Source organism: Vigna unguiculata, chromosome 7 (assembly GCF_037176805.1).
Source record: "Vigna unguiculata cultivar grain cowpea cultivar isolate G323 ecotype 2 chromosome 7, ASM3717680v1, whole genome shotgun sequence".
Classification (NCBI taxonomy): Eukaryota; Viridiplantae; Streptophyta; class Magnoliopsida; order Fabales; family Fabaceae; genus Vigna; species Vigna unguiculata.
Window position 1 is genome coordinate 27043282 of NC_140798.1, and position 71794 is coordinate 27115075.

Below are 71794 nucleotides of genomic sequence, written 5' to 3' on the forward strand. Positions count from 1 at the left end.
TCCAAACATACACTAACTTGTTGCCATTCAATATTTGCTTAATATCAATGGTATTATGATGCAGTTATGAATACATTCTAGCCGTTATTGCTTGATCATGAGTTGTGACTCATTACACTTTAATTATTATGACTGCAGTCACTGCATTAGTACTTATAAGAAGAAAGTAAGAAGGTAAAATAATTTGAGTTTTTTCCATAAGCTAAAACACACTTTGTCCCTGAACTTCTATATCTAACTACTCCAAAAAATTGAAGTGCACGAGTTGATTTTGGTTTATAGGAGAAACTTGAATCATCTAACTTTCTTATTTATGAAATAATTTGACAGTTTCTGCGAGTTTGTCTGTCGACACAATGGTTCACAATAGAAATAATGACATTATTTGGTTCATGGTGCTGACTGACTCTACCTAATGGGATAAGGTTTTGTGCTTGATTCAAGTAGATGTTATTAAGTTTTAACTTGTTGATCATTTTTTTTTCAGCTTCCAGTCTCAATCAGAGAACAACAATCCTTTTAGACCAGCTAGAAGCAGTTCTAGACCTCACATTCCTACAAACTTGCATTCTGCATCTGCTTGGTCAACTTGGTAAATGTCTAGGCCTTCTACTACCACACATAGAAGCTCATGTTACTGTTTTTAAAACTATCTTTTACAATCTAAATCTATATATATTGTCATTCCATTAATTAGAGAAAACAATAACTAGAATGTATTAAGAAAACTATAGGCAATCATTGGTACTTCTTAAGTCCTTGGTCACCCTTAGGCAACTATCTTCCCTGTTCCTCCTATTACGAACTTCGGAAATTGCAAGAGATGTAGCAGAAAATGTAAAACTACCTAAAACTTTAAGTTATGAGAAGACTTCAAAAATTCACTTCCTAAAACTGAGATAGCCTACTAAACTAGTCAAAAATGTAAAACTGCACTAAATCAACCTAGGAAAAATTAAAGAAAACATCTAGACACGTTTTAATTGGTAAAAAGAAGATAAGGAATAGCTCAAACACCAAAATCTGCATAAAACTTAAAATTTGACTATCTAAGACCTAAACTAGACTACAATAGGCTAAAACTGCAAAATCTGAGAATTGAACTAAACTAGTATTTGGAAATGCTAAACAACTACCCAGACACATTCTAAATGACATAAAGAAGGTAAAAAATAAACTAAAATTAATAAAAACTACCTAGACACATTCTAAATGCTATAAGACACCTAAAACAGTAACTAACCTATTTACACAAGAGTGCACTAAACTGTCCTAGAAGGAAGTAAAGCAACTGTCCTAACAAGTTTAAAATGATAAAATCTAGCTAAGAAACAACTCAACTTACCAAATCTACCTAAAATTCAAAATATAACTACCTAAGACCTAAAACTAGTAACTGATGGGCTAAAAGTGCTAAAACTAAGAACTGTACTGGACTACTATTTGGAACTGTAAAGTAACTATCTAGACAACTTTTGAATGATAAAAGGAAAATAAAAACCAAGTCACAATTCGAAAATAACAGAAAAAAAATCAAAATTTCACTACTTAAGACCTACAAAATTATGATAAAAGTAAGCTAAAACTAAATGCTGCACTAAAAGACTAAAAGAAACCATATTGAAACTACCTATTCAAGTTTTAAATGGCTAAGATAACCAAAACCTGAGTCAAAAACTAATTCCTAAAAAAGCTTAAAAAATTCACTACCTAAATTTGAAAATTCACTAAGACCAAGAGTAAACACTCTCACTAGAGCAAAGCTCACAAAAGCACACTAAGGTGTCTCAAATTCAATATTAATTAACCTTTTACATAGAGGCTCCCTTAAATAGGCATGGGTAGGGACCTCTTAGCAAATACAAACTGTTATGTTCTAGAAACTAGGGCAACCCATGCTCTCTTCCTTGCTCTCCAAGAGTGCCCAAGCTATCTAGAAGCTCAACCAAACTCCTCTCCTCTTCAAATGCAGCCCCCACATGTTGGGCCAACCTTCAAGGCCCTTCTTGATCCATCTAGGTGTGCCCCTTACCAAACTAATGGTGTCCAAGAGCCATCCTACAAAAACAAAGGAGCATGAGTCTATAATTTATTCCAAGAAGAAGAAGAAAACCTAAACCAAATAAAAGAAAGAAGGTGAAGAAAATTTCTTCCTAAACAAGCTTATTTTCCCCAAGCATGTTCCTCCATCCTTGGTAGGGGTTAGGGTGTCATCATGACCTAACCCACTAGTTTCTAACTTTCACTGCCCTATCTATGAAATGAACAAGAGAAAGAAAATGGGAAAGTAGAGAGATCTCAGAGGCTGTCCAGGACAATCAACTGAGAGCGGAACTGAGAACCCCTGAACCACAAAATTGTTACCTCGGTGTGTTGTGCATAAATCGTGACAAAGAAACAAACAAATTCAATGTCGTTTTTACAAGAGAGATTCATCCTATATGGATTTTTACAATAAAGTATAGGCAAAAAATGTGATGTTTAACACTTTTGGATCTGCTTTATTGAATTATGAATGTTGATGTTATTGCATCTTAGTGTATTATCTCTATAGATTGGATAGCACTGAAAGAAAGGAATTGTATTTAATTGAAAGAAAGATGAAGCTAACAACATTTCAAATATTTTGCTGGTATACTTGTGTTTATTCCAATTACACTTCTATTTCTTTACCTCGAAAGCAGTTGATTTTCATTAGTGTAGAATCATGGCCAAAGCTGAAGGTGGCAAGGAACCAATAAATGAACAAGCAGTTGCAAATATGTATGCTTCTATGAGGTCTGAGCTCAACCAAATTTACTCCAAAATAACTGAACTGGAGATGGAAGTCAGTGAGCACACATTAGTCATCAATGCCATTCAGCCTCTTGACCAAACTAGACGTTGCTACCGAATGATTGGAGGGGTGCTTGTGGAGAGAACCATCAAAGAGGTCTTGCCTGCCGTGCAGCGAAATAAAGACGGTCTTGAAGAGGTTGTTGCAAGGCTTAATGAGGCACTGGAAAAGAAGAAAAAGGAAATTACTGAGTTTGAGGCTAAATATAAAATCAGGATAAGGAAGGCTGATGCTGAGGTGAAGGATGAATCTGGTAGGAAGGAAGGGTCTGCTCAAGGAGTTCTTGTGGGTCCTGCTGGTGGAAGTGAATGATTTGTCAAATTTTATTGTGTTTTCTCAAACTATTTGCCAAAATTTTCTGCCTTTCTTTACAATTGGGTGGAGGAAGTATTATGCTTTGCTTTACAGAGTATTGACTAAATTATTTATAACTTGATATGACCTTCAGTTTAATTGCTTTGGCTGAAAAAAACTGTTCTTTATTGCGTGTAGTTCTTGTAGATTTTTTGTGTGTGCAAGACTAGGGCATATACTCTAGTGGTCAAAGCTATTTTGTCATGTTTCATCAGGGTTAAAATGCTTCTTCCATGTAATTGCCTTTTGTTTAATATGTATTTTGACCCCAAATGCAGGAAAGAGGTATTGGGAGAATGATTCGATAATTCGTTTTTCTATAATTAAATTAAATTTATTGGATTTGAGATGTAAGAACTTGTTATTTCATCCATATCAAATTAGTGGTGTTTAAAAAGTTTAATTTAACTCAATGATCCAATTTAATTAATAGTTATAATTGTGTTGGGCCGTGTGAGTTTCCATGGTCGAAGTAACTTGTTTATATTCATATTCAATTTTTACATATTTATAAAAGGTAAGGTAGTTTCTTATGTACCTCCACAATTTTCTTTCTATGTTTCCATAAAAATTGTCCTGTTTTTGTGCTTTTCAAATTATATTTAAACTTTTGGTAATATATTTTGACTTTCGAAAGTTGATATTCGGTACTATATTTTGACTTTCGAAAGTTGACTTTCGATAATATATTTTTGACTTTTGGAAGTCGACTTTCGGTAATATATTTTGACTTTCGAAAATTGACTTCGATAATATATTATTTTTATTTTTTATTTTTTTAAAACATAATTTAAAAATAAAATAAATTTTTAATATATATATATATATATATATATATATATATATATATATTTCTCCATTTTTTTAATTTTTTAAAGTATTTTGTTAAAAAGTTAATGTTTTTAATTTAATTTATTTGAAAATATTATATTAAGAAGTATGAAAACATAAAATATAAATAAAATAAAAAATAATAAACTAAAAAACATTTAAAACTTAGAAAACATAAACTTTAAATAAAATTAAAAATAGTTAAAACAAAATTAATATTTGTTTTAATATAAAGTTTAAATATTTTTAATTTAATTTATTTCTTAAGTATTTTTAATTTAATTTATTTCTTAAGTATTTTTAATATATATATATTTAAAAAATAAAAATTATATATATGTATATATAATTTTTTATATAATGTATTTAAAAAAATAAAATAAAAAATAAAATTTAAAAACAAAACTTTAAATTAAAAAATATAAATAAAAAAAAAACCATATATTTTGATTTTCGGAAGTTGACTTCTGGTAATATATTTTGACTTTCGAAAGTCGAATTCCAGCTATATATTTTGACTTTCAGAAGTAAACTTCTGGTAATATATTTCGAAAGTCGATTTCTAGTTATATCTTTCGATTTTTGGAAATATTCTTCGTCGGAAGTCGACATCTATAAATAATTTTGGAAATGTGCTTGACTTTAAAATTCTTTTCAAGATGTAAAAGAAATTTTGGAGGTGTAGGAAGAAAGATCCTAAGGTTGATGAAGATGAAAACTAGATTAAGTTTCAGCTCCATCAACAAAACAATGTTGCTATAGGAATTGTGTGGAAAAACGGTTACAAGTTGACAGATTGACAGAATAACTTGCTATATAGCTTCTGTGGTAAAACAAAATTTCTTATTACTTTAAGTATTAAGTTAAAATACCTTTTTGTCCCGTCAAATTTTTTCCAGTTATTAGATATGTATACGATCTTATTAGGATGTAACAACAAAGTCATCAATTATTTGATTATAAGTTTTTTTTAAACCAAATTAGCATGAATTGATTTTAGAAATTAATTATGGGATTTTCAAAGTGAAACCATGCACCAAATGTTTTGTTTGGTAACCACCTAATTACTTTCAATTTTTATTATCCTCTCTTATTCTGCTATAGATAACTTCCATAATTCCATAATTGCAATAATCAAACTCAACTTCAAACAAATATCGCAAAAAATAAGCTTTGTTTTTCTATTAGTCAGAATTGAACATAGGAAATTTACAATTCTTTTTTCTTCTTCGATCCCGTTTTATCATTAAAAAACTCACAATACTAAAGAACTTCTATAAGTACAACATCATTGTTTTGAAGTTTTCATTCCCATGTCATGTTCATTTTATTTAATTAAGTTATTGACTGACCATAAATAAACGAAGAAACCGAGAAAAGAACATTCACGAACTTCTTTTATTAGTAAGACATCGTTGTTTTGAAGTTATCGTTCCAATTTTATTTTATTAAGCTATTGACATACCAAAAATAAAGGAGGAAATTGAGAAAAGAATATTCGTACATTCTTCTTCGTTAAACACTGTCAAATTACTTGGTTACTCTGACTGTGCAATTACCGTTGATGAATCTGGAACGTTCACGTCCTACACGCGTCAAGTAAAGAAAATTCCACGTGTCCTATGCGTATCACAACGGCTGCGTTTAACTTTCTCGGTAACAAGATTAGCGAAGTCTCACGAACTTTCTTTCACGCACGCGCACCACGGTGGTTTATATTTATTAATAACTCCCGCAAAATGAACTACCACTCTGATCCTAATTTATTCCACGCACGCAAGATCCAAAAAGCCCTAAGCAATTTTCTCTCCGTTTCCCTACATTTTCTCTGAGTTTCTCAGTCGCGACAAGAAAGAAGATGTGGAACCAGCCATACGGGAAAACTGATTTGGAGAGCGGGGCGCGGCCTCTGTATCCGATGATGCTGGAGAGCCCCGAACTGCGCTGGTCCTTCATCCGGAAAGTCTACTCCATCATCGCCATCCAGTTGCTCGTCACCATCGTCATCGGCGCCGTCGTCGTCAGCGTCCGCCCCATCGGCGTCTTCTTCGCCACCACCGGCGCCGGATTGGCTCTTTACATCGTTCTCATCTTTGTCCCCTTCATCAGTGCGTCTCCTGACCTAATTGCTTTCAATTCCCCTCTTGCTTTTCCTCTGATTTCTCTCTCACGCCTTTGTTGTGTTGTTTTTGCTTGCAATTGCAGCGTTGTGTCCACTTTACTACTATTACCAGAAGCATCCCGTCAACTACCTACTCCTAGGGGTTTTCACTATATCTCTTTCCTTTGTCGTTGGATTGAGTTGCGCCTTTACTAGCGGTACGATTCATAGTCTCGTCTCTCCTTTTTTTTTTTTTTAATTTTAATATTATTTTCGTTGTTTTTTATCTAGATAATACTTGCGTTTCCGTAGTGCGGGTGGTTTAAATTTGGGATTTATTTGACAATGTGCTTATTTTTGGAAGTGATAACAAAATGCCTTTACGCCAGGTCTGAAGTTATATATAGCCTTGTGGATGGAAAACATGCGACTAAAATAAATTTTTTTATTGAAGTTAGCCAGCTGATTTTCTAGTAGAGATTAGTGAGCAACAACGGGGAATACTTCGAAGTTATAAAAATTGGTAAATAAGATATAATAGTTCAGAATTCCCACCTAACTTCGGTTAATTTTTGCATTTTCTCCGTATCTCCTTTGAATCAAACACATTTGAGTTTGGTCTGCTTGGTTAATATTTGATGTGCGGGACTCTAATTTGGTACAATGTACAAAAGTGAATTGCTTATATAAATTGGAGTGTTTTTGGTACAAGTCCATCATCGTGGGTTGTGTGACTCAATACCATTGCGTGTGTACAATCAAACATATTAAGCCCTTGTAAAACCTTATTTTCGTGGTCTCATTAGGATTTTGAGTTCTAATCTCTTAAGTTTAAGGCCTTCTCTTTTCTTTCCTTCTAACCGAGAAAGACATGGAGTCACAAGAACGGATAATTCACTTGTACAGAAACTACTGATGTACTAGTATCTCTGCAATATGAAATACAGCAGCTCTTGAGACCCTATTTGGGATCTTGGTTGTCTCGCATTAGAACTTTCTCCCTTCTATTTCTGGTTTTTGCTTAAGTTGCATTCTCAGTGAAAATTGCCTATTTGTGTGTTGTAGTCCGGATTTTTTTCCCCCAATGACACTGGATTTTTGATACAGAGAAAGTTATTCTGGAAGCTGTAATACTGACCGCCGTGGTGGTTATTGCTCTGACTCTCTACACATTTTGGGCTGCAAGGAGAGGCCAAGATTTCAACTTTCTTGGCCCCTTCTTGTTTGGTGCTGTGCTAGTTCTTATGGTCTTCGCTCTGATTCAGGTATTTTAATCTTCGAACATAGTTGATTGGAATCGTTTTGGCTTAATCAATGCATAACACCTTGTTTTCCTTGCATTTCAGGTTCTGTTCCCATTGGGTAAGTTGTCTGTGATGATCTATGGGTGCTTGGCGGCCCTTATATTTTGTGGGTACATCGTATATGATACAGACAACCTGATTAAGAGATATTCGTATGATGAATTCATTTGGGCTTCGGTCTCCTTGTATCTGGACATCATCAATCTCTTCCTCTCTCTGCTCACTATTTTTAGAGCCGCTGATAATTAGATTATTGTATCATATGCTGCTTATTATTTGTTCTCTCTGCGGGATGAGGGTGGGTTCTGAGAAAACAAATTCATATGAGTAATAAATCTTTGGGGCTCACTCTTTTACAAGGGCATAGTGTGTACAATGGATTATTGTCAATGTCAAAGTTGTTCATAAATAGTTTCAATGAAATTTTTTGCATTTTGTAACTGTTCCTTTTTGTTACATGTGCTACTTTTCTTCCTGTTAATAGTTGTCAACCGACTGCACCCATCATACACGAATTTATGGCAATAAATGTGCACACAACCTCGTACCCATTTTATTTAAGTTCAATAAATATCATCTACCCACACTTGCCTCGTATCTATACTCGTTCAGTAAGCATAAGATATTTTTTATTCAACAAGTAGGTATATAAGAGTAATTCACAAAAGGACATCAATAAGTTAATTATATATTTTTGTAATTACTGTTGTATATGGTAAAAACCCGAAGTTAAGCTCAATCCAATTTTTACATTAGTTATATAATCAGTATATTAATACTTGTGTTCAAGCTATAAAATACCTTTTATTAATTATGGTAATTAAGAATTGATACCGTTAAATTTGATATAATTCATTTAAGATAATATTTTATGATATGAGTAAGATGACGTATGGGCAGGGCAGTTAAAGAAACGTGATATATATATATATATATATATATATATATATATATATATATATATATATATATATATATATATATATATATATATATATATATATATATATATATATTTAATTTACCTTTTCTTTCAAATAACTATAATTTTCCTTTAGATCATTAATTTATCATTATCAATGCTAAAATTTCAATTTATATTTTATGAATAAATTAAAACTTCAATTATTCTATTGTTTATTTTTAAATATTCTTTAAGTTTTTTTTTTCTAAACTTTTCACACACTTTATCTAGTTACTACATCTTAGCTATTTCTACTTGTAATTAATTAAAATTTGATTAAGTAAAAGTTATCTTTAATTTTGATTTTTTTTTTATATTTTTTTCTTATCAGTTATACATGTGAGTGTCTTAGAGTTTTACTATTTTAATTATGAGAGAAAGTTGTCATTTAAATTGGTTTAACTTTGTATTAGTGTTTTGGTTGGTTAAATGTTAAGTTTTTGAATGTTCTAAATGTTTTGTATAATTTAACTTCTTTTCTTTCATTTTAAGAGTTGACATTATTCGGTGAATAAGCAACTATGTAAGGTTCACTTATTTTTCAATCCTAATATTTTAGGGTCTATTCCTATCTGTTGAGTCAAAGAATTGGTCCATAGGGTGTCCAAAATTCTAAACTGTCATAACCATCTCATTCCACTCATTTTTTAGAAAAACAATTTTTTCTCCCTCTTTTAGAGCTGCAACCACCTTTTGTTTGGGTTTGGACTTTAGCTCTCTTCACGTTAGTTCACCCATTTTCCTGTCCACCTCTTGAATCTGCCCCTAGAGTTGTTGTACTCTATTGTTTGGTGTCGAAGTCTTTTGTTAGCTCACTCCAGGTAAGCTAGAACTCATTTTCTTTGAAATATAGTGTACTTATTTTCGTTTTGGAATGAGTGTGCTTGATTGATGTGGCGTTACTTCTTTTTTCTACATTGTACACTTTTTGTAAAATGAAGGTTCCTACTTCGTTAACCGTTGGATTGAGCTGAAATTTTAACAGCGGATCCTTAACACATAATTCTTGACTTTGACCAGTCGGATCTTGAATCAGAGCTCTGTAGTGAAAGCAATTTTTATCGCAAGGTCACTGTAGTTTGGTTGTTGACAACAATGCACACTTTTCGTAAAATGAAGGTTCCTACTTTGTTAACCGTTGGATCGAGATAATATCGTAACAACTGATTCTTAACACATAATTCTTAACTTTGAGCGGTCAGATCTTGAATCAAAACTATGTATCGGAGCTATGTAGTGAGAGAAGTTTTTATCGCAAGATAACTATAGTTTGGTTGTTGATAGCATTGACCTTTGTTACTTGTTTGGTGCATAACTTTCTTTATAGTTATCCAATTAAGTTGGTTCTTAATTCAATAATGTTTAATTTGAATATAAATACAAAAATTTTGGAGTTTACACAAGCTGCAATTTTATTTCTAAAATTTCACATCGTTTGCATAATGTATTGTTAAGTTGGATTGGATAAAAATTATAAGAATTAGTTATTTTTCAAGAGAGAAATATGTTGTATGATTTTAATATGTGTCTTCAAATGCTTGTGTGAGAATATAGGAATTCCATGGGGGAGATCCTATTTGATTTAATTGGTAGTGTCTTCATTGATGAGGACGTAATTCCATGAATCTCTAGGTGAGATCTTATGGTGGTGCCTCATTGGTCAGGATGTAATTTCATGAATCTCTAGGTGAGATCTTATGGTGGTGCCTCATTGGTCAGGATGTAATTCCATGATAGTTTCGTGGTAGTGCCTCATTGGTCAGGGCGCAATTCCATGAATCTCTAGGTGAGATTTCATGGTGGTGCCTCATTAGTCACAGCGTAATTCCATGTTGGTTGCGTGGTGGTGCCTCATGGTCAAGACGTAATTTCATGACCTGCGTGGGAGTTTCGTGGTGGTGCCTCATTATATAATTTAGTAAGGATTCAAGATAAGGATTGCATCCTGACACTCTAAAGAGTCAGTTAGTCTCACGTAGAGCATACTGACTCAAATGGTGAGAGTAGCAGGAGGCCTGGGACACTTTAAGGCTAACCTTGTAAGTGGTAGCATGAGACCCTTTGACAATTAGCTCGGTAGAGCAATAGAGGTCGCCACAAGTGCAAGCATACGGTGAATTCGACTAATTATATGTATCCGGATAAGTTGTGTCTTAAGTCATAGAGGCTTATTTGCGAGTCATAACATGATTTGTTGATATATGTACCTTGGGCTATGAAAGTGTATGCGATTGTATGATAAAAATGTTTTTCTATTGTAGCTTACCCTTTCTGCTTGTTTGTATGTTCTGTGTGTGGTTTTCTCTTTTTGCGATGATTATCAATTTATTGATGTGAGCAGATGCGAGAACTCCTCGTGGTCAACAGGGTAATGGAGATTCCGCTGCTTAACTCGTCTTGGGTCGGATCTCGCTTCTTCGAGTTCTCTATTAGGGCCGTAGCCCATGTTTTACTTCGCTCCTTGAGAATTCATTTTATGTATTGTTCGACTTTTAACTTGTTTAGGCTATGACATCGTGGTGTGCATTAGACTTCTCTCTAAGTATCTGGGACTTTGTTGTAAGGAGTAATATTTATACTCCCCGTCATTACTCTTTATTTTTACCTTGTGTGATGTTTCATTTAATTATGTTATTATTTGAATGAGACGTTACAATAAGAAATACTGGATTAATATTTTAAAATTATTTTAAATTGTTTTTTGTGATTTAGAAATTGAATGTTAATATTGAATGACTAAATTAGAAGTTTGGATGTGAAATCAAAGCAACATACTGCATTGTTTTGACTTGTTTGAGGTTTTGTAACTATGTGTTTTAATTAGTATATATAATTAGTATATATGATTGTTGTTCTGAGGCGCAAATAAGATATTTGAGGCATGCAACTTTAATCTTTTAAATAAATTGTAATTATGTAATCAAAATGAATGTATACTAAAATAATTTTCTTTTTTTTTTAATTTTTATTTTTTATCTGTAAAAATATATATATTTATAATGAAACACTTAGAGCGTTCTAATCCTTATACATTAAATATGTGAAAAATTATTAACGGTAAAGTCTCACATTACATATCTCACCTTACAACATATAATTGAAATATCTAATACCCTTATGTATAATTTGTGTGCACCACAAATAAGTATCCATAGTGTGTTAAATATTGTCATGCAATAATCAATTTTCTGCACCTTGTTCATATTTTAGATATTACCATGTGGCTCCTTAACACACTACAATGACTAAGTTGTTATAGGTGCACCATAAGTAATAGTTGCCTCATTGGGTGCAAACATTAATTTCTGGAAGACCTCGAACAGAGTTTGCCTTTATATTCTTTGGTTGTTGTTCCTTGATTGTTCTCCACTCTTTTATTCTTGCCCTGATCACTTTATCCATGTGTATCCCTACATTCTTTTTAAAATAACACATATTTAAGAAGGATTTATATATTATTAGAGTAGGTCCCTACTTTCAATAGCTCAAAAGTACCTAATTATCTCATTTTGCAGGTATTCATTTTGCTTCACCTGTTTTATGTTATACATGTCACAATATTTTTAAGCTTTGAATTGGGTAAAAATACTACTCTGAGTATGACATTGTTACATTTATTAATTTATATTTCATCCATAACCATGCATTCACTTGTGTCGTACAAAAAAAAATTGTTCTGCATCTATAAATCCATGCCTAAATATGACCCTATTTCCCACCCACTAGTCACACATCTCCCATACAATTTTGAAAATTTCCAACAAAAGAACAAGTGTGATGCTTTCTCCTCTTTTTCTCTACAGAATGCACACAATTTATAACCTTCTACCCCGTTTTTGACAAGTTTTCTTTTGTTGGGATATTGTCCAACAATACTCTCTAACTAAAGTGTTTTGCATTTGTGAGAGCTTTCACACTCCAATAAACATTAAACATAGTATTATTTTTCCCACTAAGATTGCATTGTAGTGTGAAATATGTTGATCTGACAGAAAAATTACCTTCCCTGCCACTTTTCCATACCTATATGTCGTGTTTTGAATTATTTACATGTTATTGTATGCATTAGTTTTTGTTCTTTTTGTTGTTTCCCATACCATTCTTTCCATCCTGCATACTTGATGAGAATCTAAGGGGAACATTCAATTTGGGGAAGGATATTAACATCACACTCAAAAAAGATGAAAAGGTGAGTAATAAGTCTAGGGATGATCGCCACAGGTTTATCATGATAATATCAAAATTGAGATTCCTATAACTTAGAACTCCACAAACACTCATAAAGAAAAAACTCAATTTTTTGATAGAATTCATATATATATATATATATATATATATCAATTGTATTACAATATATATATATATATATATATATATATATATATATATATATATCAATTGTATTACAAGTGTATTCTTTTATAAGATAAATTAGACAATACCATCAACATTCCAAATTAATTCTCAATAACTAATATTTAATACTCATTAATATTGTACTTCATTCCCATTATATGAATCACTACTTCCTATATTTAATTAAAAGATAAAAATTATAAAAGGAAACTCAACATACTCTTCAAGATCATACCAATAATAGTTGTCATTCCCAATTATTGTGCTTAAATTTTCATTGTTCAAGCATCAAGTCACCAAGTGAGGATAAACTAGTGATTTGAAAAGTTTTGAAATTTTGTGGTTTGCAATTAATGATTTTATATTCATTAGAGCATATCACTTAAATAATAGTCTTGTCACTTAAGGGGACTATATTGATGCTCAATCATCATTATCTTAACTCGAAACAAATTAATTCTTTATACTAATAACAAAACAATTAAGAATATATTGTACCATTCAAACAAGAGACATATTCATAACTTAAAGTATTATTACTATGTTTTTCTTAAAAACTTATCACTTAAAACTAATTTATCCATGGTTGGTTGAAGTAATTTGCTTACTTATTGTTCCATTTTCTTGTATTTGATGCAAGTCGGTTAGAGTTTATTGATTTGGAATCATAAAGTGTGATTAAAATATTATTCATGAAATTGAATATGTATTGAATGATGAATAATATATGACAATGGAACATGATGTGATGTTTTTATTTACTAATAATCATAATGGTATTGCTAGATTGATATTAAGTGTTATGTAAGTAGTAAAAGGAAATATTTTCCTGATGATGTATGATATAAGTGGTAAGTTAGGAGATTTGATAATATTAGAGAATCTACTAATACTTTGAGTTACATAGACAAATGTATCAATGATTAAAATATACAAAATGTAATGTTAAATGCAGGATAAAGAGTTATCCATAAGATGGGTAAGAAATTATCACAAGAATTTTGTTGAATATTTTAACATCCCACTTAATAGTTTTTTACACTATCAAATAAAACATTATATCATGAACAAACATAACAGATAGTAGGGATAACAGTCATAAGTATATATAGCTAGTACAATTATCCAAAATCACCATACAAAATCCTCCTGACAAGTGTAGAAATTTAAGGAGAAGATCTAAACTACAAGTCTCAAGACTTTGCAGAATCTGGTCCAAAAACTAACACAACACTCAAGCAAGGGCTCAACTCCTGTTCAACAGAGGGGTATCATCATCTGGATTCAGCTCTGCTCACACCAACCATAGGTGATCATTGCAAAGGAGAACACACAAGGACAAGCAAACATAAACAAAATGGTAAGCTAACTGAAATAAGAGAAAATGATACAATTTACAATACAAATATCATTCATAACACATAGCTCACTTGTATAATTCTAGACTCGATATCCGGATTGTGTAAGCGACATTGGAGCTCTTGGTGGCTTGCACCTGTAACGGTTCCCAGACTACAGAGTCTGGACACAAGGAGTTATCACCCGACCGTTCCCAGGGTAAGTCCCCTTCGCGCCTAGGACTTGATCAAGTCCAAAGACTAGGACCTCCTGCTACTCCTCACGACATAATCCATTCTGCTCTATCTGAGCGTGAATGATTATTGGAGTTTTAGGATGCCAACCAATATGGATTCCACACGTCCTTACACACACTAACAAGTTCACTTGAATTTCCCTTGAAATTCTATTCCAACCACAACTCCTCATAATTCATATTCATTCAATATCATCACGCAATACATTGATAAAGACAATCCAAGCATATAAGAGACTAATTGCACAAAACCAATTTAGAACATGTAATCTCACTCTTTAAAATAGAGCTGAAGTATCCCACTACAGTGGCTCTCGCTCAAGCTAGACATTCTAGCCCAGGCGAAAGGCCATCTCGCTTAGGCGAGTTAGTTTCGCCTGAACGAGGCTCTAACAGTGGCAAAAATTAAAAACCGGGCGAACTCTCGCTCAGGCTAAGCTGGTTCGCTTAGACGAAGAGTATCTCTCGCTCAAGCGACTCCAGCTCGCCTAGGCGAGACTTCACGCAGGAACAAGAATGGGTTTTCTGGTGTTTTCGCTTGGGCGAGAACCACCCGCCTAGGCGAAAATACCAGGTTACTCCACTGTTCCTACATGCAGGAGCACTGAATCCATGGCCAACAACAATCAAACAACCACACATGCATTTCAAACATCAATTCAGCATACAGAGCTTCAATCAACATGATTCACGGTTTAAATGAGAAGAATTACAGATAGCTTCCCTCACCTCTAGAGATTGCTAACTAGCTAGAACCCTTCCAACCAAGAGTACTTCAAATGCACAACCTATTGAGCTGGAATGCAGGTTCATAAAGTGAGAATGGTTCCCAAATTGGCTCAACAAGAATGGAGTTCAAAAATTAGAATTAAAGAGAGATGAGAAGGCTGGAATTAACTTACATGGAGGAAAAAGAATTGTAGCTGAGGGGAGAGGTCCTGAACTAGCCTCAGGTTTGAATTCTGCAATAGAGAGAACGATTCAAATTTTTGGATTGTAAAATTTAGAATATCTTCTGGTAGAGAGAAGGCAAAGGAGAGTAGAGAGGGAGAAAGGTGCAAGGTGAGGTAATGTGTTGTTCTGTGGTGTGGGTAGCAGAAAGAAGAGAGTATAAGGGAAGAGAAAATGGGTTCTCACAATCTCCCCAATAACAAAAATTTTTGACCTGAAAATTAAGACTCACTAGAGAACAGATGTGGATACGATTTCTTCACTTCCTTTTCAAGTTCCCACGTGGAATCCCTCGTTCTCTTATCCCAGATGACATGGACTAGACTGATGGACTTCCCCCTATGCTGCCTTGTCTGGCTATCACCAAGACCAACCGGTTGAACCTCCACTGAATGATCTCCTCTAATCTGCATATCTTCTGCCTCTAGTACATGAGAGGGATCAGACACAAACTTTCTGAGCTAGGAGACATGGAATACTGAGTGAAGGTTGGACAACTGAGGAGGTAGGGCAATCTCATAGGCCACTGGTCCAATCCTCCTCAGGATCTAATATGGACCGATGAACTTAGGAGATAGCTTCCTTGAGCGAATAGCCCTCCCAACACCAGTGGTTGGGGTAATCCTCAAGAAAACATGGTCTCCAATTGCAAACTCCAAAGGTCTTCTCCTCTGATCCGCATAGGATTTTTGTCTGCTCTGAGACGCCTTCATCCTCTCTTGTGCTAACTTGACATTCTCAGTGGTCTGTCTTAGTAACTCTGGTCCCACTACCACTGATTCTCCATCTTGGTACCAGCACAAAGGAGTCCTGCACCTCCTGCCATAGAGAGCTTCATATGGCGTCATGCCAATGCTTGCGTGGAAACTGTTATTATAGGTAAACTCCACCAAAGGCAGGACCTCGTCCCAAGCACCAAGATGATCAAGCACGCACGCCCGCAAGAGATCCTCAAGAGACTGAATTGTCCTCTCGGACTGGCCATCCATTTGGGGGTGATAAGCTGAGCTCATAGTCAGCCTGCTGCTTAAGGCACTCTACAACGTTTTCCAGAATCGAGATGTGAATCGTGGATCCCTATCAGAGACTATGCTCGACGACACTCCATTCAATCTCACAATCTCACTGATATACAACTGTGCCAGCTTCGTCATGAACATCCTCAGATTAACGACTAGGAAGTGGGCGCTCTTGGTCAGACGGTTTACTATAACATCATGGCTCCTCATCGTCTGTGGTAAATGGGTAACAAAATCCATAATAATGTTATCCCATTTCCACTCCGGGATCTCTAACTGTTGCAGCATCCCTTCAGGTCTCTGATGTTCTGCTTTAGCCTTCTGACAGGTCAAGCAGGATGACACATACCGAGCCACATCTGACTTCATTCCTGACCACCAAAATGAGTATTTCAGATCATGGTACATTTTAGTCATGCTTGGGTGCATGCTAAAACGACTCTTGTGCCCCTCTTCAAGAATCTTGCCTTTCGCCTCCAAATCTTCAGGTATGCAGACCCTGCCTCTGAACCTTAACACCCCATCACTTCCTATCACAAAGTCCTTGGCTTTCTCAGTGCCAAGCAACTCCACTGTTCTCTGTAACTTGGGGTCCGATAATTGCCTCTCCTTTATTAGGACGAGAAAATCACTAGACACGGTTAGATGGTTGCATCTAATGACGTCCTCTCCTAAGGTCACCTACAACTGCATGTCTCTGAACTGCTCCACCAGATCCAATTCCCTAGCCATCATATAAGATGCATGAACTGTTTTTCAGCTTAGGGCATCCGCCACCACATTCGTTTTCCTCGGGTGGTACAATAACTCGAAGTCAAAGTCTTTTAAAAACTCCATCCATCACCTTTGCCTCATGTTCAACTTTTTCTGGTCGAACATGTACTTCAGGCTCTTGTGGTCACTGAAAAGTTGGAACTGAGCATCATATAGATAATGTCTCCAAATTTTCAGTGCAAACACTACAGCTGCTAACTCAAGATCGTGTGTGGGGTAGTTCTTCTCATGACTTTTAAGCTGCCTTGAGGCGTAGGCAACCACTCTTCGTTCTTGCATCAGAACACACCCTAACCCCTGATGGGAGGCATCACAGTAAACCTCAAAGGGTCTACTGGTATCAGGAATCACCAACACAGGAGCACTAGTCAGCTTCTGTTTCAACCCTTGGAAACTGTTTTTACACTGGTCGGTCCAAGCAAAAGGCTGATCCTTACGAGTCAGCTGTGTCAAGGGTGTCACGATCTTAGAGAACCCCTCGATGAACCTCCTGTAGTAGATTGCCAGTCCCACAAAGCTCTTAATCTCAGTCACTGATTTAGGACGCTCCCACTTTAACACAACCTCCACTTTGGATGGGTCCACGGATATGCCATTAGCTGAGATCATATGCCCCAAGAATTGGACCGTGGTCATCCAGAACTCGCACTTTGACAGTTTTGCATACAACTGCTTCTCTCTCAAGATGCTCAAAACTGTCCTCAGATGCTCCGCATGTTCTTCACGAGTTCGGGAATATATCAGAATGTCGTTGATGAAAACCACCACGAACTTGTATAAAAACGGCCTGAAGATTTTTTTCATATAGTCCATGAACAAGGCAGGGGCGTTAGTCACACCGAAAGGCATCACTACGTACTCGTAGTGTCCATATATGGATCTGAAATTGGTCTTCTGCACATCATCAGACTTAATTCTAATCTGATGGTATCCCGATCTCATGTCAATTTTTGAAAACACCGCAGCGCCGTGCAACTTATCCATCAAGTCATCTATCCTTGGTAGAGGATATTTGTTCTTCATGGTTAGCTTGTTGAGTTGCCTATAGTCCACACAAAGCCTAGAGCTGCCATCCCCATTCTCAACAGACAATTGAGTTAGAATTAAAAAACACCGGGATCCCTCCTTGATGGCTTGATCCACCTATTGTGAGGACAACAACATATTTTCATCCTCCGAGCTGGGAAACAACACCTTCTTCTCATTACAATCAATGAGAATGTGATTAGCAGATAGCCAACCCATTCCCAAGATCACATCCAGTTCTTCTAAAGGTAAACAGATAAGGATTACCCTGTACTTGCGTCCCTCAACCTCGATCAAACATCTAGCACACAAAGTCGAGGTTCTGACCAACCTAGAAGCAGGTGTGGACACCACCAGGTCGTACTAGAGTTCCCTCACCGGAAGACCTAACTCTACCACTATAGACTCCAACACAAAAGAGTGTGTCGCTTCCGAATCGTATAACACATGCTAGCTCCTACCGACAATCACACAAGATCCGATGATGAGGTTACCTGATCTGTCTGCCTCTGGACCCATCACGGCATACACTCGATCAGCTGCTTGGGGCCTAGCACTCCCCCGTGTCTGCTGTGGCTGAGACTGCATCAGAGGTCTCGGCACTACACTCCTGCCAGTGGGGCAATCTCTGAGGAAGTGGCCTTCCCGGCCACATTTGTGACATGTTTGCTTGCCGCCAAGCTGAGGGCAAGCACTCCTTATGTGGGGCCCTCCACAATGATAACACCGCAGCCTGTGAGACAGATGTTGCTGAGACTGATGCTGATGAGACTGAGGTGAGAATCTCCTGGACCTCTAAGGCTGAGGTCTAGAGTAGGGTTTCCTCCTATCATCCTATCGGCTCGTGGACCCAGATGGTCCTCCCACCTTCTGCTGAAGCCGCTGCTGAGCTTCAACTTCAGCTTTTAGCTTCTCCATTACCCTTGCTTTCTCCACCAAAGCAGGGAATTCCTTGATAGAGAGCGGAGCCACCATGAGTTTGAGATCGCCTCTCAATCCATTCTCAAACTTCCTACACTGCCAATCCTCAGCCATCCTCAAGGTGTGGAATCTACCCAAGTGCTTGAAATTTTCAGCATACTCTGATACTGACATCTCTCCTTGCATCAGTTGCAAGAACTCCACCTCTTTGGCGTACCTCACACTGTCTGGGAAGTACTCAACATAAAATTTCTTCTTGAACAACTCCCATGTGACAGGCTCCCTGCTGTCTTCTAGCATCATCTTCATACTAGACCACTAGTGGACAGTCTCTCCGACAAGCAGATACTCAGAATATGCCAGCCTATTCTTTGCTGGGCACCTCTTGGCATCATAAATCCACTCCATATCCCTCATCCACTGATCTGCCTCATCCAGGGTGGTCTTGCCATCGAAGCGGGATGGATGATGTTGAAGAAAATCCTCCAAACTCCACTCTTGTACTCGTGATGGTGGAGCTTGGGAAGATCCAGCTGCAGAACGATTCTCCCCTAACTGATGCAGGGCTTCCAAATGCCTCTGCTGAGTCGCCTCCGCTGCGAGCCTAACAGACTCCATCTGCTACAAGGCTAGGTTGTGCTGATTCACCATGTTAGCATTCTGTTGCATGGCTGCTAACATCGCATCAATTGTCCCCACCAAGTGAGAACTATCCGGGTTAGGAATAGGAGGAGGAGGGGGCCTAGGTGCCATAGCTTTAACCACACAAAGAGAATCATCAGTCTAGCTAACAACTACCATTACCGCACCAAAATACTATGAGAAACACACAACAGAAACTAGGCAAGCTCACACCTACAAACCCTAAAGGAAGTACTGCTCTGATACAAAAAATGTAACATCTCATTTAATAGTTTTTCACGCTATCAAATAAAACATTATATCATGATCAAACATAGCAGATAGTAGGAATAAAAGTCATATACATATAAGTATATATATATATATATAGCTGGTACAGTCATCCAAAATCACCACACAAATCCCTGGTGACAAGTGTGGAAATATAAGGAGAAGACCTAAACTACAAGTCTCAAGACTTTGCAGAATCTGGTCCAAGCAAAAACTAACACAGCACTCAAGCAAAGGATCAACTCCTGCTCAGCAGAGAGGTATCATCATCTGGATTCGGCTTTGCTCACACCAACCATAGGTGATCATTGCAAAGGAGAACACACAAGGACAGGCAAACAAAAACAAAAGGGTAAGCTAACTGAAATAAGAGAAATTGATACAATTCACAATATAAATATCATTCATAACACACAACTCAATTGTATAATTCTAGACACGATATCCAGATTGTGTAAGCGACATTGGAGCTCTTGGTGGCTTGCACCTGTAACGGTTCCCAGACTCTGCAAAGTCTGGACACAAGGAGTTATCACCCTAACGTTCCCAGGGTAAGTCCCCTTCGCGTCTAGGACTTGATCAAGTCCAAAGACTAGGACCTCCTGCTACTCCTCACGACATAATCCATTCTGCTTTATTTGAGCGTGAATGATTATTGGAGTTTCAGGATACCAACCAATATGGATTCCACACGTCCTTACACATACTAACAAGTTCACGTGAATTTCCCTCAAAATTTTATTCCAGTCACAACTCCTCATAATTCATACTCATCCAATTTCATCACACAATACATTAATAATGACGTTCCAAGCATATGAGATACTATTTGCACAAAACTACCTTAAAACGTATAATATCACACTTTAAAATAGAAACTGAAGCACCCCACTGCAGTGGCTCTCGCTCAAGCTAAACAATCTAGCCCAGGCGAGAGGCCATCTCGCTTAGGCGAGTCAGTCTCACCTGAGTGAGGCTCTAACAGTGGCAAAAGTTAAAAATTGGGCGAACTCTCGCTCAGGCTAAACTGGTTCGCTTAGACGAGATTGTCTCTCACTTAAGCGACCTTAGCTCGCCTAGGCGAGACTTCGCGCAGGAATAAGGATGGGTTTTCTGGTATTTTCGCTTGGGCGAGAACACCAACCTAGGCTAAAATACCATATTACTCATTGTTCCCACATGCAAGAGCACTGGATTCATGGCAGAAATCAATCAAGCAACCACACATAAATTTCAAACATCAATTTAGCACTCAGAGCCTCAATCAAACTCATCAAACATGATTCACGGGTTTAAATAAGAAGAAATTACAATTAGCTTCCCTTACCTTTTTAAAACCACCACAAGCAGAACTCTAACCACGAGGGCACCTCAATTCCACAACCTAAGGGGCTGAAATTCATAAACTCAGAGTGAGTACACGACCCTAATTCGGTTTTGGTAAGCATTGAACTCCAGAAATTCCAAAATTGAAGAAAATTGAGGAAACCGAATTTGACTTACTGGAGGAGAAGATGACTCAGCTGGAGGAGGAATTCTTCTTCTGGTTCCAGGTCCAATTGCTGTAACAGAAGGGAGGATTGATTAGAAAGGGGAATTTTGAGCTTCTATTAGAAAGAAGGCAGTGCAGTTGATTCAGTGGGAGGGAAAAACAATGATGGTGGAGTGTGGTTCAGTGATATGGGTAGGAGAGAGAGAAGAGAGAGTATAGTGGGGAGGGATAGTGGGTTTTCACACAAGGTGAGGTAATGTGTTGTTCTGTGGTGTGGGTAGTAGAGAGAAGAGAGTATAAGGAAAAAGAAAATGGGTTCTCACAGATATGATCTATGTTAGAGATTATAAATTGTCGATCAATATTATATATATATATATATATATATATAATGTAATACAAAATATATCAAATATGTAACTGAGAAATAATATATAGTTGTATGTTTTTATCAAATTTATAACTATAATTATTGGAACTTTACACATTGTAGCTATTTTAAATTTATTCTTTTGACCATCCTTTATTCCTCACGACTAAAATAATTCTCTAAAGAGTGAATGCGTGTTGATTTTAATCAATATAAAATTTTTTCATTTCATTCCAAATTTAGTCTTACCATTTAATTTGATATGATGTGATATTATTTAATTCTTTTAATGTCAAATGATTTGTTCAAGGAATACGTACGTGTATATATTAACAAAGTTTCGTACAATAAATGATTTATTTTAAATTGAATATTAAAATTTAAAATTTTAGAGAGAGACAAATTAAAGGAAAATATTTTACATATACTAAAACCAAATTTAAATATTTCATAAAAGCTAAAAGGCAATTTTAAACTTTGTAAGGGTGAAAGTGAAAAAAAAAACAGTCTGCAAAATTAATTTTAGAGCAATTAAATATATTTAAACGAAGCTATCACGTTCCATCCTCACAATTGTGTGTTTCACACTCTTGCTGCTCGCTCTATTGTTCTGCAAAATTAGTGCACTCTTCACTCAGACTAACACAACAGAGTCTATAATCCTTATCAGTTAACATGACAGGGTCCTCTCCAAAAAGACAACAATTTAGAGAAAATGAAACACTATCCATGAATGCATAACACTGAAAATAAGCAATTTGTTCATTGTTTAGTTACAAAATCCATGAGTTTGTGTTAAAGAAAGTAAGATACAGCAAAATACATACATATAGATTGAACAATGAAGCAGTAGAAACAGTGTTAGGTTAGGTTTTGTCTGCGTGCAACTATGGAAAGAAGTCTAGAAACCCCTTGAGTCCAAATATCATATTCTCTTTGATTTCTGCATTCAAACTCCACAACTCCCCTTGCTTCTGTTTTCAATCCAAAGTACCTTCTTTCTTCACCTTCATCAACCAGGTCCCGTCCTGGCCATGCTGCTAAATTTGTGCACACATCCAACACCACATCTGCAAATACAATTTAAACCAAAAGTTATGATCAACTGCTTTTATGGCTTCCAAGGATATGCTGTTGGGCTAGTATTAGGTGATTGATTACTCTTTTTCTTTTTCGTGATAGTTCCTGCAACGTGTCTGCTCTTCATTTTCAGCATTACCTGAAATTGTTGCTTGCATTGTGATGAATAATGGACACATATTCAATTCCATCTGATATCAATATTTGAAGAATAAAAATACCTGGCCTGTTCGATGTATATAAACCGAAACTATTTTCCAGTGAAGATCACCTACAGCAATCACCAAAATTGAGTTGAATAATTCTGTAAATAAGAGAAAAATTCCATTTTGCTGATCTATAGCTGTGTTTGTCAGTCACTGAAATTACCTTTGCGTGTCCGTTTGAGTAATGCAGTGCCCCTAGCAAGGAACTCTTGGTTGCATGCACCCAACAAATTTTCACCATTCATAATCTCCCCACTGTCACTGGTGCTAGAATTACTGTTTTTGCTTTTACCACATTTTCCAATACCTGCTCCTTTCTCTAATGGAGTCACTGCGTTAATATTCCACACCTCCTTCAATGCTCTTGCTTTCAAGGTTGCTGCCCCACGTAGAGCTGCACATTCAAGGATCACATTCACCTCCTTCTTAAGGGATCAATCAACAATGAAACTACAGATCCTACTTGGTTCTTTACCGTTAATGCAACTTAATTAGGATAAGCTTTAAATAACTCTTATACCATGTTAAAAAGTGAACTTTGTCTAATTCAATCTAACAAAACCTTTATTCAAGTCACTTAAGAAGAGTTTCTGAAAGGTGTTAGTTCAGGATCATTGAACTCGTAATGATAAGAGTGGTAAAGTTTACCTGTGGCAGCTGCAGCTGTAAGTGTTGAAATATCATCATGAGAACGGACATTGACGGCAGAGCTAACGACAGAAGCAAGGTGATCTCTCTCAGCTCCCATGGCTTCAGCAGCCTCTACACACTGAGCAGCGACTAAAGTGGCCGCAGAAGCAACGGACATGGCCATCTTCTCATCCTTGCTAGCTGCAGAAGTGGCTGCCGTTGCGGCAGTGACAGCTGCAACTGCAGCTGCTACGGCGGCAACAGAAACTGCAGCATGAAGTTGAGCATTATGGCTTCTGTTTTCTTCTTTCTTCTTTTCTCTTCTTTCTTTCAACCATCTTCCTACTGTTTTAGGTCCGGAACAAGGAGTGGCATTCCCTGTACCACCACTCATGGCTCGTCCACCATTGAATAAGGGATGAATGGAGTTGTTTGCCCGAAAAAACTGCAGTAGATTCATACAACATTATCAAATTGTTCTCCATCGTTGGCTAAACTGATTTTTAAAGCTTTAACATAAAATTTCCTTTAAGTGTAAAAATATCTAAAATTGTTTAAATTCAGATTAAAAAGAAACATAATTGCTATTTCAGCATGATTTAGAAGAATCTAATTCGACCAATCTTTCATTTAATAGTTCCTGTGATATGGGTAAGAACATTAAACAGATTTTGGACTTGCAGAGAAAATCCTACTAGTCTTTTCCTGTGCCAACTCTAGCTTCGGTTCCTTTCTAGTAAAAAGGACAAATTGAACTTTTTGTATCTGCTAGCAAAATTTCCAAAATAAGAAGATTGTTTTGTTTGCGTGAATGCGAAGATAAGGTACACTGAACAGTCAAAACCTTTGTCCTGTTGTGAGGCAATCACCTGGCAGGTAAGATAACTTAACTGGAAACCGTATCAGTAACAATAGCAGCGTGCGTCATTACCCACTTCAACAGTTCAACACTCACCAGGTCCCATTCAAACTTCAAAATTTTCATCTTTTCAATGAAAAGTCATAACCCCTCCACAACTTTAGGCTCTACCACCTTCTTTAGGTGTGATAGTGGGTCAAATAAAGTAGAGGTGATTTTACTAACTCATGAAAAATGTTGAATAGCCATGAACACAGATATTTCTTCCATGCAGCCATGGAAACTAAAATCAGTTGGGGCCCTCAAGTTCCTTTCTTTAGTAAATTATTTTTACAGTTTTTTTCTTTAGGGTGCAGGTGAACATGATAGTAACCCTCCTAAAATCCTAATGTAATTCAAGTTTTATGAAGAAAGTCTTTTCTACAATTATTTATAAGCAAGAAAAAGAAAGTTAAAAAAACAGTAATCTGACACCTAAAGACAGATAAAAAAAGAAAAAAATCAAAGCTTTTTGTAAGTACAGACACTAGCAAACAATCTTTTCCATAATAAATCAACACAGTAATAGCAACGCCCCCACATGGATATTATCGAAATCAGTTAAACATGTTTAAGGCTAATTTAAAGCACATCCAGCATTTCAAAAATAACTGCTGAAATATACTATTATTACACACTTAGCATAGTTTTAGGAAGCAAGAAAGATACAGCAGCATTGAAAAGTGAGATTGGGAAGAGGAACAAAGAAGAAGAAAAGTGAGAGAATAGTTACAAAAATATTATTGTACTTGTGAGGGTCCCACCTAGGTGGAAAAGAAAGAGGAAAGGAACAGAGAGATACCTTGACAACATCGTCAAACTCGTCAGAAGGAGAGATTGGTGGACTGTCCGTTCCAGTTAAAGAAGCACCACCGTTCAAAGGTTCACTGCTGTGGGACAATCTCCCTGACGTTAATGGAGACACTTCCTGTCTCAAACATTACACATTCAGTCATGTCCAAACCAAAACGAGGTGAAAAAAACAAAACTATAGAACTTTTGTATGAAAGAAAAACAATGTGAGATGGTGAAGGAACACCTCTCTAGTTGACTGTGACATAATGCGGTCAAGGACGAGCTGTGAAGTGGCGGAGGAAGCAAAAGAGAACTGGTTGGCGCACATGGTGGCTGAGAACTCCTCTGACTTAGCAGAAGAAGTTTCTTCGGAAATGGAGTTGGTGATAGAAGAGGGTATAATGGGAGGCTTGGAAGGTATGTAATAAGAAGGAGGTGGTGGTGGTGGTGCAAGGGCTTTGGAGACCTCAAGAGCAGAGGCACTCCATGATCTTGACAGAAACTCCATTGGTACTCTTGGGCTCTCTGGCAAATGAGTACCAGTTCTGGTTTTGAGCGACTCGTTTCGGTCACAATTCACTGTGAACTTGGGTTCCATGTCTAACAAGTTTGAAGCTTAGAGAGGTGGGTTCGTTTCCTTATGGGGTGGTATTTATATATACAGTGGAATCTTTGAAGAAGCAGGAGTGTGTAAGAACATGTCCAATGGTACATTTTCTTTTTGTGCTGAAGTCATTTTCAGTGGGGCTTAATATACGCAGCAGATTTTAAAATCAGTAACGCTTTAATGGTAAAATCGCTTAAGAACTTAAAAGTATATGTTTACACTTTGTGGTAGAAAGGTAATATTATTTCAGTACCCTGTTTGGTTGAGGTTCACGTATCTACATTCATCTATTCACCTTATATTAAAAGCAACAATAAATAATTTCACCCGTCCACATCCTGGTACAAGAGTCATTTTTATGCGATTGTTTCTCAATCAACCCCACTCTAATGGTATTTTAAATTGAAGAATTCGTTTTTACCTCTACGAACCACTTGAGCATTTTTTTTTTTTATTGCAATAGCTCTAATGGTTTGTTAACATTGAAAAAAATATCATCTTTCTATTAAGTGGAAAAGATAAAGAGGGAAAACATGTGAATAAAATAAATAAGATATAGGATAAGTTTAGGGGTATTTAATTTAAGATAAATAAAAAGAAATAGAGATGAGGGAATCTCATATAAATAGTTAATTAATAAGGTGAATGAGTAGATGTGTTTTTATGAAGCATTAAATATTAGATAAAAATAAGAGATGCACCAATTGTAAGTTAATCCTACAAAAACAAGATGTAAATGAGTGTCATCTAATAACACAATTATGCAATCATACAAAACCCATAAAGTACGTATTGTTCATTTCTTGTAATTTTTTAGTAGAAATAAATCTGATAGGACTTGTTATTTTTCTATTTCTTTTCATTCTATTTCATGTAGCAAATAGACTCATTTTATCCTCCTAATTCGTGTCCCTATCTCTATTTATTTATCTTCTTTTTGCAAGGAAACAAAGTGGAAGAGAATATCAGCTATATTTGTTTATTTCGTGAAGAGAAAATGACAAAAAAACGTTGATTTTAGAATTAAGCATTATTTTTCTTCAGTTCAAATTAAAAATTTTCTCAACTCAGACATTTTACGATGAAAATGCTAATGTCCTGAGGCAATGCAGGTGATAAAGTTGGGTTAAGGGCAGTGAGGATTGGTCAAACACCATGTGAAGTAGTTTACTGTGAAATTCATACTGGAAATATAAAGTACTGTTTTCTGCTCTGTGTTCGATATCAGAGACTATGGCGTAGGGAGAATTGGGTGACAATTGTCATTTAAACACGATCATTATAGCTCCTCTCGCAGATCCTAACATTATTAAATTGATATCACGAATAGTAGCTATTGAAGAACATTTAATTTTAAACATCCAGTGTTGAGCTATAATTAGTGACTCATTCACCTATCATTACCAAGCAATAATTACATACAATGTTCACCATCATTCATGATTCAAGTATAACAATTCACGTGACAATAGTAGTGGACCAGGCTTATAAAATTAAATTATGAATACATCATTACAAACTAAGGACAAGGAATCCAGTCGAATGCTGCATGTATCCCTTTTCCCAAAGGATAGATAGAGTAAACATGAAAATATTGGCTAATGGGCTAGAGCCTAGAAGGAACTTAATTATGAACAAGACAAAAAGAAAAAGAACGCGAATAGGGGCAAGTTCTGGTAAGCTAATAGCATTAATTAAATTTGTAATCTTGTTTACGTACAAATCGTATCACTTAAGAGAATAAGAACTGTTGCAGCATTAAAAAATTATTAGCAAGACCAGAACAAAGAGAATTCCCAAATCAGTACTGTACACATGAATTGATATGCATACATTTCATATGGTCAGTGAAATCAATTTTATATTTCAGTAATATAGGGAAGATAAGTGGAGCCAGATCCAGTTCCCCCAAAATTAAAAATCTCCAACTCTAGTACGAAAAGTATAAATAAGATTATACGTGTTTATGTATTAAAGCACCAAATATGCACTTTACTAGCTAAACTGATATGTTTATTACAGGACCATTTTGAGAGGGGAATGTCGGGGATATACAGTGGATAATGTTGTTCCTTGCTGTCGTAGGATTTGGTAACGTCCATGGCCGACAGGTCAAGAAGTGCAAACAAGTTTTAGCAGCGTTGAGTTGGACACAAAAGCTGTGTTCTAGAAGAGGACCTGTGTTAAATTGCGCGTGCATAGAGACGTCATCACTCATAAGCTGCTGTTTTCTTTACTTTTCGGACACGGGCATGAACACGATCTCAATCCCCCTCTCATAATTCTCTGAACAAAGAAGAAAAGAAAAAGGCTCCGAGAAACAGCCTTAGCTTTTTGGTTTCGTAGCAATTTTGTTTCATAACTGACAAAAGTTGGAAATATTGTTCCTTTTGCCTCCAATTCTCATTCACGATTGTTCCCCCTTGATTCCAATTACATTCAAATGTGTTTTCAGGTTATTTTCTGAAAATTATTCCTATTCACGTTTGCTTTTTTAAGTCAACTTTGGGTACCCTTAAGCACCACTACGAATGAAAAAGCAAGACCTACGTAAGTGGCTACTTCGTTGTACTAACGGATGCACAGATAGGCTCCCTTTTTCTTTTCTTTTTTTCTTTCCGCCTCGTCTTAAACGAAAATCACAAGTGTGATTTTTTTTTTTTTTCTTTTCTTTACAAGAGGACCTCTTGATGTGTACAATAGCCACATACTCATCTGTTTCCAGGCCAATTATACATCCATATATCATCATTATATGTGCGTGTAACGTTAATCTAGTGAATGTGTGCAGGTTTTTGGTTTAAGCCAAAGTTATTGAATAAATGAAAGCTAAAGACGGAGAAGAGAACCTTCCCTGGCAGATATTTCCTGACATAATGTGATAAGGCCGAAAGAGTGAAGGCTTATTAAATGCATGCCCATTCTTTATCGGCTAGCAGCTGCAAGATAAAGCAGTCTTTCAGTTGCATGATCAGGTCATCTTTTTCGGCCGTTTTCTTTTCTTTTTCTTTTACAATTCCTATATTGAGTCCAGCCAGGATTAGGTACAAAATTGAGCATGGCACATGCAGGTAACCACTTGAATCAACATAATCTAAGTATGAAAGGGACAAGGGGAGAGAAATAGACAAAAAGGTAGAATAATGTACAGAAGTATTTGTTTCTTTTAAGTCTCTTTATTTTTTCTATCTTCACTGCTTTATTCTCAGTTTTAGCATATCAGTTTAGAAATCAGTAAAAGCATTTCCTGTTTAAATCTTATAAAACAAATAGAAGTAACTAATTATAATTTATAAAATTAAAAATAAGAAATGAAAAACAAAAAGACATTTTCTCAAGACTACTAGGCCAGTTCTTCACTGTTAAGCAGCTACCCAAACATATTACCCTTCTACCAAATGAAATGTAGTCCTACACAGTCTATCCTTTTGGCAAATATATGATTTTTCTAAAGAGAAGGTACTTTAATACATAACCAGTGGATGTTTAGCATATCAATCTCAATCTTTGACGCAGGGATATAATTTGAAACAAGATTAACCAGAGTCTGGTCACCTATTATTTGATTGCAAACCACTACCACCATAATACTGCTTGGTTGTTTCACGTGAGAACTCTGCAAAAGTCATCCCTTCCTTCAACCGTGACGAAAGAGGGGGAACTATTTTGTTAATTTCTTGACTTAAATTATCGTTATCTTGTTCAGACTGCCGTGGCTCCACTAAACATTCTCTATCCGAGATAGAGAATGTTTTAGTCCAAGCAGGCTGCAGAAATACAACAAAAGTTTCTCTGCTCAAATTTTCAAACTCGGAAGGTCTATGAACAGAGTGCAGGGTCGCACGAAGCTTCCCCTTTGAGATTATATCAGCAGCTTCCCCAACTTGAATGATAAAACTTTCGGGAGGGGCCTTCACCATGATGGCCCTTTTCCTATTAGGATCATATATCTGCAAGCATGTATGCCCAGTTGGCGATTGACATTCATCAAAACAACATGAGGGAAATGGATTCTCCGTTTTGCTTTCCTCTGAATAAGATGGTAGAATAAAGAATGGAGTCGTTAGAACAGTGAATATACCATAATCATAATGCCATTGCTGCCACAAATTTGAATGAATTCCACCTGGATTTACATCACAGGCAATTGAATTCAACTCTGACCCTTCCAATGGTTTCACATTACCAGCACGTTTCTTGCTTGTTGCTCTGCTCCTTTCATGTTGTTTAAGGAGAAGAGCATCTAGATGTGAATGATAATGAATGAGTCTACCTTTAGCTCCACATGAATCCAACAAACTCATCTCTAAATCATTGCCACCAATAGCCTTGTCACATATTCGAGCAAGGCAAAGACCAAGCTCCATCATGCAAAACCCTAGCTCTTGGAAACAACTTCCAAGATTCTCGAATTCATTACCACGGCACTCGCTAACTGTTTTTACAACAAGTGGAGATTTGGTATACTTAAGTTGCATGGCAAAGGAGGACACACTCCTATCAGGATTTCTCAGAGGAACGTCACCACCTAAGTTATGCTCCTAGGAAGAAAGCACGCAATGCAAGCACAATGAGCATCCCTACAAAACTGAATTGATTTTAAACCTAAACCCTAGGTTGATGTTTATGCGCAAGAATGAATCAAAATCAGAACATTCCAGTGAGAATCAAATGTAGACAAGAGGAAGAATTACCTTGAGAACGAGTTTTCGGGTGTCTTGAGGAAGAAGTGCGAGGGTCCGAGCGAGGGGGAGAAGGTGTGAGCGGAGTTTGGATGCGTTGGGGACGCCGTTGATGGCGAGGAGGCCTGGCCCACTAGGCCCTAGGGCTTCCATTATGGAATCCACTGTGGATGAATTTGAAGGCGCACATAAGTCTGAGTATTCAAGCTCGTACAGACCTATCGTCTCAGCTTCCACCATCTCCATCTCTTGCAGTTGCAGAGACAGAGCAAGAGAGTTTGAACGTTTGCAAGGACGACAGTGATAATATGGGCTTGGGCTCTGATGTAAATTTGTTTTGGGTTTTAGCCATTTCAACTCGGGGTTTTCTTCCTACACCCCAACTTTTCTTCCTGCACCCCCAATTTATGTGCAGAGACCATAATGTCTCTAGAAAAAATAAATAAAAATTATTATATGAATAGTTAAGTGGTAATTACTGCTTACCAACTTTATTTACTCTTCAATAACTTCATCTTTTTTAAATATGCACTCCTAAAACAATTTTTCCCTCACTCGTACTCTCAGTGCACCACCACTCGACGAATGGTTGCTCTTTTTTAATGTTGGAGTTGTTTCTGAAGTATTTTCCTTCTCTTTCGTTCTTCCAGCCAAGAATCTTGCCATCTTTTAGTTTTGCTCTTCCTCCACATTATTCAACTTCATCCAGATAAGATTCATTCCATTCGAAAAGTTTTGTTAACATTTTCATTTGATTAAAACACGCTTTTTCTTTCTCTAGTATAAGGGTGACCAGAATTTACTAAATGAAAACCGGCTTTTGAAAGCTGAAAATTACGTATTGTAAAAGTCGTTGGGATATACTGGCTTATGAAACCCGTAAAAACCAGTTTGTGAAAGACATAACAAGCAACTTTTTGAAAGCGGTGAGAAAGAACCGGCTTCTGAAAATCGGTGTTACCGGCTTCTGCAATTCGGTGTTTGTATTTTTAATTAATTGTATATGTATTTTGCATAACTTATTTGTTATTGTGTTTCTTGGGCTGTTATAATTGGTTAATTTGGAGATGGAAGAGTTTATTTTAAAGAATTGACTAACTTCCGAGGAGTGAACCATAGCTTAAATATGGAAGATTCTTCAATCTTTATTCCTGAGATAGATGGTGATTACACTGTAAATTTTACTATTGAAGAAGTATTTTCTACACGTGATGATTTACTTGAGTGGGTACGAGGTGTTGCTTTTCAACTTGGTTTTGTTATTGTTATTATAAGATCTGATACAGCTAATGATCAACCTGGTAAAAAGACATATGTGTTGCTAGGATGTGAAAGAGGTGGGAAGTATAGAAAATATAAATCTGACCTTCAACCTAGTATAACCCGGACAAGGAAATGTGAGTGTCCTTTTAAATTGAGAGGTAAACCAATATCTAATGGAGATGGTTGGGTATTGAAGGTGATATTTGGGTGTCATAATCATGATCTCTCTAAAACTTTAGTTGGTCATCCCTATGCTGGTAAATTAAAGTCAGATGAACAATCATTGTTTATCGGCATGACTAAGAGTCAAGTTAAGCCTGCAAACATTCTGCTTACCCTTAAGGAAAATAATGAAGATAATGTCACAACAATAAAACAGTTGTATAATGCTAGATATACTTATAAGTGATCTTTAAGAGGGTGCAAAACTGAATTACAGCAGTTGATGATGTTATTAAAACACGATAAATACATTCATTGGAGTAGATGTGTCGAGGATTCTGATGAGATCAATGAGCTTTTTTGGACACATCCTAATGCAATTAAATTTTTGAATGCATTTAATATTGTTTTATTGATGGATAGCACCTATAAAACCAACAGATATAGGTTGCCTCTTCTTGAGATAGTTGGTGTCACATCGACAGGCCTGGCTTTCTCTGCTGCCTTTGTGTTTTTATCAAGTGAACGACAAAATAACTTCATTTGGGGTCTCCAAAGGCTAAAAGAGTTGTTTATCACATGTGATGGTTTTCCTAAAGTCGTTGTAACTTATAGAGACCTTGCTTTAATGAATTCCATAAGCATTGTGTTCCCTGAATCTTATCATCTTCTTTGTCGTTTCCACATTCAGAAGAATGTTAGAGCCAAGTGTAAAATGTTAGTTAATTTTATGGACTCATGGGACGTTATCTTGGATGCATGGGAAAATGCGATGGATTGTTGAGATATATCTACTTTTGCGGATTACGTCGTGCGATTTCACTATGTTTGTAATGCTTGGCCTTTGTTTTTTGAATATGTTAACGACACATGGATAATTCCTTACAGAGAAAGATTTGTGAAGGCATGGACAGACAAAGTAATGCATTTGAGACAAACAATGACAAATAGGTATGATTAATAAATTTTAATTTTATTTTGTACTTTCTTGTTTAACATGTTATTCTTCTTGATTTCATGTATTTTAGGGTTGAGTCAGCCCACTGGAGTTTAAAGATTGGGAAACAGTATGGGTGACTTGTGTTTATGTTGGGATGCAATACACAATGTTATAATATTGCAACATAACGAAATCAGGGCGTCATTTGAAAGAAGCCTACATGTCAAGACTCATGATTTCAATATTATTAGGTACAAGAAACTAGTGGGTGTTGTATCAAGATTTGCTCTGGTACTCATTGCTAATGAGGTTGATCGGGTTAAAAACATTGGATTTGATAGTGAACTTTGTGGTTGTGTGTTGAGGCAAACATATGGTTTACCTTGTGCATGTGTATTAGCTAGATATGACCCTGGTGTGATACCTCTAAGTGAATTACTCATTATGTGGAGTAGATTGAGTTTCTCTGATCTTTTATCATATGAATCAATACCATAGTTGGGCATTCAACAAAAAATTAATATCTTGATTAATCGATACAAAGAAGTTGACATTACAGGAAAAGTCACAATCAAGCACAAGTTGCGAGAAATTGTTTGTCCGGAACAAACATTAATGATTGCACTGATGCATAAAGTTAAAACTAAGGGTGCACAAAAGACTCGAGCTTATAGATTTGAAAGATCTACTAAGCGTGACCCCTCGTATTTTGAGCACGTGGACGCCTTCCATGACAGTCATTTGGGAAAGAAAGATTCTCAATCTAAGGTAAAGGCAAGGGCAAAGGGTACTTATGAATCTATGCAACAAAAATGAATACTTATGATAGATCAATTTCATGTCATTTGTCACCCTTATATTTTTGATGTCGTTGATGTCATTGTTGATGGCATTGTGGATACAGATGCATTGTTGCTTTATTGGGTATGGGTGAAGACTCTTGGCCACTTATCCGACATGATTTATTTAAAGAATTGAGCCAGTATCGTGACGATTATGCGAAATTTTTAGGTAGATATGACCGAGTCGAAGAACTAAGAAAGTCTTTGCTAGTAGATTCAACTTTTGGGGTATTTTCTTTTACTTAACTTTGAATTGAAATTAACATCTTATTTTTATTAGTAATTTTTATAACATTGACATCTTATTACATTCAGGGTAACATGGAAAAATGGATGACTATACTTGACATGGAATATGTTATTGCTAATAAATACAATGTCATATTAGTGTGTTTGTCATTGGTTCAAAATATGACAATACTTCCACTACGTTCTACACCACCCGTTAATATAAGGCAACATCAAATGATCAGTATAGGACATGTTAATGGTTCACATTTTGTGTAGGTATGGTCGATAATTTCATGTTTACGCCTCATATTTATTACATTTTCTCTAGCTAATAGTAACATATGGTTATGTTTATTACACTTAATAATTTTCAGGTTAAACTACAAGATGGTTGTCCTATACCAATGGTAGACATGATTTGGTCTCATTATTGTTATCCCGAGGTTAGAGAATGGTCATCCTTTTATGTTAGTAGGATGCAAAAATTCGTGGAATTGATTGGTGTTAGTTGTAGTTATGTAGACCTACATTGTGACTGATATATTATATTTGTTATGTAAACCTGCATTGTGACTAATACCATGAATAATATTGTCTAATAAAATAAAGTCCACAAATAACATAGTATAATATCATAAATAACATAGTGTAATAAAATAAACTTCAATGTCAAACATTTCAGTCTTCTCGGGTCGTCTCGACACGTTCTTTAAATGCCTCACGAGTAACTTGCAAGGCCTCTTGAGTGTTATTCCACGCGATCGTGCCCTCACTAACTTCCCTACAATCAACCATCCTCTGTAAAATGGCTACAACTCGTCTCAGTACACCTTGCAACTATCATAACATGCAATAGGTCTTATTCTCTAGCCTTGTTGAGAGCTTTCTCCTCCAACTAAGTGAGCACCACGAGTCCTTGCCATCTAAAAGAAATTATCAATTCAAATATACCAAAAAAAGATAAATAAAAATAAATAAATAAATCTTTTTCGAAATTTCCAAAACCAAACCGTGTTTTGAAACTGGTCATACCAATTTCAAAACCCATTGGCACAAAACCGGCTTATAGAAAGCGGAATTCAAGGTACTGGCATACGAAAGACGGTAACGATGCACTGTAATATCACACCGACTTACGAAAGCCAGTAATGATGCACCCTAAATTCACATCGGGTTACGAAAGCCATAACAAGTGGTTCCTAAAAGCCAAAATAACTGGTTCCTACAAGTCGGCACCATCGGTTCCTAGAACCCGGAACCACCGGTTCATAAAACCCGGGAGGAAAAAAATTTGCGAAAAATTGGTGGTTTCGTTGCCTATAAGCCGGTGAAAACAATTTTCAATTTCAAATTACAAAATATGCATCAGCAACAATTTCTAAACATTTCTCAACACATCCAAAACTTATAATAATACTACAAAGCATTAAAAAAACTTACCATTTAAAATGGAACTACCAATGGCTGAAGTAATAAAGGACTGGTGCGAAACAAAAACAAAGAAATGAAAAGTAAAAAAAAAGGAAAATGAGAGAGGGGTGTGACGGCTGCTAGGAGGAGAAGGAAGAAGGTAAGAAAGATGTAGGGTTTTTTATCTTTTAACCCTAGTCAACTTTCAGTCAAAGGTAATGTTAATATGGGAAATTTGAAAAAGTTAAAGGTGCGGGAAGAAAAATTAGGGGTGCGGGAAGAAAACTCCGGTGGATGCACAATTATACTCCACTCATATTATGTTATACATTTCTCAAGTCAATGGAATTACAATTTACCCATCCAAATTGACGATCCTCAAGGCACATTCTTCAAATTAAGCCAAACAAATGTAGTTTCAGAATATAAAGTTCAGTTCAAGAACATGACCAATCATATTCATATGGTCTCAAGCCAAAGATCCAACATGAAGTTATTCCTTTCTGACCAAATTCACTTTTTAAGGCCATCAACCTTGCAAAGTTGCATTTTTTGCTGCAAAACATAAATTCAATTATGTTACTACAATAACCACATCTCCCTTCAAAGTCAAGTCTTCTACTACGTCAAGAATTATAGGACTATTACCCATACCCACAAATGCAAAGGGGTGTTGCCTATACTCACCAACTCTCTAATTCGTAAGCTTACCCCATTAATTTGCAAAGTCCAAGAGAAAACGATTGTGTGTTACTATTGTGATGAACATAGGGAAATCATTGTTAGAAGTGATTTCATCTTCTAATTGTTGCATGATATTTATTCATTTCAGTAGTTGAATAAAGTCTTGGTTTCTAGAACTAGTTTTTTTTCTTTGTTGGGTCCTTTATTTCGGTGTCAATTACCTTACTACGTGGGATTATTAAACCACAACAACACATTTGGTTATTTTATGAATGCTTATATAAGCCACTCTCGTTCATCTTAATAAACGTGAAGTTTTCTCTCCAATACTATCTCTTCATCATATCAATAACATTTAACAATTGGTATCACAACCTCGTGAGGGGTCTAATACAGAGTGAGGAGTGAAACACTTTGCAAGTAGGTGAGAATGAGAACCAAAAGATCAATATGTCATCGAAAAATTTTGTTCAACCAATCATTCCCAAGGTTGATGGCCATTACGATTTTTAGTCAACGACAATGGCGAATTTCTTAAGGAGTAAGGAAATGTGGCACCTTATAGAAGACAACATAACAACCTCTGCCCTTGGAAACACATTGACACAAGCACATGGAAGATCATAAAAGAGGCCAAGCTCAAAGACTTGAAAGTCAAGAATTTCTTGTTTCAAGCCATTGATAGAGAAATTATTGAAACTATTCTTAATAAAGGGACCTCAAAAGAGATATGGAGCTCCATGCAGAGAAAGTATCGAGGGTCCACAAGAGTAAAAAGAGCACAACTCCAAGCACTCGAAAGAGAATTTGAGTTTCTTAATATGAAGGAAGAGGAAACAGTTGACAACTACCTGAGTAGACTTCTCCATTTGCTTTCCATAATGAAATCCAATGGTGAAGTAATTGAGGAAAGTATGGTTGTTAGCAAAATACTAAATACTTTAATATTGAAATTCAACTATCTTGTGTGTTTGATAGAAGAGTCAAATGATCTAGGTACCTTAACCATTGATGAACTACACGCCAACCTTCTAGTGCATGAGCAACACATGCAAGTTTCCAAACAGAAGAACAAGTTTTGAAGATAACAATTGATGATAGACCTACTAGGTGTAAGGGAGGCAAAGGTGCATTTAGTGGAGGATGCAACATCAACACCAAAGTTGGACGTGGAAGGGGTATACAATCATTCAATAAACCAATCATAAAGTGTTTTAAGTGTCACAAGATGGGTCACTTTCAGTATGAGTGTCTAGATTTGGAAAAATAGACTCATTATGCAAAGCTTGAAGAGGATGACGATGAGCTACTATTAGTGGCGTACGAAGAACTGCAGCACACCACACTTGAAGAAGTGTGGTTCTTACATTTTGGTTGCATCAATCACATGACAAGGAACAAGGAGTGGTTTTTTGAATTTGAGGAGGACCTGTGAAAAACTGTGAAACTTGGACATAATACCATAATGACAATTGTTGGCAAAGGAAGCATTCGAGTAAAAGTTAATGGCTTCACTCAAGTGATATCAGATGTTTATTTTGTTCCCGAGCTTAAGAACAATTTACTAAGCTTAGGCCAACTCCAAGAATAGGGCATGTCCATCTTAATTCAACACGAAAGCTACAAGATATTCCATCCAAAGAAAGGCCTAATTATGCACACTATTATGAAAGGTAATAGGATATTTTATGCGACGGCCTCTACAAAAACAAAAAAAAAAAACAATGTGCATGCAAGTGAATACCACCTTAGCCAAGAAACACATATATGGCATTGTCATTTCGACCATCTTAACTACAAAGGCCTCAACACGCTCGCATTTAAGGAGATGGTCACTAGACTTCCACCACTGAAATTCCAACACAAAATTTGTGGAACATATCTCATTGGTAAACAATAAAGAGCCAATACCGAAGAAATGTCTATGGAAGGCCCCAAAACAGCTTCAACTAATTCATGCTGACATTTGTGGTCTCATCACACCATCATCAAACAGCAACAAGAGGTACATATTAAATTTTATTGATGATTTTTCTCATAAAACCTTGATCTATTTTTTGCAAGGACCGATCGATGAGGTGAATTTACCTCACTAGAGTTCGCATATTTCTGTAGAACTCATGGAATTTCTAGACAACTAATGCCTCAACAAAATGGAGTCGTTGAATGGAAGAACAAAATACTCATGAACATAATATAAGCAATGTGAATGGAAGACAAGTTCCTAAAGCTTTCTATCATGAAGCAACTAGATGGTGTGTACATGTACAGAACCAAAGTCTAACTTCAGTTGTAGAACAAAAAAATCCCAAGGAAGCTTGGCATGGTGAAAAGCCAAGAGTAGATTATTTTCGAGTTTTCAGATGTGTAGCTTATACTCATGTACCAAACCAAAAGAGAGGAAAACTCAATGATAAAAGCAAGTGTTGTGTATTTTTGTGAGTCAATGATGAATTCAAAGCTTACAAGTTGTTTGATTCTATACCAAAGATAGTCATCATAAGTCTTGATGTCATCTTTGAAGAAGAGAAGAGTTGGGATTGGCAAGGAACAGAAAAATCACAAAACTGACATGTTAGACTGGGAAGAACAAAACATTGGAACTCACTGATGCTCCAAAAGGAATCACACCTATTGGGGTTAAGTGGGTCTTTAAAACCAACCACAATGAACATGGAAATATTGAGAAACACAAGGCTCGTTTGGTGGCATAAGGGTACGCATAACAATATATAGTAAATTATACCGAAGTCTTCGTCCATGTGGCTAGGCTTGACACAATGCAAATACTATTAGCCTTAGCAACTCACCATAGATGGGAAGTATTCCAACTAGACGTAAAAAGTGTCTTTCTTCATGGTGAGCTCAAAGAAGAAGTGTACATACAATAACCTAAAGGGTTTGTTAATAAAGGCCAAGAAGACAAAGTCTACAGATTGAGGAAGGCATTATATGGGCTTAAACAAGCTCCAAGAGCTTGGTACAACAGAATTGAGGCGTACTTTTCCAAAGAGAATATTGAGAAATGTCCTAGTGAACACACTCTATTTACCATGAAAAATGGAGGTAGCATTTTAATAGTCAGTGTTTACGTGGATGATTTAATCTTCACTAGAAATTATAAAAGAATGTGTGAACAATTTAAAGGTTCAATGATGTTGAAGTTTGATATGTCAGACTTGGGAAGGATGAGATATTTCCTCAGCATAGAAGTAATTCAAAATAGTACTAGGAACTTCATTTGTTAGTGCATATATGCTCAAGAAATATTGGCACAATTCAACATGACATGGTGTAATCCAATCCAATCCAATAACAAACCCAATTGTCCTAGGAACCAATCTGTGTAAGGATGAAGAGGGCACAAGAGTATACACTATGAAGTTATGTTATGTACCTAAATGTCACTCGCCCAGACTTAATGTTTAGAGTAAGTCTGATTAGAAAGTTCATGGCAAATCCAAAAGAATCACATTTGGAAGCAGAAAGGCTTCTACGATACATAAAGGGAACAATATAGCATGAGATTCTTTACAAAACAAAAGATAGAAACAAAAGCCTTATAGCCTATACTGACAACAACTATGCAGGGAACGTGGATGATCACAAAAGTATTTATGCCCCAGCTGAAAATTGGATTTGGAGCTGTGTCATGGGCCTCCAAGAAAAACCTATTATAAGCTTATCTACCACTGAAGCAGACTATATTGTTGCAACATTTTGTGCTTGCCAATGTATTTGGGTTAGAAGAATTCTATATCAGCTTGGATAAGAAGAGAAGGAAGCCATCAACACAGTAATATTGTGTGACAATGACTCTACCATCCAATTATCCAAGAATCCAATCTCTTATGGGAGAAGCAAACATATTGTAGTAAGATTCCACTTTCTTAGATATTTGGTGAAAGATGAAGTTGTGACACTAAGTCGTTGGAGATTTGAAGACCAAGTTGCAAACATCATGACAAAACCACTAAAACTTGAGAGATTTGAAAAGCATCGTGACATGCTTGGAGTAATAAATGTTATTGAAATAAGCTAGTTGCACATACATCTAGCTTAAAGGAGGGAATGTTGCCTGATATTTAGTCGTTTCAGTAGTTGAATAAAGTCCTGGTATCTAGAACCAATTTCTTTTCTTTGTTGGATCCTTTATTTTCGATGTCAATTACCTTGCTACGTGGGATTATTAAACCACGACAACACATTCAGTTACTTTATGTAGGATTATATAAGTCATTCTCATTCATCTTAATAAATGTGAAGTTTTCTCTCCAATACTCTCTCTTCATCATATCTATAGCATTTAACACTAATCACAATATTTGAATTTTCGCCTACTAATGATGAGTTCACCAAGTTAATAAGCTTCTTTGAGTAAAATGTTAATCCATTATTCAACCCATCATTTTCCCATGATCCACCATATGCCCAAATTAGTAGTGTTCGTTCCTTTTAGGTCATATCAACCTCTCAAAAGCTTCGTTGTTTTGCTACACTCCATTATGTCTTATATTTCTTTGGATATTGTATTTGAAAAGGTCGAGGTTTTGAATGGTTTAAAGTTAACTATCTCCTTTAAGTAAGCATTTTGTATTCTTTTACTTTCAATGGATTCAAGCAATAGTATATGTGTTAAGACTTTGGCAAGTGTACCAAGTCGCGCAAGTAGTAACCGGTAAGACCGGGATATCGTTTCCCAAGAGACTCGTGTATACTAAATATTTGCGTAATTAGTGACTAATTTAAACTAATGAATAAATTCATAATTTGGTTTTTTGTATGAAATTCAATTTTGCCTAAATAATTAAAATTGAACTTGGATATTTGAAGACTCTAGGAAATAGTAAAGACTAGAAATGCAATGGATTGATATTGTTGGAGTTAGACTTCACCTACTTCACTCTCATGTATATTAAGCAATAAGACTCTTCTCCATTAATTACTAATGTCAACCCACAAGTTTACTCAAACTCTAATCCCTTAAGTTGAATGAGCCTAGGTTTCCTTATTTAGAGTCAATTCCTTGAATCCCTAAATAAACAAACCTGCTTTACAAATTAGGGTTTAAGACAACTAATGGGTCAAGTTCCATTCCTAGATACAAGTTCCATTAGGTATCTTGTTCCAATTCAAGGTTTTAAGAGATATTTTTCAATACCTAATGACCCAAATATCATGCAATGAATGGGTAAAACAAAGCAAGCTTTAAATGCATAAGCAAAGATACTAGAAATCAATGGAAGAAGCATATATATATTCAAACCATTCGAAAATACATGAAAGTTCAGTGGCTACATCTAACCCCAACAAAAATGGGTTTAGCTCTCCATTGTCATGGAGAGTTCAAGCTTACAAAATGGAAAATGGAAGAGAAAGAGATACAAAGAGGAAGATGGAGTTGTTCCCACAAGCCCTAGCACTCCTCCAAGCTCTCCAAATCGCGTTGCTCGAGCTCCAAAATGTCCAAGATCCTTTTCCCCTCGCGAAAATAGAAGAAAAAGAGCCAACTTGCCACATCAGCGAATACTGGCGCCTAGCGGAAGGGTCTCACCGCAGGCGGTAGCGAACAAACAGGGGGCAAAACCATCAGCTACCGCCCGGCGATGTCCAGTTACCGCCAGGCGGTTCGTAACAGGGGCGCCTGGCTGGCGCTTTGTTGGCGCTTGACTGGCAGTCTGTTCCGCTTGGCGCTTGCTTCGTGTCGCCAGGTGCTTCCTGTTGACATTTTTCTTCTTCTCCTTGTTATTCGGGGTCACTCATTAGTCTGAATTTTTGGAGCAAAGCTTCCAATCTACAAAAAGGACACAAAAAATGGGGATTAGTGGTATATTTAGATCAATGTAACCCACAATGTATTTATTTACAAAAGTAAGGTAAAATTGAGGATTAAGTAGGTTAAAAACTTTGGAAGAGATGATTTTGCTAATGAAATATAGCTTGGATAATGGTAAAAATTAACATTATCAATATGTTTCACTATTTTTCAAGTTGTTTCTAGATTTCGCTATTTGAAAATCTTTCATGTTCAAATTTTAACTTATAGATTTAAAAAATTGTAACATACTTCCATATTGATCAATCTAAAATTTATTTTTCTTCCAAATTGATCAATCTAGAAGTTTCATTGTTATGTTCTTTAACTTCTAAATTATATGTTTTGGAAGGAAGATAGAATATTTATTTTCGTACAATGATTATAATTTAGAAATTTGCATGTTAACCATCTTTGACAAAAATGGATAATCAATTTTGGATTAAAATGTTAGATGAGGTAAATAAAATTTTTCAAAATGGATGAGGTAAATAAAATTTTTCATTATTTTAAGCTTAATTACTCATTTTGTTCCCATTTTGATTGAAAAGTTCCAAGTAAATCCCCACTTTTATTTTTGTTTTAATCAAGTCTCAATTTTTTAAAAGTTGACTCGGTCATGTCCTTTTCATTAGTATCTTACAAACGACGTTAAAGACATGTTACGTGCTAGTTCATAGCTTTTTATTATTATTATTATTTTAATTTTAATTTTTCTTTTGCAAATTTTGTATTGCCCATGTGTCAGATATCATGGTGTGATATATGGCACTGCCAATGTCACATGATAAGACAATGTTGCATGTCAATGTCAAATATCTTGTTTTCAATTCAAACCCTATATAAGTTTGTTTTATTCAATTCACTATATTTTTTACAAATGGAGCAATGTTGTCCATCTCCACATTATAACCAAATTTATTATTTGTTAAATGTTATATGGATAGTTATATTAAAATATATTTTTTTATTAAATATTTTTGAAATTATTTTTAAACCAACTCTAACAATATTATTGGATTCCATTTAATTTAATATCTTTTAAACTTATTAAAAAATGGTTTAATAATATAGTAGTTTTAAAAAACTACTCTTTTTATAAATGAAACTTAAATTTACTTAATAAATATAATAATATTTATATAAGAAATAACAAAGTATTTTTTGACTTAAAATAAAATAAAACATAGAATAAATATTTGTCTGACTTTAAAATATTAAAATTTAAAATGAAAACAATTAAAGAAATCATTTTTTTTATTATATTATTAAAAAAATAAAAATATATTAGTTAATATCTATAAATTAAATTATTATTATTATTGCTATAACAATTAATTTAATTATTTTAATTCAATATTTTAAAAAGTTAAATTTAATATAAACATTAATATAATATTTATAAAAATTATAAATTTTGTCTTAATTTAGAGAGGAACAACATTGTTTCATTTAAAAGAAAAAGTTGGAACCGAATTGAAACGACTTATATAGAAACCTAAATTGAATATAAGACAATGACACTTAACACTAATACGCGAAACTGCTTGCCACATCTATAAGATCTGACACGTGGACATAAAAAAATTTTGCAAAACAAAAATAAAATAAAAAAAAAAATATGAATTGACACGTAACATGTCTCTACCTTTTTGTAAGGTATTAACAAGAAGGACTTATTGAATTAATTGTTAAAAAATTAAGACTTGATTGAAAAAAAAAAAAAAAAGTGGAAACCTACTTAAAACCTTTTAAACAAAATGGAGACAAAAAATAATACTTAAGTCTTACTTTTACTTAAAAATTGGAATGTGACCGTCGTTATTAAGTTGTAATATATTTGAGTATATGTTAGGTACGTTGGATGACCTACTTGAATGAGTACGTGAGGTAGCATTTAAGTGTGAAAGAAGACTATGTATTATTTGGTTGTGAAAGATATGGCAAACATGACAAAAAGGAGGATTTACAGCTACCTATAACTCGAAAAGAAAAGAAGAGTATACTATTTGGTTGTTTTCATCTTGAAGTCAATTCAAATAACAAAGAATATTTAAGGTAAATAAATTGTTATTTTTCTAATAATCAGACTTTTAAGAGATATGTTTATTCCTATTATAAGTTTTTATATGAATAATATTCTCAGGCATGTTTAAGTTATTGAGGTGAATATGCACCATCGAATGAGAATGTTGAATTCTAGAAAACCATTTACAATAAAAGATTATTTGTCCCTATTTTTTATAAACAATTCTAAAACACTGTTTCAAAGAAACCGGTGAACATCTTGCTTTGACGTAGGATGAGGAAGTGTTTTGGTTCGGAGACTTCTCAGAATGCCAATGGTGCCGTGAAGAGCAATAAGAATAAGAACAATGTCCGATTATATAGAAGCTAAGCTAGTAAGCTACTCTTTAATTTATAACAACATATAGTTCTACATGAAATTATACTAATGTTAATGATCATAAAGTGAGTCAGAAATCCTTGAACCACTACAGTATCCTTAAACCTTGGTCAACAAGCTGTTTCCCTTGGAGAAATCTCAGGCCCGAATGGCTTCAACAACAACCTAGGGCTCTTCAAACCTCTGCTGTTGTAGGAGCAGTGCACTGAACTTTTGACACTCCTTTTGATCTACTAGTGATAAAATTAACTTCGAACTAGTTGTGCCAGTGCTGCAGAGTGCAGCATATCAGAAAATGGTGATGATGTCAACTACAACAATAAGATTAGAAGCTGAGCTACTGATCAAATTTACACTATTGTTAACTATCTAACAGTGCACCAGGAAACCTCAGGCAACAGTTTCTTTGAAGCTCTTAGCCAACCAGATAGCTGTCTCTCTTGGGGAAACCTTCTCAGGACCGAATGGCTTTAACAACACCCCAAGTTCTTCAAACCTCTGTTGCTGTAGGAGCCGAGCAGAGAACTCAAGCAAACCCTCCAATGCCTCTGCACGTTGCTGGTAAGACGAGGGGTCAAACCTGCGTTGGCAACACTCGGCAGAGAAGTGGCTTGAAACAGCATGCTCAGAACATTCATTGCCATGTGAAACTGGAGCAGCAGCACTCTTTGGAGATTGTACACTTGATGGGACACTCACTTTGTCCACAACTTGGATTGTGCACTTGTCTTTGGTGATTAAGCATTCAGCACTCTTTGGGGAACCAGAAGAACACTGAGCCGAGGTTGATGAAGTTCCATGAACAGGAAAGAGAGAATCCTGACAAGAGGCTAGAGGGAATTCAGCAATCTTGTCAATTCGTGGTGCATTGACAGAAACATCAGGAGAGTCCATGCCCCGAAGAAGACCAACATTAGCTCTATATGGGGTGGTCATGCACATGGTTTTGGTAGGGAGTGGAAGGGAAGCTCTGCGAGATGGTGGGGTAAATTTAACACCAGGAGTAGAAGATGCTGGAAGCTGAAATCATAACAAGCAAACAAATAAATTGACACGGGCTAAATTATATGACATGATTCAAATGCTAATTCAGGTTGAAAAGGGAAGAACTTGAACTTACTAGCTCACGCTTGAAACCTGTAAGGGATGTCTTTGATGGTATTGTCTGCTTTCGAGGAGTGGCATATTCCTTAGTTGTTCTCAATCTTGGCACCCTATCAACAGTGGAGGACTTGGTGTCTCTTGACTTGTTCGAATTGCATTCTTCACGGACACAACCAACAGACAACTCACAGTGTTTCTCTTTTGAACACGTAGAGAATCCTTGACCTCTTTGAGTAGAACACACAGAACCTAGTTCAGTTCCAGAGATACTAGGATTCAACGCCCTGTCATTGCTGAATGACAATCTTTTACCTCTTCCAGAAAGAGTAGAAACAGAATCTGTCTCGACAAATCGAGTCCTCCTTACATAGTTTGAATCAGACCATTGGAATGGATAAGTACTTCTTCTAGGGTTATTTAATTTCAAGTGAATTTTAAGAATGTAAGGTTGAAGATGCGGATGATTTAGTAACTCTGCCGCCTGCCAAAAAATTGCACTTAATTAGTGTTAAATAAATCCCCACCAAAATGACGTTAATTGGACACAAATAAACTAACTATAATTACTGCATCCAAAATTATGCTCAAAATGGAAACCAAAGAAATGGTTCTATAAGAAACCTCTAGCACACATGTTATGCAGAAGTGTAAATAAACATAACTGAAAGCCATGCATTTTTTTTACATTTTCCAGAAGCTAATCCTCAGGTAACTAACTTCACTAAAAAATGGTTCACAACACATACTTGAAAAGGACTATGATACAAGTACAGAGCCTAGGAGATAACCACTGAGAGATCAATCAGGAAGAATCTATTCCAGTTACACAATACAAGTTAAAAGCTAAAATCAAAATCATAACTAAAAAATTGAAAAAATAAAAACTAAAAAATTGAGACCAGAGAATCCACATCTAGTATGAACTTTTAGCTGTGATGACATCTGGCTTGTATTTACAATTCAAGGAAAATTACATGTAGAGTAAATTATGTAGGCACACCATTATTTTGCAAACTCATCTTGACAAAAGAGAAAGAAATAAGGTACAAAAGGCATACACTGGGCCGAAGCTCTGGATTCTTCCGCAGCATACTCTTAACGAGACCCCGACTGAAAGAAGAAACAAACGTATTATCACAATAAGTAACATTGATCACATTATTGAATGGGGTCATGGGGCCAATAAAATGAGCATCAAGGGTCAATCTAATCAAACTGCTAATTGAGATCATTTTATCTAATCTCTATGCTTTACATCTTTTAATATTTTTCACTAAATCCTGGGTTGAGGAAAGAGAAATCTCTACCATTATTACATGGTTTGCTTTGCTACATCTTAATTCGTGATTTTATCATTCAATTGAGTTTATTCTTTTCAGTTCTTAATGCTATTCTTGGACTGGTTAGGAATTGAAATTAAACTCAACCCCTCAAATGGAAAATTGGTTATTGCATTTGATCTTTAGGAATTTCACCATGGTGGTTGAGAAAACAGGAATAAGGCTTAATAATTGTGATATCATAAACATGTTACATGTTTGTTTGGGTTAGGAACATCTAACGAACTAAGGTTCTCGGCGGGCACAATGGGTAAATGCCAAGGAATTGAATTTGGCCTAGAGTAGTGAATTTTATCTTCAATAGATAGATCATAATCACTTACATTGAGAGCCAAGTCAAATTGCTTGAAAGAAGAATAGAGAGGAATCTAACCCTCGTCAATGGTAATCAATGTTGTTAAATTGATCATGAATTATGACCTCTGAGACCTGCCATGTTCTATGTTCTGTTTTTGGTATTCCTATCCTCTTTTCTCCTTTTTTCTCGACTATCAATTCAAATAGAGATAACTTGTGGGTTGGCACTTGGATTGGATCTAATCCTAAAGGGAATGATACTTAATATTTCATTATTCATATAACAGTCAATACACTAGCTATTGTTTCCCTGTAAACAGTTAGAGAGACTAAGGAAATATACTAGGAAATAGAAGACTTACAAAGAACCAGAATACACTGTAGGTAGTGGAGCCACTAATGACTTGTTTATTTTGTTAATCAGTGCTTGCATATCCTGCTCAAATAGAAGAAAGAAACGAAAGAAATGATTTCACGTTGTCTTCCAAAATGTACTAGTTCATACATCACCGTGAACACTGATGATGCAATATAATATTTGTATTCTCGTCAAATTTCCCTTAGGTATTGTTTGGTTTAAAGGATCGATGAAATGGAATTGAGGTGGGGTGTTTGGTAGGGGATGAAGTGAAGAAAATTAGTTTAAAAATATGGTGGGTCTACTTTTCACATATTTATACTTATCTCTCTATCTTTCTCTTTATACTTTTTTTATTTCTCTTCAACCAAACACCTTTAATTCTCACTTTATTTCTCACCTATCCCCACTCTATCAACTTATTTTCAGCCATCCTACTTCTCTTCTCTCTACGAAATAGGGCATTAACATAACAAGTTTTGCCAGTTACGTATTCTTGAAAGAAAAACAGCCAGCCAAAGAGAGAAACTTACAAGAGCTTTGAAAGCTGGTTTGTGAGCAGCCATTTCATACACACAGCATCCTACAATTATTTAAAATGCAACAAACGTCAATTGCAAATGAAAATACACTTGAAGATGAGAAAGAGTAATTAATCCTAGGTGATCTCAGGAGTAAAAGATAAATCTATCTCACCCAAAGACCAGATATCTGATTTAGAGCCATAGGGTATATCAGCAAGAAGTTCAGGGCACATATAACTTGGAGTGCCAACAACCTAAGTAAAGACCAAGAACACACTAAGATATCGGATGAGAGTAATCGACAGAATATGTTGGCTGTAAAACTAACCGAGGATGCAAGATCATCGCATGTCAACATTTTAGCTAGGCCGAAGTCACCTGCATCCACATACTCAAAATAAGCACATATGATACTAAAACAAAGCACAAATTAGAAATGTTCACAGCTCAAACACATTCATGAAGTGAAAGTGCAGTTTGAGAACCAAATGAAGAAAGCCATTACCTAGACGAATATCTTGATCTTTTGTCAAGAATATATTTGAACACTGAAAACAACAATGATAAAAGGTCAACACAAAGTGGATCCTCAAAGATTTCAGATACTCGGCAACATAACATCTTCGACACATGAACTAAGAGAAATCATTCACCTTGACATCACGATGAAGAATATGATTTGCATGCAAGTAATCAAGTGCCATCAGCAGCTGAACCAGCCACTTACAGAGTTTCTGTACGAAAAAAGATTTATAGATATTAACTAGTTAATTCCATACACTTTCACAAAGGAATTGAAATTATTCCCAGGCTAAAAAGTAAAAGGGCTTATTGTTAGGGCAACCAACCTCTTCAGGAAAATGTACGCCATTGGCCTTTTTAATAGCTTCAGTCCTGCAAAGAAATTATAGTAGGGCAACTTACTTCACAGCTAAAAGATAAAATGTGCTCATATATGTTCTGAGTTGCACATATACGTAAACTGAATGCAAATCATGACTTACATATCTCCTCCTTCACAATAGCCAATGACGATACATACAAAACAACCCTGAAAGTGCAGGCACCAATTTCAATTAGTTCACAGCTAACCCACTGATTTAAATTTATCTTACTTTTCCAACCGGAAACTTAAAAGTCTTGTTTGTTCTCGAGCAAGCTATGTTTCCAAACAACCCTGAATTTATGTTTTAGCTTCCGAATTCACTTTTTAAGTAAAGGGAGACATTAAACAAAAAAAAAAAAGTTAATTTTGACAAGCGCGAAGTGAATAGCAATGGAAAATAAAAAGGTAAGTCATTTGGTTGTATGTTGAATGCAAAACAAAGTGCCTCGGACAGAAAAACATAAATTTGTGACAAGTAGAACTAAGTCAAGTTCTCCGTTACAAAATTGACAAAGAATTAAAACCCATAATTTGTGTTACAAAAAGGAGGTTCCACCCTCAAGATCATCAATACTACGTTAAAAATCCAGCATTTATGAAGAAATAAATGAATAATCATCATTAAACATTTGGAGTCCAAAATTAGTCATGTCTGTTAAACGTAAACCACATTTATTCTCTTGGAACTCTTAGTCAAGTAAGCAGAAACACTACAGAATAAGAAAAGACAAGAACATTAAAAAAGTTTTCATTTTTTTATGTTTTTTTTTTCCTTTAAAGCTAACCTTTTCTACCCAGGAATCTTTATACTCCACGATAAATGGGTTTCGAACTTTAGAGATAAGCTCCATCTGCCAATTGAAAAACAAGAAATAATAAGCAGAGCATCTAAGAATCTCCAGCCATAGAAAAAACAAGACAAAATAAGCATCCCGCTACACATTATAAAAACAAAAAAATCACCAAATAGAAAGAAAAACACACTACATATTCCATAAAAAAAAAAAAACAAATGCAACAGTAAATAATAGAAACCATAAACCCTAGACAAACATCAACTTCAGAAGCTCCGGAAAAAAAAACATTTTCTTTTAAAAATGGTGGTGTTAGTACAACCTCCTGGTGAGCGGATCTGCGTACTCTATCCGTCTGGCGGGCAAGCCGGATCTTCTTAAGAACATACCTAATTTTACAGAGAAAATTAAAAAATAAAAAACAAATATATATAAAATAAAATGATGTTATTCATGAGAGTGAATATAAGCAAAAGGGTCACCTTTTGTTTTCGTGCCTGTGTCTGACAAGTAGAGCAGAAGCGAAGGAGCCTCTTCCAATCTGTTCTAGAACCTCATACTGCTCCATTTTCAGAGCTTCACTTCACATAGATAGAGACTATAGAAAACAGAGAAAGAGAAGAAGAAGAAGAAATGGTAAGAGTAGTAAAGAGAAAGTGAATATAAGCGTGGTGTAGTGTGAAGAGAGCGTTATTCCACCGTGGAAGGAACCTTACCTTACCCGTGCTCTTATTTTATTTATTTTACTCATATGTTTCCTGTTGAGTCATTTTCCCAGAATAGGCTTTTAGACTTTGACCCAATTCATCTTCTTCTTCATCTTCTTTTTTCTGTTTGAATTAATTTTCTTTTCAGCTTTCCTTTTCAGTTTCTCTTACTTCAAATTCTTTTCTTTTCTTTTGCCGCTCTCCCATAACCATTTTTTTTTTTAAATAAAAGCATAGAATAATATTTACTCGGGTTGGTGGGTCAGGAATCAGAGTTTGCCATTACTCTTACAAAATCCAAACCAAACCAAACGCAACGCAACACCGTACCAGCATTGTTTGTTTCATTAACTATTCAGTAGTACCTGTCATTCTATTTGGACCTTTGACTGTTTTTCTTTTCAGAAAACAATTATCTTTCCCAAAAGGTTTTTTGCTTAATTAATGCCACATATAATCAGATAAGCAAGGTGTTTGGGACTATAAAGGCCCTTTGCTGGTTTCTATTTGTAGCATGAATTAAAATAAAACTTTAACTGGGTATTCATGTTCATTCATTCACGAATCAGCAATTTTTGTTTCAAAATTTTTAATTACCAAATATGTTGTTTAATACACGGACACCGAAACTACCTCGAATTAATTACAGAGGTTAAAGAGGATGGCTCTCGTATAGAGATGGCAAATAAATCCGTCCCCGTAGGTATTGTCCGAACCCGTCTCCGTTTTGACGGGGAATCCCCGCATTGACTGGGTATGGGTATGAGTATGGGGAATCCCCGACTTTTTCAGTTGGGTATGGGTATGGGTATGGGGATGTACATATACCCGCCATAATACCCGTCCTCGCCATATCTCCATTCTCGTTTAAATTATTAAAATATTCACAATTAATCAAGTAACTCCTATATATATATATATATATTTTTTTCTATTTTTTTTTTCTTTTAATTATTTCATTTGTCATGAAACTCATTCTCATCTCCAATATATTTTTTATCTTATCATAACCTTTATGTAATTATGTTAAAATGATGTATGTTAATAAAAAAATATTATGCCTCACATTTGAATATTTATATTATTTTTTAATATTTTTATTTATTATAAATTTTCCTTTCACATGAGAATGTTTATACTCTCAATTTAAGGTAATATAAAAAAAATTCTTTACTTATTATTATTATTATTAATTTTTATTTAATTTGAAGAACTCTTTTGTTTCATTAAAATAATTTTCATTATTTTTCAACCATTAAGTATATATGTTGATATTTGAAAGTTTTTTTAGTTCTCTAAGATATTTTTCGTCTTATCATACCTTAGTTATACATTTGATTTCCTTTGTGTGATTTTTTTCGATAGTCTCTCAAATTATTTCTAAAACACACATTTATTAATTTTTTAATATTTTTATTTATTATTTTTATTTTTATCATGTAGAATAATATTTCGATAAATTCTATCTAATTATTTTTTATTTTATAACTCATTATTAATCATAATGTAATTTTTTCACTTTAAATTCTGTTTGAAGTGGTTAAAATTATATATATATATATATATATATATATATATATATATAATGATATTTAGGAATAGTATATGATAATTCACTACAAGAAAAATATGAAATGGTGACTGATTTAGTCAGTAACCTATATCAGTCACTATTTTTCGTCATTGGTGGTAGTAGTTGATTTATTGTCTGAATCAATGACTAAATTAGTGATTGATTCAATGATCGAATCGATACTTGATTTAGTGGTCAATTTAATTACTAATTTATTTGTAATTTAATGATAAATTTTTTGGTCACTAATGATATTTCTATTTAATTTTAACCACTTCAAACGTAATTTAATAATTAGTTCTCTAAGGTATTTTTCATTTTATCATACCTTAATTATACAATTGATTTCCTTTGTGCGATTTCTTTCGATAGTCTCTCAAATTATTTCTAAAACACACATTTGTTAGTTTTTTAATATTTTTATTTATTGTTTATTTTCATCATGTAGAATAATATTTCGATATATTCTATCTAATTATTTGTTATTTTATAACTCACTATTAATCATACTGTAATTTTTTTCACTTTAATTGTATAAATAACTTTTATTTACTACAATATAAAAATTTAATGTAATTGCTATGAATATTTTTTTGTCACTATCCAACATATATTGAAGTTCAAAATATACAAAATCTATGTCAAAATTTTATTATTATGTTTATTATTTGTTTTTTGTGTCATTTTGATCAAGTGATGTATTATTACTTTTATTAGTATATAAAAAAGATATTTATTATAATTTAAAATAATTGAAGTAAAAAAATATTTAAAATATATTTTAATTTGAATATTTGTTTTCCTTTTATTATTATGTTTATTATTTGTTCTTTGTGTCATTTTGATCAAGTGATATATTATAACTTTTATTAGTGTATAAAAAAGAGATTCATTAGAATTTAAAAAATTGAAGTAAACAAACATTTAAAATATATTTTAATTTGAATATTTGTTTTCCTTTTATATTTTTTTTGAAATATTTTTTAATTTTATCAACTAAGTTCATCAATGTTGTAGTTTGCAAATTTAATAAATGTTTGGTTCACATGAAATTTTATTTGGTATTCTAATATAAAATGTAAACAATTATAATTTATTTTAAGGTATTTGGCATCGAAGAAAATCCTCCTAATATTGAATATTTCATAATATTATGTTTTCTTTACCGTAATTTTTTTTCTTTTATAAAAATTAATATTGAAGTAGTTAGAACACAGGTACGGGTATGGGTACGAGATTATACCCGTTACCCGGTGGGGATGGGGATGGGAAAAAAGTTTGATACCCGTTGGGTTTGGGTATGGGGATGGGGATGAATTTTTTATGCGGGGATGAGTATGGGATAGCGAAACCCGTCCCCGCCCCGTCCCGTTGCCATCCCTACTCTCGTATCGATATAATATACACTTTTTAATTTTTTTTATGTATCTTTGATATGTAACAAAATATTAATATTTTAACTTTTTTACTTGATTTCTCTTTATTTAATTTATATTTTAAAATAAAATTATTTGTGTTATTAATGTTGATTAAGTGTAAAATAGAAAATGTGGTGTTTATGTAAGTAGCAGTAAAATCATAACTAGACAAGACTTGGCTGCTACCAAAAGTAGATACAGATAAAAGTTAAATATAAATATGTGACTGTTTCAAGTTGGGAGAATTGATTTTTAGTTTTACTAAAATTTTTATACATTTATTACTCTATTAATTATCATTTGTAAATAACATCATAATGTAGTTAACAATAAACTAAACACATACTATTGATAATTTTAATACATGAGTAAACTTGTTTCTTACGTTTATATATATATATATATATATATATATATATATATATATATATATATATATATATATATATATATATATTTGTTTTCAGTTTATGATTCTCAAGTTTCTTCACTCCGATCTATCCTTTTAATCAACACGTGTCAATGTTATTTATCGGAATAAACATGTTCATTACTGATGTTAGAATTTGATTTTTGAAAACCTGAATTCGCACTGTGAAACAGTATCACTAGTGTCAGAAAACACGCTAAAATTTTGGTATAAAAAAGTGAAATTTTTAAGATAAAACATGATTTAATTAGTCGAATAATATTTATTTTTTGATAATAATAATTTAATATTAAATTTAAAAAAAAATTAATTGAGTTCTAATTTAAAAAAAGATAATTAAATTTATTTTAGAAAAAAAGTTGTTAATATAATTAATGATATTAATATTTAAAATAATTTATAAAATTAAGTATTAATATTTATATTAAAATTTAATAATAAAAAATTTGAAATAAAATTAATTTATTAATAATTATTTTTAAAAAAAATTAATTAAAACACTTTTATTAAAATTAATATCGATTGACACTATTTTAAAAATAAATACCAAATTCACACACTAAGTAAACTAGTTAAACCTAACAATATCGTTGGATACTAAAAATCCACTAGAAATTTAGTACATGAGAATCTAAATTCTTAATTGTGAATGGTGTTGCCCAAGGCCAATACTGAAAACTCACTCAAAGTTTAGTTCCCGAGGAACACAATTATGATAACGTCTTTTACTTTTTCTCCCAAAAATCGATGAAAAAGAAAATAGAGAATTGAAAAAAAAAACAATCCAAATTTCTAATACTAGTGACATCATTTCAATATCAAATATGAACAATAAACATGCCTATTTTAACAAATAATGTTAACGTGTAGAAACTTTTCTTGAATGTATTTATCATCTATTTTAATAAATAATGTTGGCTTATAGAATTTTTCTTCATAGATTATTATTGTTTAATATAATTCCGAATTTTCAATATTTTTTTAAGTCATTAAAAAATAAATTTCAACCTGTTTTATTTTTACTAAATCAACTCTAATGTGGATTACCTTCAACATATTTTATCATATAAAAGATATCACATTCATTAAAAAACATCCCACGTGGTAATACGATAAGATGAAATATCAACTATAAAAACTTTAAATTATTATTTTTGCTGGAGGATGAAAATAATATATCTTAAAAGGTCTCACATCGCTTAAGACAATAAAGAAGGTGGGTGTTAATGACTATACGATGGATTTTAAGTTTATAATGTTTTTTGTCTCGAGTGAAAGACACTCCGGACTTCTATTTAATTTTTCTCATTTCTTATACTCTTGTTATAAGATTGTGAGGTTTGAGTTAATTTATTATTTTTGAGAATGTAAGTACTCGTTAAAGGACCAAGAGAATTGTTTATGTATTTATTTTATTTTTTTATTTATTAATAAAATGATTGTCGGATATTTTTCCAACACTCTCATCATATTAAAATAATAAATTTAAATCTAACTTAATGTTGGAAAATAGAAGACTCGATAAAATATTATTTACCTTACCTAAATTTCAAATTTGAATCAAAATTAAATTTGAGTATGTATATTCGTAAAATTTGAATTAAATAGTTATTTGAACACTACATACGTCATGTGATTCATCAATAAAGGAAATAGTTTCTAAAATAATTCATTTAAAATAAAAAAGTCTATGATAATTCATTTAGGAGTGGATGTTTTGCTTCAAAATGAATTAATCTAATACATGTTTATATTATATTATTTTATATATAACATAGCTTTTTTTTTGCAAAAAAAAAAAAAACTGGAAATTCTTATATAAATCTACTTAACATAAAACAAAATTGAACGATCTACTTAAACATAAAACAAAATTGAACGCTACCTGGTGTCTAAAAGAGCTTATAATAGAGAATGATTTGATCGCATAAAAATAACTTTTGTTTTGCATAAGTTTTTTTTTTCATAGTATTTTAATAATTTTTGGGATAGTTAATTAATTTTTTTTATTTTTTATATAAATATGTTTTTTGTTCAGTACAATTGTTGAGTTTTTGGTATATTTCTAAAAAGATTGTTTGTTTTTCACCCTACAAAAGATGGTTCTTAATCCTTATAGTAAATTTTGATTTTAATTCTTATTAATTTATTTTCTTCAATTTTTACCCGTTCAAAGTTTTAAAACATAACTTTTAGTCTTTAATGCTTATTTGAAAAAAAAAACAAATAATATTCATTTATATGAGGAGTTTTTTTAGATCTTCCATGTTAATGTTATACCACAATGCTAATAGGTGTCACTCAAAATTATAGCTTGATTTTTTTTTCAACGAATAAGTATCTAACTATTGTCACAAATATTAAGAGTAAAAAATGTATTTTAATGTTAGAGAGATAAAAGAAACAAAAGAAAAATATTTATTGAAATGAATTTTATGCTGAAATTTATAACAAAATTAATAAACAACAATATTATATTATTTGAATAAATATTTAATTGCATGTAAGATATGAAATTTTATTAAAAATATGAATTTTAAAATAGATAAAGAATGAAAAAAAAAACATTTGTAAAAATTGAAAAGTTCATTTTATTAGAAATTATATCTATTTAGAACTTCATTTTCTATACTTACAAAATTGAAATAATCTTTTATAAGCATACTATGTATACCTGAGGAGGCGATGGCAGAGGGATAAGATAGAGGCTTGAGAGTGGAGATAATGAGACAATTTTCTCTCCTTTATGTGATTATGCTAAAAAACAATGAAGGTTGTCCAAGTGTTAATGTGTGATGTTGATGCATGAAGTTTTAATACGTGAGACCAACGACCATAAGATATATCGCTCACATGACAATGTGGCCACCTATGTGTTGAACAAACAGTGTTGAAACTTGTTGGAGATGAGACATACTTGGAGTTGTACTATGGTATGAAGAAGCATAGTATTAAATATGAAATTAATAAGAAAATGAGATATCAAATGTTTGAGTGAAGGTCTAATCACACATATTAATACATCAAATAATGAGAAGACAAAAGAGGTTATGTATACTAGACCATTACAAAGTAAGTGCAAGAAACCATCCCAACATATAGGAAGTTTAAGAAGATTTCAATATATGCATTTATTAGGTTAGATGTAGGGATGACAACACTGCGGGCAAGCAAGACGGGTTGTGCTATCTCATATTCATTCCCGTACATCATCATCCTTATACCCAAATCCAATGGGTATCATACTTTTGTTTCATCCTCATCCTCATCAGGTAACAAGTATAATCTCGTACCCATACTCGTACCTATTTTCTTATAATTCAATATTAATTTTAATTAATTTTTATAAAATAATAAAAATTATGTAAAGAAAACATAATATTATCAAATATTCAATATTAGGAGGATGATTGTTTCTTCAATATCAAATACTTTGAAATAAATTATAATTGTTTACATTTTAGATTAGAATACCAAATAAATTTTATGAAAACCAAAACATTTATTAAATTTGCAAACATTAATGAAACCTGATTGATAAAATTTAAAAACCTTTTTAAAAAATATAAAAGGAAAACAAATATTCAAATTAAAATATATTTTAAATGTTTGTTTACTTCAATTTTTTTAATTCTAATAAATCTCTTTTTTATACACTAATAAAAGTTATAATACATTACTTAATCAAAGTGACGCAAAGAATAAATAATAAACATAATAATAAAATTTTGACATAGATCTTGTATCTTTTGAACTCCAATTGGATGGTGATAAAAAAATATTCATAACAATTACATTAAATTTTTATATTGTAGTAAATAAAATTTATTTACACAATTATAGTGAAAAAATTACAGTATGATTGATCATGAGTTAGAAAATAAAAAAGAAGTTAGATAAAATATATCGAAATAGTATTCTACAAGATTAAAATAAACAACAAATAAAAATATAAAAAAATTAACAAATGTGTGTCTTATAAATAATTTGAGAGACTATTAAGAGAAATCGCACAAAGAAAAACAAATGTATAATTAAGGGTATGATAAGATAAAAAATAACTTAGAGATCTAAGAAAATTTTTCAAATATCAACATATATACTCAATGGTTGAGAAATAACGAAAATATTTTTAGCGAAACAAAAGAATTCTTCAAATGAAACAAAAATGAATAATAATAAGTAAATAATATTTTTTTTTATATTACTAGTAAATGAAAGGTTTATGCTATTAAACACTTAAATTGAGAGTATTAAACATTCTCATGTGAAAGAAAAATATATAATAAATAAAAATTTTAAAAAATACTAGAAATATTCAAATGTGAGACATAAAATTTTTTTAATTGACATAAATCATTTTAACATAATTACATAAAGATTATAATAAGATGAAAAATATATTGGATATGTGAATGAATTTCATGACAAACCAAATAATTAGAAAAAATAAAAAATAGAAAGTATATATATATATATATATATATATATATAGGGTTACTTAATTAATTGTGAATATTTTAATAATTTAAATGGAGAAGGAGATGTGGCGGGGACGGATATTATTGTGGGGATATGTATATTCTCATACTCAATTAAAAAAAGTTGGGGATTCTCCATACCCATATCCAATCAATGCGGGATTCTCCATCAAAACGGGAACGAGTTCGAACAATATTCACGAGATAGGTTTATTTGTCGTCTCTAATTGGATGCTAATTTCTCATGAAACATGTTTAATACAAAGTCTTTTAGAATATGTTCAATTTGACAAACTATTATTAATCATTAAAATACAATCAAGATTCGGTTTATTATCATATTGTTTCTCAATAATTTTGATTTGATACTATTTTCAATGTTAATGGGTGAACCAAATCAATTCGAAGCGGATTCTTTCGTAACAAGTTAACAAACTTATGTATGTGGATAGCTATGAATAAAGGTGACCAAGGGTATTGATGTATGGCAGTAGGCCAAGTATCGCATGTGATTAAGTCGATTGAACTTCAAGGATGGAATAAGGTGATGTGAATTGACAACTAACATGTTTTAGTTCGAGACTTGAGTTTATATGAGATCTTGGTAAAAAAAAAAACCTACAAGATGTAATAGAGAGCATATGGAAAGTGAGTCAGTATATCAGATACAAATTGGTTGGTGGGACATAAAGGATCCTTCAAGCTTCAGGTTGGGTTGAATCCAAAGTTCATTAGATGTAGTGCATTAACTATATCTAGTGACTTCCTGAACTTGATTAAGGAGAGGCAAGCAGCGAATGATAGTTTACAGAAGGTGAAAGAACAGCTTGGATCAGATAAGGCTAATGAGTTTGCCTTGGGTGATGATGGCGTGTTGAGATTCAGAGGCCTTATCTGTGTGTTTGGTGATGCTGAGGTGAGAAGGTTGATTCTTAAGGAAGGGCAGAAGAGTCGTCTTAGTTTGTACCCTGGCATGACTAAGATGTACCAAGACCTCAAGAAAACCTTCTGGTGGCAAGGTATGAAGAAGGACGTTGCCCAGTTTCTATCTGCATGTTTGACTTGCCAAAAGGCGAAGGTGGAGCATCAGAGACCCGGTGGGACGCTCCAACCGTTGGATATTTCGATGTAGAAGTGGGATAGCATAGCTATGGATTTTGTTACCCATTTGCCACGAACCGTGAGAGGTCATGATGATATATAGGTTGTGGTAGACAGGTTGACTAAGAGTGCCCACTTCTTGGAGGTGAATATCAAGATGTCTATGGCCAAGTTGACTCAGCTCTACATCAAGGAGATAGTGAGACTACATGGTGTACCAAGTAACATAGTGTCTGACAGAGACCCCCGATTTACTTCTAGGTTCTGACAGACACTGCAGGATGCTTTGGGGAGCAGGTTGAGGATGAGTTTTGCTGCTTATCATCCTCAAACAGATGGGCAATCAGAGAGGGTGATTCAGTCCTTGGAGGACTTGTTGAGGACGTGCATCTTGGATCATCTGGATCGTTGGGATGAAGTGTTACCACTGGTGGAGTTTACCTATAACAATAGTTATCAGGCGAGTATCGGGATGGCGCCTTATGAGACTTTGTACGAGAAAAGGTGTAAGACTCCCTTGTGTTGGTATCAGGACGGTGAATCAGTTTTGGTTGGACCTGAGCTGTTGCAACAAACCACGGAGAAGGTGCAATTGGTGAGAGATAGGTTGCAAGCATCTCAGAGTATGCAGAAAGCTTATGCAGATCGGCGGAGGAGACCCTTAGAGTTTGCAACTAGGGATCATGTTTTCTTAAGGGTGACCCGAACCACTTGTGTGGGAAGGGCTATTAGCTCAAAGAAGCTTTCTCCTAAATTCTTGGGTCCATATGAGATCTTTAGGAGGATGAGACTTGTGGCTTATGAGATTACATTGCCAACCTAGTTGGCTAATCTCCACCCAGTTTTCCATGTTTCCCAACTACAAAAGTATGTGTTTGACCCGTCACATGTGTTGGAGGCTGAAGATGTGCAAGTCAGGGAGGATCTCAGAGCGGAGGTACAACCAGTGGCTATAGTAGATCGCCAAGTTAGGGAACAGAAGGGGAGAGCCACCAGTCTTGTTAAGGTCAGTTGGGACCGGAGGATAGGTGACTCTACTTGGGAGCTAGAGGAGGACATGGGGAGGTCATATCCACATCTTTTCTAGTAAGTCTTATTTTTCGAGGACGAAAAACTTTTGTTGTTAGGGAGATTGTAAACCCCTTTTTCCTTTAAGCTTTATAGGTGTTTGGGCCTAGCCTGTCGTGGGCCTAAGGCCAGCCTAGTAAGGGGACCAATACCTATTTTCAGCCCCTAACCCCCATGCATTCTGTCTCATTTGCAGAAATCAGATTCTCCCTCCCCTTTTCTTTCCTCCAGTAAAAGTTCTGCTAGGACACAAAGATTCACTCCTCTCCAAGCTAGCTAAGAGCATTATACCTCCAAGTAAGTCGAACTTTGAAGCTCCTTGGTCCTTTCTTCACATTTTTACCGTTTGGGTATATTGTTCTGGTTAGGGTTTAACCTTTTACGTACGTTTTGATCTGTTGTTCACATTTCCAGCTCACTGTTTGAATTCTTAGAGCTGTGGTACCCCTTGGTTTCGTACCTGGTGGCGTTTGCTAGCATCTAAGAAGGTAAGGGAAGCTAGGTTCTTTTTCGCGTTTTTGAAATATGTGGTTTGTTTTCGTTTCTGTTTTATGCTTAAATGATTGGAAAACGTTAGTTTTGGTATCTTTCTGAGTTAGGGGTTCAAATATTCATGAAACTGTGATGTTTGACGTCTTTTCTCGTATTCTGATGCGTCGCATAGTCGCTGGGCGAGTTCCTTGACTCGTTGGACGACTGTGTATTTTTCTGATATGGGCAGTTTTAGTAAAATTGACTTTTCTGACTCATTAACCGTTGGATTGAGCTCAAATTTTGACATTTGGTTAATAACATGCTATTTTATGGTTTGACCGGTTGGATCGTCGATTAGATGTCTGTAGCTTGAGACATGTGTCATGCATTACTGCAGCGATTTTGGTTTTGTGATAATAAATTTTCTTAGGAATTTTGGTATAAGAATTATGGTTGTGTGTTGTGCTTGATTGTATGGAATTGCAGGTACTTAAATGTTGGCACTCATTTATTTGGGATAAATATTATTTTGTGATATATGTATGTCCTGGTATGCATTTATAAAGTATGAAATTAAATGAAATCTTGTTGTGTTGAGTATGAAATGGAAAACATGACTTGTTTGATTGGTGGTGGATTGGCATGAGACTTGAATGATTGAGATGGCATGTGGAAATTGTTGGTAAAAGAGTTTCAAGGAAACTCTTGGTGATGGTGGTTAGTGTATACCTTGATATAGGAGATGTCTAGATAAAGGAAGGTATCCTGAACTCTAAAAATTATTCACGCTCACATAGAGTAGAATAATTTATGTGGTGAGAGTGGCAGGAGGTCCTAGTCTTGGGACATATTGGGCCCAAGACATTAGAGGATTAACTATGTGTGTGGTTGGGTGATAACCCCTTGCGTCTAGACTCTGCAGAGTTTAGAAGCCAGCACAGGCACATACTTCCTTTAGAATTCTATATCAAGAGTATGATCCAGATATTGAGTTAGAGAGTCCTTTAATTGTTTGCTTTCACATGTTTGGTTGCTTACTGCTTTGCTTGTCTATAACCTGTTTTATAATATGCTTGCTCAATAACATGTTAAATATTTTACTCTAGCTTACCCTTTCTCTTTGTGTCTATTCTCTTCTTTGGCTTTTTCCTTTTGCGATGATCACCAAATCCTTGGTGTGATCAGATGTGGAGACTCTTGGTGATCGTGATGTTGGCGGGAAGGCTGCGATGTAGTTAGGCCTCCTAGGTCCTTTATTGCTCATTGTTGAGCATTTCTTCTTGGGTAATGTTATTTTGTAGTTTCTTGCTCTTTGAGCAAATTTCCAGTTTAATCTAATCTGTGTTTAGATTCTTTTCATGGCATTGTGTTGTGTCTTTGGACTTCCATTCCAGTATAATTTGGGATAACTATAAAAGGTTAATTCTAATATACTTTATGCCGGTGCTCTATTTTATACTATAAACATGAGGCGTTCTATAAATTAGAATTATTCTACTAAATTGGGACGTTACAATAGATAAAGAAGAAAGTGGAGATAAAAGTTTTGCAATGTAAATTACAATAAAATAAATTGCAAAGTGTAGAACAATAACCGATAAAGTAAATTAAGGAAAGAGTGATCCAAATTACTTCAAGCAACACTGAATCAACCGTTTTTTTTGTTCATGGTATTATGTGAGACTTTTGAAATTGTATCCATAATTTATCACCCTTAAATTATATTAAACTATCTATTTATATTTTTCCCTTTTTTCTGACAATTACACTATAAATATAATAAAAGAAAATTTACATAGAATGAAATAACTTTCTTAAACTATCCATGAGGTATTATTTATCCTTAGTGAAAAAATCCATCGTCCTGTGCTTTTATGCCTCAATCATGCTTTTCTCAATTCCTTATTAATATTTTCTTTCCATCTTCTTCGTCGATCCCATGACTCTTTATACATCCCTAGTTATTAGGGATATCAACGGGACGAGAATGGTACAAATAGTAGTTTTCCCGTATTCTATCCGCTGGATAAATATGCGTCTCGTACCTGTATTTATATCTGTCGGGTATCTGTTATATGAGTACTGACATAATTTTTTTAATAACTACGGGTATTCACGGGTACCTGCGGGTATTTATAAAAAAATAAAAATAAAAAAATATTTAACAACATATTTTAATCGTAAATTCAAATAAAATACAATATATGACATTCATAAATTTTAAACAAAGTCCAAACAACTCATTTAAATATGTTGAATGACAGTTTACAAAGAAATGAATTTTTAAAAAGCTAATTGATAAAAAAAAATCATTCAAAATCAATATGTTAATATTTTAATCATTTTTTTTAATTTAAATTAAAGTATAACGAGTACGAATATCCACAGATATTGATACTATGATACACGTACTCGTCCCGTTAACTTACGGATATTAAAAATACCCGCATATATCCATTTATAATATTCATTTCCTATTTATTGCGGATTTTATCCGCAGATATCCACTTATAAAAATTTTGTTGGCATCCTACTTGTTATTGTTTCCTCAAACCCCCTGTTGATTTATCTTTAACTCATTGGATTCGATTTGCACCTTGATACATGTACGTGTTTCATTATTGTTTGAAAAAGTTAGTTTATCATTGTTTCTAAATATTTAAACTCCTATTATCATACTTAATATATGAATATATACGAATAGATGATATTAGTGGTGGGACTCGAAATGACAAATAAGGTTAGAAGAATATTCTATTGCCTAGTATTTTTTAGATGTAGATATAAGAATTTGTATATCAATAGTGTGTGGTATTTTATTTTTGCCAAACAATATTTACACGTTAAAGGGGCGTCATACATTATGAATACTACTACTACATTCTTCAAACGAAATTACTTTTGGGTCCATAAAGTTTTTTGGTCATTAATCTATACCCTCTTCTAACTAACCGATCTTTTATATTTGCTGGGCTTAGGTCCCCATCTGTTCCCAAAAACTCAATTTGACTAAACAATGATTTTTAGACTATTACTTCCTCCACCTCATAAATTTCTCATCCCATCCCATCAAAAACTTCCGGAAAATACTTTCCGTAAAAGAATCGAATATTTGACTTCTGAAAAAAATTGAAATTATTTATTGGGTTTCGAAAAATAAATTCTGTAGTGCAAGAAGAAAATAATGGGTGCAAGAAGTAATTAGCTGTTTTTTATCATGTTCTTCTTTATAATGGGCAATGACCCATATTTCGACCTTCGAAAAAAAAAAGGGGGAAATTGAGTATGTTTACAAATTTAATATTGAATAATAAATGAAATAAGACTTGCTGAAAAGAAGTAAAATAAATTTGTGAATATAGTTACAGTATCCTTGTTCGAATATTATTATCGTTGAAAAGAGAGCAGAAAGAAGAAAAAGTATCAAACTAGTGACAATCATACTCATAAAGGACAAAAAGAGACATTAAATAAACTGTAATATAATGTTTTTCCTAATTTTCACTTTATTTAGTTTTATCTATTTTAACTGATTTCAAAATGATGGATTCTTTTAAAAGACTCATTTAAAAGACGTAAAATTATTAAATGAGTTAAATTATAAAAATTAAAAAATAATTATATTTTTATCCTTAATTATCAAAATTAAAATTATTTTTTTTTTCAAAATTTTATACTAATCTTTCAACTTTAAAAATATTTAATTTAAATTTTTTAATTAAATTTTATTAAATTTATTGGATATTTTAATATTAATTAAAAAATTAAAATCAAATAAAATTAACAAAAAAGTACTAAACTTAGTAAACTGACATGTGAGATATTTGTAACACTGATTTCGATATTCAACAGTCACGCATAAATTAATTAAAGAATAATAATATTTTAATTTATTTTGTCCACTTCTATTCACCATTTAAGATTCTTAGATTTTAATGATTCTTAGATTAAAATGATTATTAGATTATCATATCATATCATTAAAAAAATTAAAATAAATAATTTAAAGATGATAAAAATAATAAATTAAAAATAAAAAAAAAATTAAAATATCATTACTCTTAATTAAAAGATGAAAAAGTTTGCATTTTATATGCGGAATAAAATCACAGTTACGAAAGCAATGGGTGTGACGTGAGGTGGGTAAAAAATTAATACCGTTCGATTTTTTTTTCTCTTACGCTTGTGTGTGGTTATTGACTCAGTAGTACGGTTCCATTTTGTACCAAAGTTCATATTTTGACTCATTTATTTTATTTAATTTTAATCTGTTATTTTAATCATTTTTTAATTATCATATCATAATGTAACATCCCTATCTCATAGTTTTTATACTATTAAACAAAACATTTAAATTTCAATAATTCAGAAGCAGATGATGGCGTAGGTCAGTAAGATGTATAATACAGTCATCCTCAAAATAACCATACATACCCTGAATCAATACATACAGTCCTTACATTTCTAAAGGGATTACAAAACATCTGGCCTGTTAAGCCTAACAAAAGATTACAACCACTAGAGGAACGTCTAATGTACTCATCTCCTGCCCCGGAGGGGTGTATCCTCACTTGTACCTATATCTGCTCACGCCATTCGATAATGACGATCATTGCATAAATAGAAGACACAAGAAGCACACAAACATACAAGGAGGGTAAGCTAACTTGAATCAAGACAAATCATGCAATTATCATATTTAGGCCGAAAACAGAATTTATCACACAAAGAATCTAAATCATCCCATCAATCTCAACCATAACACCACATTCCCTTCTAGACTCGATATCCGGATTATGTAAGTGACATTGGAGCTCTCGGTGGCTTGCACTCGAGATGGTTCCCAAACTCTGCAGAGTTTTAGGCACAAGGGGTATTCACCCAACCACTCTCAAGGTAAATCCCATCACCTCTATGACGGATCGAGTTCATAGACCAGGACCTCCTGCTACTCCTCCCGACATAACCCATCATACTCTACTTGAGTCTCAATGGTTACTAGGAGCGTCAGGATGCCACCAATATGAGTCCTCATGCCCTTACATTTACTAAAACCATCTTATTGGAATTTCAATTAACTAAATTTCCACAAATTATAATCAAACAGACTATTAATCATAAAGTTCACATGCATAATAGCCAATTGTCAATATCGATTCACTAGCACAGATTCATTTCATTAAAAACATGGAAATATCCAACTCTGCATTGAAACTCGCCCAAGCTAAGGGATCTCGCCTGGGCTAGAAAGTAATCTCGCTTAGGCGAGTCGCTCTCGCCTGGGCGAGACCCCAAACAGGGAGCTACCCCAAAATCTGAGCGAACTCTCGCTCAGGCTAGGCTGTTTCGCCTAGACGAGATTTGACTCTCGCTCAGGCGACATCAGCTCGCCTAGGCGAGACCTCACGCAGCATCAGGGGTGGTTTTTTGTCATTTTCGCTCAGGCGGAAACAACTCGCTTGGGCGAGATCATCAGAATTTCGAGCTGTTTCAACATGCAAGCCACACAGTTCATACCTAAAACGAATTCCACCACATACAATTGTTCACACTCATCAATCAACAGCCAATTCATGCAATTCTAACTTATATTAATGATCTGTTCGCAAAATAGGATGATAGGTTAGCTTCCCTTACCTTAATTGATCACCAATCCACTATTATGGCTTCTCACAGTGAGGCACTCCAATTCACAACCTAAGGGACTGAAATGAAGGTTCATACAGTAAGGATAGGGCCCTAATTCTGTCTGGCTCGAAATTAACTTCCAGAATTCGAAATTGATGAGAAATGAGAATGAATTTTTACTTACTTTGAGAGAATGGAGGTTTAGCTAGGAGGGAGGTATCAACTGGCCCTTCTGATTTGTCTGCTGAAAATTAAGAAGAAGGATGGGTCAGTATGAAGGTTGAACTCTGGTTGAGAGAAAAGGAGGGACCAGTGCAGAGTGAATGAGAGTTGGGTCTGTGGAGTGTTTTTCAGTGAGTGGGAAGTGGTAGAGAAAAGAGAGACAACATGGGGTTTCACATTCCCCCCAACTACTAAAATTTTCGACCTGAAAATTGGAACTTACCAGAGTATAGGTGGGGGTATGACTTCCTTACATCATCCTCTAGTTCCCATGTGAAATCACCAGTTCTTTTATCCCAGACGACCTGTACTAAACTGATGGTTTTCCCTCTGAGTTGCCTCATCTGAACATCTCCTAATCCAACGGGTTGAACTTCTACTGTAAGGTCTCCTCTAATATGTAGATCTTCCATCTCAAGTACATGGGAAGGGTCAGTTACATACTTCCTGAGCTGTGAAACATGAAACACGGGGTGGAGGTTGGCCTAGGGAGGAGGTAGGGCGATCTCATACGCCACTGGTCCAATTCTTCTCAGAATCTGGTATGGACCAACGAACCTAGGAGACAACTTCTTCTGGCGAATTGCTCTTCCCACACCAGTAGTCGGGGTAATTCTCAAGAAAACATGGTCCCCTAGTTCAAACTCCAAAGGTCTTCTCCTCTGATCAGCATAAGATTTTTGTCTGCTTTGGGATGCTCTCATTCTTTCTTGTATGAGCTTGACCTTCTCAATAGTCTGCCTCAGGAGCTCTGGTCCCACCACCACTGATTCTCCGTCCTGATACCAGCATAAGGGCGTTCTACATCTCCTGCCATAGAGGGCCTCATAAGGCGCCATGCCAATACTGGTGTGAAAGCTATTATTATATGTAAACTTCACTAAAGGCAGGACCTCGTCCCACGCACCCAGATGGTCCAGCACGCACGTCCGTAAGAGATCCTCAAGAGACTAGATGGTTCTCTCAGACTGCCCATCGGTCTGGGGGTGATAAGCGGAGCTCATAGCCAGCCTGCTACCCATAGCATCCTGCAGCGTCTCTGCTAGAAGCGGGAGGTGAATCGTGGGTCTCTATCAGAGACTATACTCGATGGCACCCCATGCAACCTCACGATCTCACCGATATACAACTGCGCTAACTTCGCCATAGACATCCTCAAGTTTACTGCTAGGAAGTGGGCACTCTTGGTGATACGGTCTACTATCACCCATATAGCATCGTGGTTCCTCACTGTCCGAGGTAAATGGGTGACAAAGTCCATAGCAACGCTATCCCATTTCCACTCGGGTATCTCAAGCTGCTGAAGCATCCCTCCTGGTCTCTGGTGCTCCGTCTTGGCCTTCTGACAGGTTAAGCATGATGCTACATACCGAGCGACATCTTGCTTCATGCTCGACCACCAGAACGATTCCCTCAGATCATGATACATTTTAGTCATGCTTGGGTGCATGCTAAAACGACTCTTGTGCCCTTCTTCAAGAATCATACCTTTCAGCTCTAAGTCTTCAGGTATGCAAATCCTGCCCCTGAATCTCAGCACCCCATCACCTCCCATCAAGAAATCCTTGGCCTTTTCAGTGCCAAGTAACTCTATTGTTCTTGGTAGCTTGGGGTCCGACGGTTGCTTCTCCTTTATCAGATTAAGGAAATCATTAGACACCGTGAGCTGGTTACATCTAATGACCCCCTCATCTAAAGTCACCTGTAACTGCATATCTCTGAACTGCTCTACCAAGTCCAACTCCCTGACCATCATGTGAGATGCGTGAACCGCCTTTCTGCTTAAGGCGTCAGCCACCACATTCGCCTTCCCCGGGTGGTACAACAACTCAAAATCAAAATCTTTTAGAAACTCCATCCACCGTCGCTGTCTCATGTTTAACTCTTTCTGGTCAAACAAATATCTCAAACTCTTATGATCACTAAAAACCTGAAATTGTGCACCGTAAAGATAGTGTCTCCAGATCTTTAGTGCAAACACCACTGCTGCCAACTCCAAGTCATGCGTGGGATAGTTCTTCTCATGATTCTTCAACTGTCGTGAGGCGTATGCTACCACTCTCCGTTCTTGCATCAGAACACATCCCAAACCCTGATGAGAAGCATCGCAATAAACCTGAAAGGGTTTACCGGTATCAGGAATCACCAACACTGGAGCGCTAGTCAACTTTTGCTTAAGCTTTAGAAAGCTCTCCTCACACCGGTCGGTCCAAGCAAATGGGTGATCCTTGCGGGTTAGCTGAGTCAAGGGTGCTGCTATACTGGAGAATCCTTCAATGAATCTCCTATAGTAACCTGCCAGCCCCACAAAGCTCCTTATTTCAGACACTGACTTAGGGCGTTCCCAATTTAGCACCGCTTTTACTTTAGACGGATCTGCTGCTATGCCCTGAGCCGATATCATGTGCCCGAAGAACTGAACCGAAGTCATCCAGAACTCAGATTTTGACCGCTTTGCATACAACTGCTTCTCTCTTAGTATGCTCAGAACTATCTTCAGATGCTCTGCATGTTCCTCTGGAGTCCGTGAGTAAATCAAGATGTCATCTATGAAAACCACCACGAACTTATCCAGGAATGGCCTGAAGATTTGGTTCATGTAGTCCATGAACAAAGCGGGGGCGTTAGTCACACCAAACGACATCACTACATACTCGTAGTGTCCGTACCTGGACCTGAAAGCGGTCTTCTGCACGTCATCAGACTTGACTCGAATCTGATGGTACCTTGATCTCAGATCAATCTTGGAGAACACTGCAGCACCGTGCAACTGATCCATCAAGTCGTCAATTCTTGGCAGAGGGTACTTGTTCTTGATGGTTAGCTTATTCAGCTGCCTGTAATCCACACAGAGTCTAGAACTGCCATCCTTCTTTTTAACCAGCAGCACTGGCGCTCCCCAAGGCGATACACTCGGCCTGATGAACTATTTTTCTAGCAGCTCTTCGATCTATTTCTTCAACTCCACTAGCTCAGCAGGAGCCACTCTGTAGGGTGTTATAGACACTGGCCCTGCCCCCGGCACCAGGTCAATGGAGAACTCTATCTCCCTAGTAGGGGGTAGGCCCGGCACATCCTCAGGAAACACATCTGAGAAATCCCCCACTACAAGCGTCTCCAAAGGTCCAATCTCAGTCTCAACGGATAATTGAGTCAAAATCAAGAAGCACTGAGACCCTTCCCTAATTGCCTTGTCCACCTGCTGAGAGGACATCAACAGATCTTCATCCTCCAAGCTAGGAAACAACACTTTCTTCTCGTTACAGTCAATGAGAATGTGATTGGTGGATAGCCAATCCATTCCTAAAATGACATCCAACCCCGCCAAGGGTAAACAGATGAGGTTCACCCTGTACTTGCGCCCCTCAACCTCGATCTTACACCTAGCACACACGGTCGAGGTTCTAACTAACCCAGAAGCAGGTGTGGACACCACCAGGTCATACTGGAGCTCCTTCACCGGAAGACCCAACTCCACCACCCTAGATTCTGACACAAAAGAATGCGTCGCCCCCGAATCGAACAGAACATGCAAGCTCCTACCAGCTATCACACAAGACCCGATGATGAGGTTACCTGATCCAGCTGCCTCTACACCCGTCACGACATACACTCGACCCACCGCCTGTGGTCTCGCACCTCCTCTCGATGGTTGTGACTGAGACTGTGATGAAGGCCTCGACACTGTGCTCCTATCGACTGGGCAATCCTTGATGAAGTGACCCGTCTGGCCGCATCTATGGCAGGTCCTCCTGTTAGAAAGCTAGGGACAGGCGCTCCTCAGATGGGGCCCCTTACAGTGGAAGCACTGCGGCTTAGAAGGCTGAAACTGCTGGGGCTGATGTGAGAACCTCCTGGGCCCCTGGGGCTGAGGCCTAGAGTATGGTTCCTCCTGTCGTCGTGTCTGCTCGTGGACCCAGATGGTCCTCCCACCTTCAGCTGAGACCTCTGCTGAGCTTCAACTTTAGCCTTGAGCTTCTCCATCACTCGTGCCTTCTCTACCAAGGCAGGGAACTCCTTGATAGAGAGCGGAGCCACCATGAGCTTGAGGTCACCCCTCAACCCATTCTCAAATTTTCTACACTGCCAGTCCTTTGCCATCTTCAGGGTGTGGAATCTGCCCAAGTGTTTAAACTTTTCAGCATACTCTGACACTGACATGTCTCCTTGCATCAGCTGCAAGAACTCGACCTCCTTCGCATACCTCACACTATCTGGGAAGAACTCAGCATAGAACTTCTTCTTAAACAGTTCCCAAGTAATGGTCTCTCGGCTGTCCTCCAACATCATCTTCATGCTGGACCACATATTGCACGACCTCTCCAGCAAGAAGATACTCAGTGTATGCAAGCCTGTTCTCCGCAGGACATCTCTTAGCATCAAAGATTCGTTCCATGTCCCGCAGCCACTGATCAGCCCCATCCGGGCTAACTTTGCCATTAAAACGGGATGGATGGTGTTGTAGGAAATCCTCCAAACTCCACTCTTGCACTCGCGGTAGTGAAGCTTGGGAAGAACCTGCGGCTGCACGGTTTTCCCCTATCTGATGCAGGGCTTCCAAGTGCCTCTGCTGAGTTGCCTCTACTGCTAGTCTTGCAGACTCCATTTGCTGCAGGGCTAGGTTCTGTTGATTCACCATGTTAGCATTCTGTTGCTGCATGGCTGCAATCATTGCCTCAATTGCTCCCACCAAATGAGGGTTATCTGGATTTGGAACAGGAGGTGGAAGAGGTCTAGGTGCCATAACTATGATCACATAAGGAAGGACCATCCTATTAGTCAACAGGTACTACAACTTATGCTAAACACATTACGAGTAACACACAACAGAAACTAAGTAAGCTCACACCTACAGGTCCTAAAGGAATCACTGCTTTGATACCAAAATTGTAACATTCCGTTTTCATAGTTTTTATACTATTAAACAAAACA

At 35.1% G+C, this 71794-nt stretch overlaps 6 protein-coding genes, 1 long non-coding RNA gene and 1 pseudogene across 19 annotated transcripts in view; 4 read left to right on the forward strand and 4 right to left on the reverse strand.

The window, feature by feature from the left end:
- The window catches only part of PDF2 (prefoldin 2), a 6848-nt gene extending 3521 nt beyond the window's left edge, over window positions 1-3327 (forward strand). For 4 of the 12 annotated variants that reach the window (XM_028080136.2, XM_085676135.1, XM_085676134.1 and 1 more), the window contains 2 exons: window positions 488-592; window positions 2685-3327. In XM_028080136.2, coding sequence (XP_027935937.1) covers window positions 2708-3148 — 441 coding nt within the window. In that variant the 5' untranslated portion in view covers window positions 488-592; window positions 2685-2707 and the 3' untranslated portion in view covers window positions 3149-3327. Of the gene's footprint in view, window positions 1-487; window positions 593-2681 lie in introns of all 12 variants that reach the window. The other 8 variants (XM_028080137.2, XM_085676138.1, XM_085676136.1 and 5 more) reach the window with 3 other exon arrangements.
- A 2424-nt stretch (window positions 3328-5751) lies between these two features.
- On the forward strand, window positions 5752-7866 carry LOC114192501 (protein LIFEGUARD 2-like). The gene is made up of 4 exons (XM_028082242.2): window positions 5752-6129; window positions 6227-6340; window positions 7230-7387; window positions 7469-7866. The coding sequence occupies exons 1-4, from the start codon at window positions 5880-5882 to the stop codon at window positions 7673-7675; spliced, it is 729 nt and encodes a 242-aa protein (XP_027938043.1). The 5' UTR covers window positions 5752-5879; the 3' UTR covers window positions 7676-7866.
- Window positions 7867-22314: 14448 nt separating this feature from the next.
- Window positions 22315-26497, reverse strand: LOC114192564 (VAN3-binding protein-like). Its single transcript, XM_028082318.2, has 7 exons — window positions 25659-26497; window positions 25422-25547; window positions 23740-24166; window positions 23255-23485; window positions 23107-23156; window positions 22967-23024; window positions 22315-22875 (listed from the first exon to the last, which is right to left on the reverse strand). The coding sequence occupies exons 1-7, from the start codon at window positions 26010-26012 to the stop codon at window positions 22667-22669; spliced, it is 1455 nt and encodes a 484-aa protein (XP_027938119.1). The 5' UTR covers window positions 26013-26497; the 3' UTR covers window positions 22315-22666.
- Window positions 26498-28014: 1517 nt separating this feature from the next.
- Window positions 28015-29291, forward strand: LOC146884725 (uncharacterized). The gene is made up of 3 exons (XR_014996792.1): window positions 28015-28571; window positions 28813-28996; window positions 29093-29291. It is a non-coding gene; the product is annotated as an uncharacterized LOC146884725 (long non-coding RNA).
- A 6-nt stretch (window positions 29292-29297) lies between these two features.
- LOC146884726 (2-oxoglutarate (2OG) and Fe(II)-dependent oxygenase superfamily protein) lies at window positions 29298-31021 on the reverse strand. Its single transcript, XM_028082320.2, has 2 exons — window positions 30716-31021; window positions 29298-30562 (listed from the first exon to the last, which is right to left on the reverse strand). The coding sequence occupies exons 1-2, from the start codon at window positions 30947-30949 to the stop codon at window positions 29573-29575; spliced, it is 1224 nt and encodes a 407-aa protein (XP_027938121.1). The 5' UTR covers window positions 30950-31021; the 3' UTR covers window positions 29298-29572.
- Window positions 31022-31023: 2 nt separating this feature from the next.
- Window positions 31024-34130, forward strand: LOC114191270 (protein FAR1-RELATED SEQUENCE 8-like; annotated as a pseudogene).
- A 10303-nt stretch (window positions 34131-44433) lies between these two features.
- On the reverse strand, window positions 44434-50620 carry NEK4 (NIMA-related kinase 4). Of its 2 annotated transcripts, XM_028082539.2 has the most exons (15): window positions 50477-50620; window positions 50243-50358; window positions 50083-50149; window positions 49752-49817; window positions 49085-49131; window positions 48929-48974; window positions 48734-48814; window positions 48586-48628; window positions 48409-48458; window positions 48253-48334; window positions 48090-48139; window positions 47561-47634; window positions 46620-46671; window positions 45578-46042; window positions 44434-45477 (listed from the first exon to the last, which is right to left on the reverse strand). In XM_028082539.2, the coding sequence occupies exons 2-15, from the start codon at window positions 50326-50328 to the stop codon at window positions 44848-44850; spliced, it is 1839 nt and encodes a 612-aa protein (XP_027938340.1). In that variant the 5' UTR covers window positions 50329-50358; window positions 50477-50620; the 3' UTR covers window positions 44434-44847. The 2 variants fall into 2 exon arrangements, with proteins under 2 accessions (XP_027938340.1, XP_085521272.1); XM_085665146.1 differs by lacking the exon at window positions 50477-50620 and having other exon boundaries at window positions 50243-50455.
- Window positions 50621-69812: 19192 nt separating this feature from the next.
- On the reverse strand, window positions 69813-71023 carry LOC146884727 (uncharacterized). The gene is made up of 2 exons (XM_085675996.1): window positions 70661-71023; window positions 69813-70589 (listed from the first exon to the last, which is right to left on the reverse strand). Exons 1-2 carry the CDS (start codon window positions 71021-71023, stop codon window positions 69813-69815), a joined length of 1140 nt encoding a protein of 379 aa, XP_085532122.1.
- Window positions 71024-71794: the final 771 nt, after the last annotated feature.

Bases quoted from the DNA above. Each gene is read 5' to 3' on its own strand.
- LOC114192564 (XM_028082318.2), bottom strand. From the start codon at position 26,012: ATGGAACCCAAGTTCACAGTGAATTGTGACCGAAACGAGTCGCTCAAA. The intron at 24,167-25,421 runs GTATCTCTCTGT...AATCTACTGCAG, and splicing joins AGTTTGACGATGTTGTCAAG to TTTTTTCGGGCAAACAACTC. The intron at 22,876-22,966 runs GTAATCAATCAC...TTGTATTTGCAG, and splicing joins TATCACGAAAAAGAAAAAGA to ATGTGGTGTTGGATGTGTGC.
- NEK4 (XM_028082539.2), bottom strand. From the start codon at position 50,328: ATGGAGCAGTATGAGGTTCTAGAACAGATTGGAAGAGGCTCCTTCGCT. The intron at 49,818-50,082 runs GTTGTACTAACA...TTCAATTGGCAG, and splicing joins GCAGATCCGCTCACCAGGAG to ATGGAGCTTATCTCTAAAGT. The intron at 49,132-49,751 runs GTTAGCTTTAAA...CTGCACTTTCAG, and splicing joins AAGATTCCTGGGTAGAAAAG to GGTTGTTTTGTATGTATCGT.
- LOC146884726 (XM_028082320.2), bottom strand. From the start codon at position 30,949: ATGGAGATGGTGGAAGCTGAGACGATAGGTCTGTACGAGCTTGAATAC. The intron at 30,563-30,715 runs GTAATTCTTCCT...CTTTCTTCCTAG, and splicing joins CCCGAAAACTCGTTCTCAAG to GAGCATAACTTAGGTGGTGA.
- LOC114192501 (XM_028082242.2), top strand. From the start codon at position 5,880: ATGTGGAACCAGCCATACGGGAAAACTGATTTGGAGAGCGGGGCGCGG. The intron at 6,341-7,229 runs GTACGATTCATA...TTTTTGATACAG, and splicing joins GAGTTGCGCCTTTACTAGCG to AGAAAGTTATTCTGGAAGCT. The intron at 7,388-7,468 runs GTATTTTAATCT...CTTGCATTTCAG, and splicing joins TGGTCTTCGCTCTGATTCAG to GTTCTGTTCCCATTGGGTAA.
- LOC146884727 (XM_085675996.1), bottom strand. From the start codon at position 71,023: ATGTCAGTGTCAGAGTATGCTGAAAAGTTTAAACACTTGGGCAGATTC. The intron at 70,590-70,660 runs GTAAGGGGCCCC...AGATGCGGCCAG, and splicing joins TAAGCCGCAGTGCTTCCACT to ACGGGTCACTTCATCAAGGA.